The sequence below is a fragment of the Lycium barbarum genome, chromosome 9, assembly GCF_019175385.1.
Source record: "Lycium barbarum isolate Lr01 chromosome 9, ASM1917538v2, whole genome shotgun sequence".
Classification (NCBI taxonomy): domain Eukaryota; kingdom Viridiplantae; phylum Streptophyta; class Magnoliopsida; order Solanales; family Solanaceae; genus Lycium; species Lycium barbarum.
Genome location: NC_083345.1, coordinates 1,443,461 through 1,515,549, shown reverse-complemented (window position 1 = coordinate 1,515,549; position 72,089 = coordinate 1,443,461). Strand labels below are relative to the sequence as shown.

At 35.0% G+C, this 72,089-nt stretch overlaps 4 protein-coding genes and 3 long non-coding RNA genes across 13 annotated transcripts in view; 3 read left to right on the top strand and 4 right to left on the bottom strand.

Moving 5' to 3' along the window:
- The window catches only part of LOC132608852 (uncharacterized), a 2,311-nt gene extending 1,839 nt beyond the window's left edge, over window positions 1-472 (top strand). For both annotated transcript variants that reach the window (XM_060322619.1, XM_060322620.1), the window contains exon 3: window positions 1-472. This exon is cut by the window's left edge and continues 274 nt beyond it. In XM_060322619.1, the coding sequence (XP_060178602.1) occupies window positions 1-289 (289 nt within the window). In that variant the 3' untranslated portion in view covers window positions 290-472.
- Window positions 473-33,107: 32,635 nt separating this feature from the next.
- On the bottom strand, window positions 33,108-34,118 carry LOC132610351 (uncharacterized). The gene is made up of 2 exons (XM_060324654.1): window positions 34,054-34,118; window positions 33,108-33,951 (listed from the first exon to the last, which is right to left on the bottom strand). Exons 1-2 carry the CDS (start codon window positions 34,116-34,118, stop codon window positions 33,108-33,110), a joined length of 909 nt encoding a protein of 302 aa, XP_060180637.1.
- Window positions 34,119-34,966: 848 nt separating this feature from the next.
- LOC132608854 (uncharacterized) lies at window positions 34,967-37,526 on the top strand. Its single transcript, XR_009570551.1, has 3 exons — window positions 34,967-35,517; window positions 36,339-36,395; window positions 37,237-37,526. It is a non-coding gene; the product is annotated as an uncharacterized LOC132608854 (long non-coding RNA).
- A 2,264-nt stretch (window positions 37,527-39,790) lies between these two features.
- Window positions 39,791-42,389, top strand: LOC132608853 (uncharacterized). The gene is made up of 3 exons (XR_009570550.1): window positions 39,791-40,380; window positions 41,202-41,258; window positions 42,100-42,389. It is a non-coding gene; the product is annotated as an uncharacterized LOC132608853 (long non-coding RNA).
- An 18,264-nt stretch (window positions 42,390-60,653) lies between these two features.
- Window positions 60,654-63,835, bottom strand: LOC132608863 (uncharacterized). Of its 3 annotated transcripts, none has more exons than XR_009570562.1 (7): window positions 63,693-63,835; window positions 63,484-63,580; window positions 63,285-63,323; window positions 62,739-62,858; window positions 61,553-61,684; window positions 61,300-61,446; window positions 60,654-60,946 (listed from the first exon to the last, which is right to left on the bottom strand). It is a non-coding gene; the product is annotated as an uncharacterized LOC132608863 (long non-coding RNA). The 3 variants fall into 3 exon arrangements; XR_009570560.1 differs by having other exon boundaries at window positions 61,300-61,413; XR_009570561.1 differs by lacking the exon at window positions 61,300-61,446 and having other exon boundaries at window positions 62,739-62,837.
- An 885-nt stretch (window positions 63,836-64,720) lies between these two features.
- On the bottom strand, window positions 64,721-67,837 carry LOC132608862 (uncharacterized). 4 transcript variants are annotated; one of them, XM_060322631.1, is made up of 7 exons: window positions 67,674-67,837; window positions 65,890-66,043; window positions 65,466-65,769; window positions 65,300-65,390; window positions 65,087-65,214; window positions 64,915-64,992; window positions 64,721-64,830 (listed from the first exon to the last, which is right to left on the bottom strand). In XM_060322631.1, the coding sequence occupies exons 2-7, from the start codon at window positions 66,031-66,033 to the stop codon at window positions 64,790-64,792; spliced, it is 786 nt and encodes a 261-aa protein (XP_060178614.1). In that variant the 5' UTR covers window positions 66,034-66,043; window positions 67,674-67,837; the 3' UTR covers window positions 64,721-64,789. The 4 variants fall into 4 exon arrangements, with proteins under 4 accessions (XP_060178614.1, XP_060178613.1, XP_060178615.1 ...); XM_060322630.1 differs by lacking the exon at window positions 67,674-67,837 and adding an exon at window positions 67,569-67,603; XM_060322632.1 differs by lacking the exon at window positions 67,674-67,837 and adding an exon at window positions 67,354-67,501.
- A 1,040-nt stretch (window positions 67,838-68,877) lies between these two features.
- LOC132611258 (geraniol 8-hydroxylase-like) lies at window positions 68,878-71,898 on the bottom strand. The gene is made up of 3 exons (XM_060325679.1): window positions 71,020-71,898; window positions 70,392-70,676; window positions 68,878-70,004 (listed from the first exon to the last, which is right to left on the bottom strand). Exons 1-3 carry the CDS (start codon window positions 71,608-71,610, stop codon window positions 69,504-69,506), a joined length of 1,377 nt encoding a protein of 458 aa, XP_060181662.1. The 5' UTR covers window positions 71,611-71,898; the 3' UTR covers window positions 68,878-69,503.
- Window positions 71,899-72,089: the final 191 nt, after the last annotated feature.

Below are 72,089 nucleotides of genomic sequence, written 5' to 3'. Positions count from 1 at the left end.
GCATCACCTTTTGGAGTTCAATTATGGGTATCTCGAGCTACTGCTAGGCTTCACCACATATTTCTATATCTTTGCGCACTTCACGCGCATAGCATATGACATTGGAGTAAAAGACATATTGGTGGGATTAGTAATGCAGGTTCTTGGTTACATGCTGAACGTAGAATTGTTAGTTAGAGCTTTGGCTTTGAGCTTCTGCTTAGGTTACAGTTTCTATAGATACGTGACTTATTGTGCTCCTGAAGTACCTGTGCATTCTAAAAAGGAGTTGGAGCAGCTGCCTTGCTGATTTGAAGGGTGTTTGTAGAAGGACAAATCATTAGTATCTCACAAATTATGAGTTGTTTGCTCTTTTTATTTTTGTCATGTGATGAGTCTTTGATTCACACGTTCGTTCTTGCTCTATCTTGTGCCCTTATCACTGTATTTTAACCGTATCAATGGAAAAAAAAAGGCAAAATATTGGTACCAATTTCAACAGGATTAATGGCCAGCAGTAGTATATTCTCTTTATTATTATAGAAGAGCCATGGGATGAGCTGCTGATGGTTGACCTCTCAGTTTTTTGGTGCTGTTACTAGCACTACTGCCAATGGCCACACTGGCATGCTTAGCTGTGGTGAACTATGGAGACAAAACTATTTCTGATCTTGGTAATTGGGTTGCCAGTGCCACTAATAGTCATCAATCCTCTATCCGTACTCCTTCCTCATAGTCCTAGTGGGTTGATCAATACGGGAGAGGGAAAACGAGGCTGCACAATTGTTAAAAAAAGATCCGAGGAGTGGATTATGTTACTACTGAATTTGCTGACCTTTTGATGACGAGAAAAATCAAAGAAAACATAGACCAACCTTCTCATCAATCGTCTGAGAAGTACAAACCCCATTTGATTCTTCCAATTCCCTTGTTCCAACAACTCACTGGCGTTTACACTCTTATACTCTATGCTTCTCCAAACATTATTAGGATTTAAGAGTGATGCTTTGCTTATGTCCCCTGTCATTATTGCTGCTGTCGATGTGGTTGCAACCTTTATTTCAGTCTTTGTATTAAAGTTCCGTAAGTTTGTTTGGAGAATACTCTTCTTAAACGGTGGCAGCTCAATGTGTATATTAACGGACAGTATTGATAGCTCTTATAGGAAATAATAATGCAGCAGTTTTGCTTCATTGATTTTCTACATCTTTATATTTGTGGCTTTATTTGCATATTCAACGAATGAGAAGATTAAAAGTGGTTATGTCGATTGCAATGAGGAACCAGCATGCTTTTGGAGTGGCTTGTCTCCTCTTTCTGTGCCACAGAGGAACTTTTTTCCTAGTTCTTCTTCTCGTAGTCAATGTACCTTCTACTCTTATTTCTGGCATAACATGGATATGTTAATTTGAAATATGATTTGATGAGCTGGGTTTTGCTTTTCATGGCTCAAGTAAGAAATTGTAAGTAATATAAAATAGTTGGTTATGGTTAATGAGTTGAAAGAGTTGGGGTTTTTGAAAACTTGGAGGAAAAATGACCGACGGAGTGAAAGAGAAATGGAATATTTGGCCAAATTATTGCTTTTCCCGGCCAAGAGAGTGTTTTTTATGGGTCCTCACGCGTTTTAAAAGTAATAATTCTCCATGCCATGTCAACAAAAAAACGGTGTGATAACTTCATTTTAGTTTAAAGGGGTAACCGGACCCGTAGAAAATGGAAAAGAACAAAAATTTAGCAAAACGCAAAGCGAAAGACCTTTTGTTTTTCCTGTATGTTGTATGAACTAATGAACTTTTCCTGTATGCTGTATGAACTATGAAGTTCATATAGAGTACTCATGTTTGAGAGTAAATAAACGAAAAGAAATAAAAACGCAGTTAGTCAAAATCAGTACATATACTTGCATATTAAGATAACCGAACCTTGAGCAAACCAATCTTAGTACTACTACTACATACTTATAACATACTTATACTAAAATCTCAACACATTATGAATAAGGCAAAATATATCCAAACAATCCAGCAAAGGCATAGGCATAAATTGATTAACTTGGTACATGTTACTTCATGTCTGTATCCCCTTTTAGCACAAAAACTAGTAGGTTTTCTGAATGCAGCATCACCAAGATCAGTCTTCCTTAGCTTCCTCCACCTCATCTGCAATAATCATAGCACAAACCTAGTCAGCAATAATCATAGCACAAACCTAGTCATTCACTCAAAATTAGGCATCTTCAGTTTCTACGGTTGATGTAAAAATCATGTCACCTCCCTAAAAATTATTTTCCACGAGAATAAAAGATTAATGTATTACACTTATTATACCGCGACCGAGTATTGAAAAAGCGCCTTAAATGATCGAATCGTTACCGGACATTGATGCAGCATTTTGTGACAAAGAAAGATATAGTAGTTGACAACCTCATTTTTCATATTAAATTCTAAAACCTCATTATTCATCAATTGCTTTCAAGAAAAGGAACACAAAATCAAGACAAAAAGAACCATACTTGATCAGCAAAAGAAATAAAGATCTAATCTTTAACTAGTTTTACTTCAAACATAAAACATACAAGGAAAAAGACCTATTTTTCATGAACTAATATCAAGAACAGAACACACAATCTATACCAAAAAAAGAAACAAAATACCTGTATAAATGCAAATATATTTCCATATATAGCAATGCTAAGACCATAACCAAATGAGTGATTGAAATTACCTGAGCGAGCAGCCTGTGCAGCATCACCAGCCTCTATAGCATCTCCAATCTCCCTAGCCACAGCAGTAGTCGCCGCCTCCCTAGCCGCAGCAGTCGCCGCCACAATACTGGTGGACTCAAAGTGTGCCCTCACAAAGACAAGTGCAGTACACACTATAAAAATCACCCACGTAGGATACTGATAGTGATAGTCTCTGACAGAAGTGCCAATACAGAGTCCATAGAAAGCATACAGTAAGCCCATATCGGTCCCCACGGGCCTCAATAGCATGTCGATGGAAAAGACAGACACAAATCCCAAAAAAAATGCAAGATGGAGCTCGAAAGTCGCTGGCCGCCTACAGTAGAGTCCAATAACTACAATCCCCCCGAGTACAACTCCTATAGGGTTGCACCACCTCACTGACTCTGGAGTAATAGCAGCTGGCATCTCTTCACCTCGATAAGCTGGCTCAAGATACAATATAATCATCCAACCAAATACCGGGATAAGAACAACAGGTAAAATGATGGTGATGGGGCTCTCTATGCTCACGCCATCAGCAACGACTGAAACCAACGTAGCTGTACAAGACAACACTGAGCACCAAAACCAAATACGTCGTTCCCATAAAGACAACATCTTTTTAGGCAGTGAGGAACGAGCTTCTGTGTGAGAAACGGAGTGAAAATGGCGAGCTGGAAGGAGAGTAGAGTAGAGTAGAAAAGAGGAAAAAGTAGTCCGTACATGATAGAGAAAAAAAGGTCATGTTTCCGTACATATATTGAGCCAGTTCTTTTCTGGGCTGGTTAAAATGATTTGGTGATCAGATTAACTGGGGAAATAAAATCTACATAACTAATTTTATGTAGGAACCTGGAGATTTAACAAAGTAGAAGAAAATATGTTGGACCTGAAAATGTTTCTCGTTAATATTAGGTGGTTTCGGTGTTCAATGGAAGACAGATGGTGTTAAATGGGTGGACTAGACCCTTATAAAAGGGGTTGTTCACAATATTACATGTGTATATTCATTCCTCGCATGTAATGGCTTCATGGCACAATTTCAATGATTGTTGAAATGAAATGCACTGAAAAAAGCATCGAAATTAACCCATTAACAGATGAAAACTCACCTCAACTACCAAAATTTTAACCCAAACATAATCACCACTTTCACAACTTCACCTTTTTCTTGAAAACAAACCCCAAAACATTACCTACACACCCTCTCTTTGTATCAACTCAATAACTTTAATACTTTATAGTGTTCATGCACCAAAATTAGTAAAGAAAATCACACAGGTAAATGAAAAGCAAAAGCATATCAACCCAAATGAAACAAATACACCCATAAGATCTAAAGTTTTACCTCAAAACCAGAAGAACTTGATGAATATCAAAATGCTTTTGAAAAATGAGTTTATTGTTTGGAACAAATATTATTTTTTTTTCACACAAAACGTGTATATTGGGTTGATATACCTCAGGTTATAGTGACAAACAATGGCTGTTAGAGTACCCGGCTGAAGCACGTACTATTGCTCAGTGACAGTGAGCACAGTACGTACTATTTTTAATTTTATTTTTTAATTTTGTCTTTTCCATAGCTGTTTTTTTAAGTCAAAAATATGTTTTCACCTGAAAAAATGGTTTGAAATTTGAAATTCTATGCTAAAACATTAATTGATGCTTCAATAAATATAATGATCAACTTTTTCTATATGTTAGACTACGACGAGTCACTGATCGTCGTAGTAATGCATTAAACATTACTATTTTTTTCAAGCTACAAGAATGCCCAGACATACCTTGACGCCTATTAAAGAGACAAATATAAGATGACATTAGGTTTTCCAGAAATGATGAGTACCATGTATAGTAATGCATTAAACATAGCTGCTAAAAAGCAAAAAGATCAAAACATATATAGCAGATATATATATACCCTGACATAAACCCTCAGTGTCCTATCCTATACGCCAAGCTCAAATTATGTATATTCATCCAACACAAAACACTGATAAAAAGGTGAAAAAACCCGAGTGCTTTTTGACTAAACTGATCATTCAGAAAAAGCTGTAAACTAGGCAGATAAACGATTCATCAGTTCATATTCAGATAAAACCAAGATGAAAAACATAAAGGAGTAAGCTTTTTAGTTTTGTTTTGGAGATTGTAGCTTAAAATAGAATACAAACACATGATTCTTCTTCTTCTTCTTCTTCTTTTTTTTTGGAAACAGGTAGACACATGAAACTAAAATGGTTGCGATTTTGAAAGTAACTTGATCGAGCCAGTTTCTACAACTTGACTCCATTTTTGCTTTCCTAAGAAAAAAAACAACAAGATGGTTTCTTGGAAAATATTTTCAGCATCAAAAGAAAAAAACCCTAACTGTTATCTATATACATACACACCAACATACATAGAGAAGAAAATGAAAAGTTTGTTTATACCTATATATCGCTGTAAGCTGAAAAAACCCTAGTTATGGAGAAAATGTGGTGGTAGAGAAGTGGGTTTTTTCTTGAAGCAGAGAAAATGTATGGGAAAATTGCAAATGAGAAAAATGGAGTTTGTTATTAGGAGCAGTGAAATTGAGCTGTGCAGAAGATAGAGAAAGTAACTAACTGATTATAATGCAACGATGTATACTACTGCTGCGTTTTTGCTATACTGCTCACGTGCCTTTGCAGAATGAAAAGTTTACGTTTATGCCCTTTCGTTTATGACTTTCGTTTTCGAAAGAAAGTGATTTTTGCATGCATTTAATGGATGGTGATTGAAATTGTGTAATTTATTCATGAAAAAAAGGTACTTCTCCAGGCTTCACTAGGAATAACAAAGGAATATAATTTTTGTAAAAACACTATTTGAAGTTAAGTTTAAATAAGTCGGGTATTTGGATATTGAAGTTGTGTCTAGACATGCACGTAACTTAAAGAAAAATTACTGAACTTTTGTGTGTGGAATTTTTTTTTTTTTCACTTGAATTCAAATTTGAAATTCTATGATAAAACATTAATTGATAATTCGATAGATGTGAAGTAATAACTAACCTTTTATATAAATTAAAATACGACTGAGTCACAGAAAGTACAATTTTTTACCCTGTCCGTGGATATATGTATGATTTCTTTTTTGAAAGAAAGTGTTTTTCTTTTAAATGATTTTCGCATGCCTTTAAAGGGTGGTGATTGAAATTGCGTAATTTATTCATGAAAAGGTACTTCTCCAAGCTTGTAGGGATTCACTAGCTAGGAATAACAAAGGAATATTCACATATAGCACCCTACCTTGAATAGAGAAAAGAACTATAAAATATATACCTATATTCCCATCATTGAACTTGTCATTTTCTGCATGCATTCTCATAGTAGTATATTATCCAATAAAACACACGAGTGCTAACACAGAATTTTCTTTTTGTAGTTGGTCAAGTTATTTCATTCATTAATTGAGTGTATACTATCCGAAAATCGTTAATCCCTGATGGAATCGTTGAATTTTGGGTTATCATTAATTTTCAAGACGATTATTTTATTTATTTGTGATAACTACTTTTTTTTTTTCCAGACTATTTTATCATGGCTATTTCGCTTTCTTTATTTTTGTTTTGATACTGTTTTGAATTACTTGTCCTTATCTGACCTTTTTTTTTTTTACCATGCCTTCGCTTGAGCCGAGGGTCTTTTTGAAACAGTCTTCCTACCGTCCAAAGTAGAGAGATAAGGTCTGCGTACAATTTATCCTCCCCAATCCCCAGACCTCACATTGTGGGATTTCACTGAGCATGCTGTTGTTGTTAAATTTCAAGAAGCTTTTTTTAAATTTGAAAAAACTGGTTTAACCAGTTTAGACCAGTTTTCAAGAGAAAAATCTTTTCCAATCAAATTTCTTTAATTTTCTTAAATTAAATGAATGTCTAAACACAACTTCAATTTTCAAATATGTTTTTTCAATTTATAAACTTCAAATATTGCTTCTCTTTTTTTTCCCCGGAATATCACAGTATTTAATATCTAAACACCTACTCAAGCTCTCAAATTTTGATTGTATAGAACCCTTTTTTTTTCTTTTTCTTTTTTTGCTGTTCTCCTCATTTTTAAGTGGTTAAGATTAAAACATTTAAAATATTAAATTTTGAAGTTGAAAAGCGAAAAGGATTTACTCCCTCCTTTTCGATTTATGTAATCTTATTTCCTTTCAGTTTGTGCCCAAAAAATGACTAATTTTCATATTTGAAAATAATTTATCTTTATATAATGATTTATAGCCACACAAAACATACATGTATGCCTCATTTTACACCACAAAGTCAAAGGTCTTCTCTTTTTCCTTAAACTCCTTGTCAAGTCAGATAGGTAAAATGGACTGTTCGTCCTTGTTTCCCGTCTATTTTTTTTTTATAATTTCTTGTTGTCTTTTTTTTCAACGAATTTCTTGTTGTCCATTAAGCTTCCTTTTAATATTTATACTTGGACCAAAAAAACCTTAATTTACCCATTTATAGCTAATGCAAACATCCCTTTAAGCCTAGGGATTTTATTAACAAAAAGCTAACACTTGTCCTTTTCTTTACGCTATCCCTTTCCACATAAAAACAAGACAAATTAAAGGAACTTGAGTAAAATCAGTGATAGTACAAGTAATTGTCAAAGAAAAATACAAATAGTCTCTATATCTCTATGTTGCATTATATCTTTATCAGGCTAAAATGTAGGAAATTTCATTACATTACTGTATGTTACTCCACTTATAACTGTAGCAGGGATTTGTTGTGTAGTAGATTTGTTTTATTATAAGAACTACTGAAATGTCACTCAAAAGAAAGAAATAAAAAAAAGGTAAACAAAATAGGAGGAGGAAAGATAAAAGTGAACTAGCATATATGACAAGAATCGACACATAATCCATATTTAAAAATATTTAATTTTATTAATAAATAATACTATAAAATTACTTTCTGACTAATTAAATGGCTATGTTGGTTAATTTTCATATCCTATTAGCCTTGTTACATGTCACAAATGAATTAAACAAGTACCGCTTTTACAATAAAGATGTTGATTTTAAACCAAATCAATATTTTAGAAATGGGATGCACGTATATCTTGTGTATCACAAATATATTTGAAAAAACATAATATTTGAAGTTAGTACTATATAAGAGTATTGTTTTTGGACACAAATATATTTAAGTTATTTACATTTTGCACCCTTAAAGTATGTATTTTTTTGTGATTTGCACCCTATCCTTCATTTTTTAACGATGTGCACCCCGATCTTTTCATTTTCTTATAAAATCATAAAACCATATATTTGCTAAATATTTGAAAGGATAAAGTAGAAAAACACAATTAGAATTTCCTAAAAAAGTAGGTTTATTTCCATAGGCACTTTCTCTTTATGATTATTTTAGCACGTATAGATGTAAGAATTTTGACATGCAAAGTTTTAATTTGTATGACCCTTAAGTTTGCAATAACAAATTGTTAAAACTTTTAGTAATCTAAAAGAGAAAGTAATTTAAAAAGCACGTGTAAATTTAGGAATCTTTTAGTTGTTTACATCAATTCCTAATATTAGAATTTAGGTCGTACGTGTAAATTCCTTTTTTCCATCCCATATGTCGTTTGGAAAAAGATCGTTAAGAGTCACTAAACTCACCAATTCGACGAATCAAATCGTTGTTTTTTTCTTAATTTTTAAATTTCTGAAGTTTTTTTTTTCCTTTGTCAGGTGATTACTGCATATAATATTCTTTTCTTGAAAATTCTAATTAATTGTGTTTTTCTTACTTTATCCTTTTAAATAACTAGTTTTAGCGTATAATTTGTCCCTTACATTAACATACCCTTTATTGTACACTCTTTTTTCTACTGTGACATTTTGAGTTGTCACCTTTAGTGTTTGACAAATTTTCAAGATGACAAAAAACAAAAATCTAAATTTTGATATGAGCTTTATTAAAACTAAAAATAGAAAAGTGACTTGGCGGTTTATAATATTTGGTTTCAGACATATAGAAATATAAATAAGTAGTATAGGTGAATAAAAGAAAAAGCGTCCAAAAATAATTAGATAAATTATTACTCATACTTTCCCATTTTAACTGTTGCTTTAGCTCTTTTCACGCTCATAAAAAATAATAAATGTAAGATATACTTTACTAATAAGTTACCCCTATGTATCAGATAGGTTTTGAAAATAGAGCAACTCAAAAAAGAACAACTTATTTGATGTTATCAGTATAATTGAAAATAATTACCAACATAAACTTGAGTTTCTAAAGTGATAATTATTTTGGGACGATTGTTTGAGCTGCATTGACTATTAATTTTGGGACAATTAAACAAATATTTCAAAGACTTCAAAAAAATCAAACTTGGGATAAAGATCAATAATGAAACGAAAAAAAGCATTGCTGCTAAATTCAAGTTGCAAATAAAACATTACTGTACAAAATTTGAACTTTTACCAAATTGGCAATTCGCATGTAAAGGTAGATCTCAAAACCCCGGTATAAATTGAGCAAACTTCCAATTATTGGAGGGACAAGTGCATAAATGGCCGATTTTGAGTTGGCCATTTAAGTTATAGTCAGTAGTCACACTATATTAATGGCCGTTTTTCGAACCCTTGAATGAAAATTTTAAATCCGCCACTGTTTAGTAGAGAAATTTGTTGCAAAAATGGTTTCAAAAGTACTCATGGTAACACAAATTATTACCCCCTTTTCCTTAATTTGTACTCTTAAATTCATCAGCACTATTAGTTTATTTGTTTTGTAATGTTTTTGCTTCCATTTATTTATGGAATTAGCCAATAAATTTATATTTTGTAAAAACAAAAAAAAAAGTGTCATAAGTTGGTTAATACTACTCCCTTTGCCCCAATTTATGTGATACATTTTTCTTTTAGTCTATCTAATAAAGAATGATATGTTTCCTTATTTGACAACAATTTAATTTTAAACTTTATCTTTTACGCTTAACGAGATGATCTATAACCACACAAATATCTTTGGCTTATTTGAAATCACAAGTGTTATATCCCGTATTTTTGAACGTCAGATTATTTGCTGAGGTGGGGCCCACCCATCGAGATTTTTTTTGGGACATCTGAAAAGTCATATGAATCACATATGTGAAGTTAAACACAACTCAAGAAGGACCCTTGGGCCAAATCAAAGTGGAAGTCCTCCAAACGAATATTTTTAAGAAAACGTTTTCGGGTGATTAGACTTCTAGGGGCAAAAGAGGTATTATAAGTTTGGAATTTGGAAAAATACCAAGAAATAGAAGTTGTAGATAATTGAATTAGATTTCCAACCATAGGTCGTGGATTCCCAGGTGACGTCGGTACAAGGAGATATGAACGTTTTAAGGTCGAAAGGTCAGTTGGCTAGGCCCAACTCGGGCCCAACCGGGTTAGGCCCATGACCCATGTTATTTAAGTGAGATTTCAGCCCTTTATCCTCATTTTTCATACCAAAAATACCAGAAAATTCTGGAAAGAGAAAGAGAGGAGCTTTGGAGAGAAAAAAAACCAACTTTGACCAAAATCCGAGCCCCGAATCCCGAAGCCCATGAAGGGAAAAGTGTTGTACGCTGCGTTGTCTTCAATTTGAGCTAAAAATCAACCAAGGAGGAGGGTGATAACGTGGTGGCTGAATTCTTAAGGTATCGATAAGGTTCCTTTTCATTGCTAACAAGTTTATTTAAAGTTTTAACGGATTAGAATGGGAAAATAGCGATATAAATTCGTCTGTTGGCATTGTGAATTATGGAATGAGATTTGAAGAGAATTTTGGATGAAAATAAATGTAGTTAACTTGTAGAATGTGGAGGATGTTGTTATTGATGTTATTTAGTATCTTGATTGTGGTTGTTGTAGTATTCTAATTGTGTTGTTGAAACTTTGTGATGGAAATGGAAGAAAATGGTTTATGATGGCATGAAAAATGGTTGAAAATGATTATAGGAACTTATGTGATTTCAATGTAGTTTCTATGTAATTATGGAAGTGGAGTTTTAAATGAGAATTATTATGTTAGTTGGTGAATTTGGAGGGATGCAAGTCCATATTGGCATGAAAGATTGGTTGGTAAGTTGTTATGGGGAATTTTGTGATTTTATGGAAGATTTATGTAATGATGAAAATGAAATTGTTATGGTGTGAATTATGATTATTGTTAATGAAGTTGGAGGATAAAAATGTGTTATGGATATTTATGTCGAAGATTAGAGATTTCGGATGAATTATGGTTTTGGTGGAATTTTTGTATGTTTTGTAAATATTTTGTAGAATGATATGAAATGCTTCCGAATTGTGTTTGAATGATCTTTAATTAAAATATAAACATGGAAATATTGATATTGATTTGAAGGTGCAAAGTTGGATTGGAAGTTGTTGCATTATTTGGAAAAGAAGACTATTTATGTTAGAATGCGTTTCTAGTCGATTGTTGATGTTGTTGGTATGGTTGTTGCTAATTTGAGCCGAGTTAAATCTCGGGGATGTTGTATATATAGGGGAGATGCTGCCCAAATTTCTGTAGACAAGTATTGGTTAAGGTTGAATTCTTAAAGCCTTATGATTAATATTTGGTAAATATGACCAATTGTAGATTTTGGACGAAACAAGATTTGAATTTGGAGAAGCGTAAGGAGTGAATAAGGTATGTAAAGCTTTACCTATTTTTCTCTTGGCATGTCCTAGGTATGATAGGCTTGGATACGAGCCTTGGGGACGACTCTACTCTTAGAAATCCGCACCTAAATTTGCCCATTTTTCATTCAGTAGAATTGAATTGAATATGTTATGAATAGTTGAAAAAATTGCCTAAACATCTAGAACTTTCACAAATAGGACCCGACTACTTTAAAACTCCCATAAGTGATGTTATGAAGTGTAACATACGTAAATTATGTACGTCACCTCATTTGATCCCAGGTGGGCCCACTATTCCCGGATTTTTCTGATTTGTTCCATTTGACTTATTTTGAAGTGGAATTCAAAGGAAACTCTTGGCTACTTTTCTAACTACTATACGACAGTTGTTTTGAAGTATTTCGTAAGTCCCACAACGTATTTTGAAACATGAAAACGATTTCAGAAAACTTATTTTGACATAAACCATTGTGACATCCGTAAGGCATACGCTATGATTACTGTTTAGTTTCTTTATATGGTTTGTCATCTGAATTATGCTATTGAGTCTCCATAAATGTGTTATATTTTATATTGCATTAGTTTCTCACTACTCCATTCGTGGATGCCTCAATGTCTCCTTCACTGAGCCCGAACCAGGATATGTTATCACGCGTATTCCACTGCATTGTTCGCCGTGCCTCGATGTGAGGGGGCAGGTATACATGTACATGGGTTGTGGAGTATGCTGTGCCATGTACACACATTCTGATATACGATAATATGATATGATATGGCCATTTGATATGTTTGATATGTGCACATTCTGATATGATACGATATGTTACGGAGCTATTCCCTACTCTGGAGTATGCTGTGTTGTGGCGCCAGTGACGGGGTGGCGACCACGTTCTGTTCACCGTGTCCCATAATGGGGCCGGATATGGCATATGTTGTGACATGCATTACCTATGTTTTATGAGTAAGCATTTTTGATACTCCGGTTACTATACTTATTTTCTGTATCCTCCGTTCAGATTATGATTCTGTTTATTGCGCCTTATGCTTTACATACTCAGTACATATTCCGTACTGACCCCCTTTCTTCGGGGGCTGCGTTTTCATGCCGCGCAGGTACACTCAGATGATGCGAAGTTATTATAGAGGATGTTCCAGTAGAATTGGCAAGCTCCTTTTGCTCCTGGAGTGCTGCCGAGTCAGAGTGTATGCTATGTTTTCTGATTATTTGTTAGAGACTTTGCAGACAGAGTCGTGGGTATAGTATGTCAGTTGTGTATGCGGCTTCATCAGCCGATATGTCATTCTGTATTATGTGTTAGATTCTGTATGATCATAGATTCTGTTTGATTTGGAAAGCATCGGACAAGCATATTTTGAGAGTTTATTATATATTTTATTTTTATCTGATTTAAAAAGTCTACTCAGATTATATGTGTCCCAAAGGTCTGTGGGTTCGCTCGGCTTCGGATGTGGGGCCGGGTGCCCATCACACCCTAGTGGAATTGGGGTGTGACAACAAGATTCAAAAGTTTTTTTTATTTCTTAAACTCCTTGTCTAGTCGAACTATGTCACATAAATTGGGACAGAGGAAGTATATTTTTAAAATGTAAAACTTGACTCAAAGTAATAATGTTGGTCAGTTTTCTCGGTCATCTTATCAGAAATGCACGCTTGACGTTAAAATATTGTGCGTACTATGTGGGAGGATTAATCTTCGTGCGCAGTCAATTTTTTTTTTAAAGTACTTGTCAAAACAATATATTTTACGAGAAACAGTTTGTGTTTGGCTAATTCATTTGAAAAGTGTTTTTGATTGCTTTAATAAGTAGATTGTGTTTGGCTAATCTTCTTTAAAAAGTGCTTTTGAGTGTCAAATTACGAAAAAAAGGACAAGTATCAATAAAGGTTGACTATCAAGATTATTTTAGAGAGAGAAATGTTTTAAATAGCTATTATGAAAAACTTCAATTAAAATCTTACTTTTAACTAACTAAAATTTAAAAGTACATAGTAAATTTTTTAATTAATATAATACATAAATAAAAAATTAATTATTGAAGTAATAGTAACACGATGATTTAAATATATTAACAACTATAACCAAAACAAAATTCAAAATGATTCCACAAATTAAAATTCAATACAAAAATAAGTAGAATCCTTCATACATCATGAAGATTCTCAATGATTTAATCCCTAATGGATTAACGAGAGATATATATACTTGGTAATATGTATTTATGGTAGGGATATTTTTGTCTTGAAGAAAATTAATTTCTGCTTCTACCCTAACCGCAGAAAAATTGCTTCTTCTTCTTCTAAAAGGTAGTTTTACTAATTGTCCAAACACCTCAAGTGGGGGTGTACAAATCAAACCGACAAATCGATAATTCGAACCCAAACCGAGAAAAAAACCCGACTAGTGGTTTGGTTTTAAAAAAGAAAAACCCGAACACTATTGGTTTGGTTTGGTTTTAACTAAAAAAAGTCAAACCGAATCAAACCAATCCGACATTCCATTTATAAAATTTCAAACATATTTTATACATAAAAATATTTATTTATAATATAATTTATAAATGTTTGTTTAACTTTTTTCATAGTTTTTTATCTTTTGACATATTATTTTCATTTTTTTTGCGCGAATTACCCTTCTTTTGGGTGGTCTTTAAATTTTTCCCCTCACATTTGTGGTCTTTAAATTATGCCCCTCATATTGCTGGTCTTTAATTTTTGCCCTTCGCGTTGCAACCTGAGCGTTCACGCAAAAATCATGAGGTTCTAGGTTCGAACTCCCGCTCAAGCATAAATTAAAAAAAAAAAAAAATTACAAGGCAAGGTTTGGGTCGTGTGTATGCCGGACCTGTCATACACTTATTATACTTATGCCAAGTCTGCCCATGAGGCATAAGTATGCCGGATCCGGCATTACTTTGGTAATTCCTTAACAGGTGTATGCCGGTGAGGGCATAGCGAAATTTAAACTCTGCCTTGCGATTTTTTTTTTTAATTTTTGACTGAGTAGGAGTTCGAACCTGAAACCCATGGGTTTTAGCTGAAGGGCAAAATTTAAAGATTTCAAATATGAGAAGCAAAATTTAAAGACCACCCCAAAAGAAGGGCAATTCTGCGAATTGCCTATTATTTCAAGCTTAGAATTAGAATTTTGAATGGTCCAATAAATTTTATAGCCTAATGATATTAGTAACTCAAATAAAACTCAACAAAAAATAAATCAATACTAATGGTAACAAAAGTAATTCATAACTAACACTGGAATGATAATAATGTTGATACCTATTCTTTATTTTTATATTAGTTTAGAAAGTGAAAATACATAACTTAATTTTATTTTTTCCTTAATATCTAGTCATGTAATTAATACTTATTAGCCGTACTTATTTTAGCATGACTTAGTACTTTTAGATTATGATCATTTTCTACATGCCTTATAAATTGGCCGTATTTATTGTAGCATGACTTAGTACTTTTAGATTATGATCATTTTATTTTATGCAATTTTATTAATTTTTTCCGTTGAATATTTTAGTACAATTTCATTTTTCATCTCACGTTTTGTGTTATTTTCTTAATAAATATCTTAATTAGATAGTCGTATCTTATTAGAACTAAAGAAATATTTGAAGTACAAGTTATGTGTTTTATATGAAGTCTTTATCGAGAAAAACCCAAGCAATCCAAAAAAATCGAGAAAACCTGAAGTTGAGAAACTCGATTTTTGTTGGTTTGATTTGATTTATAAATTTAAAAACCCGATACAGTTAGTTTAATTTGGAAAAAAACTCAAATCAACCCGGTTCATGTACACCCTTAATCTCAAGTATTCAAAAAAATGGTACTTTTGGCCAAAAAACCTCTAGGCCAAAAAGGCTGTGATACTTAAATTGGGACGGAGGAGTATTTTTTTTTTCTTTTTTTTACTTTTGATGATAACTTTTTTTTCTCCAAATTAACTCCTTTGAGATCCAACAGCTACTATTCTATGTAACATTATATTAAAGTACGGACTCTACCATTCTATGTAACATTATGTTAGGTACGGGCCCTATTAACACACAGTTGAGAAATTTTCATTTGTTAAACTCCAAAGTTGAGAAATTTTCTGCATAAATGACTCCAAAAGTACTCATGGTAAGACAAATTGCTACTCCTTTTGCTTAATTTACTCTTAAATTCATCATTACTATTAGTATTTTTCCATTCTTGAAGTTAATTAAATGTTTTTGCTTCCATTAATTTACAGGTAGCTGAGAAGCCTAGCATTGCTTTATCAATTGCCACTGTTTATCTGGTGCTCAAGTAAGTTTTTATTTATTTATGGGTTATCATGAATTCCAAGGGAAAACTTGATTTAATGAAAGGACAAAGTGTTAGCGATAGTCCTGACGATTCTATGCTCAAGAATCGAAATGTAAGTTTTTCAAGAAACACCCTTTTCATTTTTTTAAATAATGGTGGTGTCAGGATCCCCTTAAGCCGCACCGCGACTATTTCGCTAGATACTTGTTACTTCCCATCATCATAGTTATCTGGTAATTTTGTCCACCAATACGCTTAGATAAATAGGAAGAAATCACCTTGCGAGTTTTGTCTTTGTTGCTAGAATTTGAACTCTGAGTCTCCTATGACTTTTGTCCCACTTCAACAACCACTAGGGTGTAAGCTACGTTGTTCAAATTCCAAAAAAATGTTGCCGCATTAGTGTCGGATTCTTAAAAAATTACACTAATTTTGGAGAATCCGACATGCACTAGTCGACATTATTAAGAGTCTGAGCAACATAGGTTCTGAGAAATTTCCATTTCATTTTGTTTGTTGATTAATTAGTTCATTCTGATTCTGAATGTTGTGAGTTGGGGAATTCTATTTCCAGTTGGAATTATGATTGCAAGGTATCTAAGAACATTTGTAGATCCAGTGTGGTTTTATGTTCATGTGGCTTGTCAATTATCATCTTATAATATTGGAGTTGCTGGTTGGGCCACTGGTCTAAAACTTGGAAGCCAATCCAAAGGAATTGTGTACACTTCTCATAGAGATTTTGGTATTAGCTTGTTTTGTCTTGCAACTCTCTCGTATACCATATTAAGATACTTGAATTGTATGTATCGCTACATGGTGATAACCTAGGATTCGTGGTCCCCGAGCACCCACTTAGCATGACAAATTACGTAACATAGGGTAAAACCTCTGTTCATTAAATACTTTACTTGGTTTTATTGTATTTCCTCCCCTAGTCAGCTGTAAAATTTATGTTAAATAAAGCAGAATCGATACTTAGCCTCTTAGAATCCCGATAGGAATGGAATGACATCTTCGTTTGGTTTTTTTTGCTCTCTTGTACATATAACAGCACTTCCACTTTCTTAGTGCTGCAACTTTTATGAATCTTACCTTTCTCAAATATAGAGGCGGACCCAGGATTTAAAAACGACGGGGGCACCATCAAAGGCAGATGCACGTTAGTCGAAGAGATGTCACGCAACATCGCCTTGAAATTATACTAAACCCACCCATAGAACGAATATACTAGCATATAAATATAAACTAAATGGTACATTTGGATGAAACTTGTTTTGTGGACTGGTAATTTGGGCACCCATTTATGTGCCATAGGTTGCCTGTTCAAAACTTGCCAACAACGCCTTCTTTTTATGCATTTTTTTGCAATTATCAACCAAACACAAGAAAAAAAAAAAATGCTGCAGCCAAGGTTCAAACTCGAGCTGCACGGAAGAGAGCAAGGGCATAAGGGCGCGCAGATCAAATGGACCACTCCAGCAAATATGAGGGGTCCTTTTAAATATATGATACATATTGAAGGTTTATACACATATATATGCAGAGTTTTTTTCGAAGCTACAGGAGGCACGTGTCCCCCTCCTAATAGGCTAGGTCTGCCCCGACTCAAATAGTTTCATACCTCGCAAAGGTAGACTTAGGGTCTGCGTACATTCTATCCTTCCCATACCTCACTTGTGAGATTACACTGGATATGTTGGTATTGGTAACCTTTCTCAAAAAGTTGGATGAGTTATGTTGTTTCAAATTGTATTGATGACTTGTTGACCGGTGTGCTTGAATGTAAAAAGCCATTGTGTAAATGCGTGTTAATTCCCACCTATTTAGACAATACTTAACAAACATGGTTAGAAGTTTTGTTTGTTTCCTATATCGAAATCACAAAGATCCAGTGAAGAAATACTTAACAAACATTGTTTAGCTTGATTGCAACTTGAAAGAATGTAAAGACAGAGAATGTATTCTACAATGGCACTCATTGTAAAGGGTTATTTCTAAATCCTTGCCACCCGCCTGTTGAAACCTTTTACCCCCGGTTTGGATGGTGGTTTCCCGTGATTCATTAATGTATGGTTTTCTACGAAACTATGTTTGTTTCCGTTCTTAAAATTACGTGGTATGGTATTGTAAATTCGTAGTAATCCCATAGTTAAATAACCATGAAAAACCTCAATTTTTGTAACTACGGATTTGGTGATTTTTCCGTAGTTACGTATTTCATTTACCCATTATACCCTACTTATTATTTAAAGTTTCTATTTTATCCTTTACCCTAGTTTTATTAATATATAAATTACTACGTCCAATTTTGCCTCAAACTCCTTTTTAACGTGAGCAGTGGTCTGTTCCTCCATTGGTGAACATCCATTGGTGAACTCCTTCTGCGCCGAAAATCAATAACGCTATTCTCATTATTGATGCTTCTCATTTTAAGTTCTGTTGTCGAATATGAGGTTTAGGATTGGATGTAGGGATATATACAAGGCCATTCTAACAGATCATCACATCGATATGAATGGTAGAGTCAAATATGCTAATCATATGGGACTTATTTCAGATAAAATCTATTAGGTGTCACACCCCAATCCCGATAGGGCGTGACGGGCACCCGACCCTTACTTAGAGCCGAGCGAACCCGCTGGATCTCATTGTACTCATAATCCTTAAGTCATGAACTGAAATGCATAGGGAAAGCTTTTAACAAAAACATTCTTTTCGTCTTTATCCAATCAAGCAAAATCTATAATCGTATGAAATTTGGTAACATAATGCATAATGATACCTCGGCTTAAATAACCGCTTACAAGAATGACATACTATATACGTGACTCTGTCTGCAAAGTCTCTAACATAAATCATTATACCATGACATGGGTACTCTGACTCGGCAACACTCCGGAAAGAAATGGAGCTCGCCAATCTAGCTGGAACATCTTCTAGCAATATCCTCTACTCCTCTGTATGCACCTGCGTGGCATGAAACGCAGCGCCCACAAGAAGGGGCGTCAGTACGAATAATGTACCGAGTATGTAAGGCATGAGTAACAATATCACATAGATATGAAAAGTAACAAGGAATAAGAGATAACCTGTACATCTGAATGCCTCGTAGGGCGGATGTCATGCATGCTTAACCTTTTTAAAAAAAACATTTCAATACATACATAGTAACATGCCCGGCCATTAAGGCGCGGTGTGATATATAAATAGTAACATGCCCGGCCATTAAGGCTCGGTGTTATCATCATTAGCCTGCGTCCAGGCCTCCCGCGTCCGGGGCAATATCAAAACATGCCCACTGCAGTGTGAGAAAATACATACACATATATATATATATATAGCATGCATAAGAGCCCAATCAAAAGCCACAACTGTATCGGAGTGACGTAAGGTCGGTAGCCTCCGATTATATTATGGAATACTCATCGTCGCTTTGTCTCACCTTGAAGGAACAATTATTTTAAGGTGAGACTATCGATGAAGAATAGAATTAAGAGAAAACATAGAATAGGATTGTAAACCTCATAAGGCATCAAGCCATGTATTTTTGGGATCTTAAAAGAAATTAGTCATCACCCATGAATGAATTGAGAAATCAGTAAATAACTCAACATTCTTATATCGTCGTTGGAATCATAAACTTAGAACCTTAAGCATGGAGTCATTCTCATCATAGTCATCATAATGATATTCTCAATTTTGACATCATCGTTGTCATTGAAAAATATATCCTTCGTCGTTATCATAAGAACTCACATAATCACAACCTTGGTTTTGGAAAATAGGGCACCTTGGAAAACAATTATGGAATATCAAGAAGGAAATTATGCTTTGGAATCTGGGACATTTAACGTTTGATGACAAGGAAAAATACGGAAACATTTATGAAATCATAACCTAAAGATCATGCCTTTGAAAAAAAGGGGCGAGCCTTAACATACCTGAAGGATAATTTCTTGACTTCCAACTTACTTCTTGTCTTGCAATCCACTGAAGATTTTTCGTAACCTCGTAATCTACATATACAACCATTCATACTATCATTAGAATCATCATCATACGCTCGACTCGAAACTTTAATTAAAATCCTTTTAGGTTATGTCGAAATTCGGGCAACATTTCCCCTGTTTATATGCCTCGCCCGAAATTCCAATTCAATAACCAACAACATCAACAACAATACCAATAGTCGTAATATCATTTCCAACACCAACATATGCCATAAAACAACTCACACACCATTTTCTAAATTTCTCAACCAACCCACTTGTGATACGACTATTTAATAATCTTCATTTCCGTAAAGAAGCCGAAATTAATACTAACAACATCCTTAACATTCTTCAAGATGAACATATACATATATCATCCAAAATTCTCTTCAAGCCTCCATCCATAATTCAACAACATCAAAACAACAACCTACAACTCTATTCTTGCAATTATTCCTTAATCAAACTTGATAAAGAGAGAGATTTGAAGATTCATACCTTATTTTTATGAAAGTAGCAAAATCTTCAACATTTTCTTGTTCCCATGCTCCTCCAACTCCAAAATGAAATTATATTCGTGACTATGCGTTGCCCGGATTTCGATTGATATTCCGTAGCTTGAAATTTTTGCTCAAAATCTTCACTTTTATGTGAGATTAAGAGCCCTTTTGGTGGCTGAAATTTCTGGAACATTGGAGCATTTTTTTGATGAAGAAAAATGGGGTTTTTGCCCCTTTTGATGAAGAAAAAGTGCTGTTTCTGCGTCGACAGTTCATTTTGTAACGTCTATAATTCTCTACTCCGACGTCCTATCGATGAGAGATTTGTTGCATCATAAACTAGACTTGACGAAATTCATTTTAGGCTTTTGAAACGCCTTAAAACTCCAAATATACATGGAGATATACCCCTCCAAAGTTGACTAAAAATCCTTCCATTATTTCTCAAATTTTCGTCGAACTTATTTTCTTCAATTTGCTCGATCTCGAAATCTTCCGAAACTCTTCCTACATGATATTTATAATTTATTATACATGATAATGGCCATGTTCTCGTGTTTCAAAATATTTTTTTCCCGATTACGACTTATGAGATCGTAATTCACCTTTTTTCTTCGTTGTTACGTATTTTCCATGGCTTGTGCTTTTCAAAACATCATGGGACGTCTTCGACACTCCATTACTACGGTGAGGTACATGTCATACTCATGCTCTGAAAACGCGGGGTATAACATTAGGTATCTAATATCTTATGCTCTGTACATTCATGAAAGTAACCTACTAGATAATAACAGTCTAGGAATGAAAAATCAACAAAATGAAGCAGAACTGAAAGTTCCCATCTATTTGTGGATGGAACTTAGTGCAGCAGCCAACTTAAGTAATCAAGATGATATAAAAACATCTTAATGATATAAATATTCTCAAGAAACTTTGTGATTTGGTTTTTTTAAACTGAAAGAGTCAAACTAAAAAAGAAGAGATGAACACAGTTATTATTCTATCTTTTACTTGGGTTATTCTAGTACTAGTAAACTGGTCCGCGCTTCGCGCGGTTATTAAAACCTTACTAAATTTATGATATGATCATTTTTTAAAAAAATAATACAAATAAAAAATCAATAAATATACAAACCTAAAATTTGACCTTCTCTCTCTCTCCACAATTATATAGTGCTTTAAAGTATTTAGATGCTTTTAACAAAAAAATTTGAGATCTTAGTTATAAATAAATTAACGAAATTTTCTTTTATTTTGAGAGAAAAAACAAAAAATAATTTCCTTTGAGTTGAATCTCTTACATATTGAAACTCTTATCTTCTATAATTTAATTTCTCATGTAACTAATGCTTTGAAAATTTTCTTGTATATAGTATTTTTTATGTAATTTTTAAATATGTAATTTTTTTTTTAATTTTTTGAAGATTTTAGTTTTGAGTTCACCAAAAATTATATACCTTGACCTCATACACCAAATCATGTCGCATAAATGGGACAAAGAGTATATTATTTTCACCCTTTATTGAATTTCTTAGCAATTTACTAATTCAACCTTTTTTGTTCGCGGAAAGCTCTAAGAAAATAGAATAAACTCAAGACAACACTTTCACCTATTTGTGAAATCCAACCATTCAAGCGTCGGTTCAAATGAAAACAATTACTATTAAAATAAACACAATTTGTTTTTAAAGCAATTACTTTTCGAATTGTTCTGATGTCATATATTTTTAATGATTCCAATAACTTTTAGCAAGCATCAGAGATATGTGTAATTAAATGTGATCATTTAGTTGGTCAAATGTGATCAATAAAAGAATGCAAAAGAAATAATATAACATGCTGACTTACCTAATTTGTCAAGATTTTTTACCGATTAAAAGCTAGTGTGGTTCCTTGATGAAAACTCACCTAGATTCTAGCCTCTAATCAGTAGCTTTCTCTCCCTCTTGGCTCTTACTCCACATTATTCTTGCAATCAACCCTTAATGTTGCATCGAGAATAGATAGACCTCTTTTCCCTATTAAAATTGGAGAAGCCTCAATTCTTTTTTTGCTCAACATTTGTCATTTCAGTTGTCAAACCTGAAATTCTGAAAGTTTAAAAATAATATGACTCCTTAAAATTAGTAAATTGTTCAAAGAACCCAGCATCTAAATTTTTAGTATTGGTATGCAAAAAGACAAAACATCCGAGCATTGATATGAATCTAAAAAATGGAAACATGAAATTGAAATACTATTGCAAAGGATAATTAAAAATATTCAAAAGATCACAAAGAAATATCAACAGAATATAGATTCATGTTGGAATCAACATCTTCATCGTCACTCCTAGTGTCTTCAACTTTTTTCTTGAGATTAAAATCCGAAAAAGTTGTCTTTATTGGACGATAGATTGAGATAATTTTGAGAGGCCAAAAATAGATCTAAAAACCTCTAAATTTCCTTAGCATTACATATAGGAGGATAATAGGAATACATATTTTGAAAGATGAATAGGTTTGCATAACGTAACTTATGTGGAAAACACAAATTCAAACCGATATGCAATTAAATAATTCTATTGATTAATATTTAATGAAACTCATTAAGTAGGGTAGAATGTGCTTAATCCTTTAATTAAAAAGATCATTAAGTAGATCATGTACAAGAATGAACCAAAAAAATGCAAAATAAAGGTAGAAAAATGTCAAAAAAAGGAGAAAAAAAATAAATACTAATGGAGGTCATAGAGAGGTGCCACATCACCTTGTCTATGCCTAGCTTTATATTATATATAGATTTACTAATATTTTAAATAGTTATATTAGTTAAGGATATTTTAGTAAACTTACATATTATTATACAGTATCATACAGTCAAACCAAACAATAAAAATGTTATTAAACCACAATAAACGATACAGCCTATCCAAACATAGCGTTCATTAATACAGTACAATACCATACAACACTTTATTGTACCATACCATTCCGTACATCAATGAACCGCGGGAAACCGCCATCCAAACAGAGGCTTAGGAAATTTTTACTCGAGTTTGTTCAAAATCTATGAACTTCTTTGGAGTTTGAACTGCAAATTTGATCTAGGAATTTTCCGAGTCGCTGGAGTTGCGGGTGTACAAAGTAAACCGACAAACTGCATCAAATCGGTACACCGAATCAAACCGAGAAAAAAACCCGACTAGTGGTTTGGTTTGACTTGGTTTGGTGTTGAAAAAAAAAAAACCGACCATAATTGGTTTGGCTTGGTTTTAGCTAAAAAAAAGTCAAACCGAACCGAACCAAACCAACCCGACATTACATTTATTCAACTGTTAAAATATTTTATACATACATATATTTATTTGTGATGTAATTTATACATTTCTTAAATTTTTTCGTAGTTTTTCGTCTATTATCATATTATTTCAAGCTTGAACTTAAAATTTTGAATGTCAATAAGTTTTATATCCCATGGAAGTTAGTAACACAAAGAAAGTCCAAACTAAAACCCGCTCAATACTAATGCTAACAAAAGAAATTCAATTGTACGACTATGAATGACAATAATATTGAATATCTATTCTTTAGCTTTGCATAATTGGTTTAGAGAGTGAAAATACATAACTTAATTTTTTTTCTTTGTCTTGTAATTAAAACTTATTAGCCGTACTTATTTTAGCATGACTTAGTATTTTTAGATTATGGTCATTTTCTTTATGGCTTATTAATTAGCAATATTTATTTTAACCGATTTTATTATCTTTATTGTTGAATATTTTAATATAATGTCATCACTCATTTCACATTTTGTGTTATTTTCTTAAGAAATACCTTAATTATATAATTGTATTTTACTGGGACTAAAGAAATATTTGAAGTAAAAGTTACTCCCTCCGTTTCAATTTATGTGAACCCATTTGACTGGGCATGGAATTTAAGAAAGAAGAGAAGACTTTTAAACTTGTGGTGTAAAATGAGTGACATATATTTTGTGTGGCTATAAATCATTGCATAAAGGTAATTTGTTTCCAAATATAGAAAGAGTTCATTCTTTTGGCACGGACTAATAAGGAAATGGGTTCATATAAATTGAAACAGAGAGAGTATATGTTTTGTATGAAGATTTTTCCGGGAAAAAACCTAAGAAAACCCGAGGTTGAAAAACCCGAATATTATTGGTTTGGTTTGGTGTATAAATTTAAAAACCTGATGCAATTGGTTTGGTTTGGTATTTTAAAAATCCGAACCAACCCGGTCTATGTACACCCCTTGCTAGAGTTTAACTTGTCTAAACTTTGAACTCCAACAGTTGTTCCCATGTTTCACTTTTATAAGATCAATTTTTCGTAGTACCTGTAGTTTGTGTTTTAACTAGGAGTATTTTTATTCAAATGTTATTTCCGCCTTAAAAAGTAGTAGCTATTTAAAATTCACAGCGTGTCTAAATCTTAGCAAGTAATTCAAAAACTGACCTTCCAAACTAACGTTTACGTGAAAATTGGTTCCCGGGTGCAATTTAGTGGCGCAAAGTCACGACCAGGCCTAATTACCTACTCTCGACCCACCATAGCACCCTTTATTTCTGGCCCATTTCATTTATTTAGAGGATTTTTTTGAGTAATATTTTTAATATAATAATTACGACTTGAATTTCATGAAAAAGAAATATATTTTTCTCTCTTGTTGTCTCTTTTTGGGGAAATAACCCATATAAATTGTCCACACAACTAATTTGAAGTCATTGTTGTCCATTGTATTATCGGTGTATAAATAATGTATATGTTCTATATAGCTATATAAGTTGCCCAAACTTCTTTTGTGACTTTACATATACATTCCTTATACACTATTATACATCACATATACATCCTTATACATCACATAAAAAGTATATATAATTTATAAATAGAGAAAAGACATCATTTAACCCCTAAACTTGACACGAAAACTCACTTTAGCAACTAAACTTAAGTTGTATTTATATACCCCCCTTAACAACTTTCATTTCAATTATTTTCCACCCTAAAAAAATAATACCACTCTCACAATGTGAGGTGTATTACACTCGCGCCAAGTCATTGCCACATCGTTGTCACGTCAAAAATTACCAACACTTCATTTTTTGTTTTTATTTTATTATTTTTTCTCTTTCTCTTCCTTCTTCTTCTTCTCCCTTTTCACTTTCTTCTTCTTTCTCCTCATCCTCACCCTACATGTGGCAACCACAACGCCGCTGCTGCCGCCACCACCGCTGCCGCTGCCACCACCGCAAAAAAAAATCATTATTATTATCAGTCCAAATTGGACAAACTGCACTTCAAAAAAAAAAAATCATCACCATCATCTTTAACCCACACCCACCACCACCACCATCATCTCCCCACCAAATTTCATCCAATTCCTTCTCAAATTAGTCCCACTTACACTCAAATTCGTCCAAATTGATTGTTTTGGTTATTATTGTTGGCCATTATTAGTTTGGACGAACTGCCCTTAAAAGAAAAAAAAATCACCACCACCATCTTTAACCCACACCCACAACCACCACCATCATCTCCCCCAACAAATTTCATCCAACTCCTTCTCAAATTAGTCCCACTTACACTCAAATTCATCCAAATTGGTTATTTTGGTTGTTATTGTTGGCCATTATGATTATTATTAGCAATCCCATTTCTTCCATAACCATTATTCCATAACTTTATTTTTGAAAGAAAATAAAATCAAAATCAAGAAACCAAAAAATGGTGAAAATGAAAAGAAAAGAATGATGAGAATATAGAGAGAGAGGGATTTGTGAAGAAGAAAAAGGAGGAAGGTGGTGGGGGCAGGGCTGTGGGGTGAAGAAGAAGGTGGTGGGGCGGAGCTGTGGGGCATGGCAACGGGGGAGGGGGGCGGGGGTTGTGAAGAAGGAGGTTGAAACAATGGGGAAAAAGGAGAGGATGAAGAAGGAGGTTGAAATAATGATAAAGAAGGAGAGGAGGGTTATGGGGCCCATCTTTATTTTTTAATTGTATATTATTTTTATTTTTTAATTGTATATATATATATATATATATCAGCGGGTCCACTTGTTGTGTTGTTTACTCTCTTAATTTTTTTTTTAATTTTTTTATTTTTGCCACGTCAGCATTTGGGGTGGAAAATAATTGAAATGAAAGTTGTTAAGGGGGTATATAAATACGACTTAAGTTTAGTTGCTAAAGTGAGTTTTCGTGCCAAGTTCAGGGGTTAAATGATGTCTTTTCTCTTATAAATAATGTATTTATTTTGTATAACCATGTATACACACTGTCGATAACTTAGAATTGTGCTTGTCAAAAGTTATTAGAAGGCAACAAATTTACCAACACGACGATAACTTAGAATTGTGCTTGTCAAAACTTATGCTTAATTATTAAATCCATTGTTTAGTCTATGATTTTACCCTACTCCTACTACTTAGCCTCTGTTTGGATGGTCGTTACCGATGGTTTCATAATGTACAATATGGTATTGTATAGTATTGTATTGTATTGTGTTAATGAATACAATCTATGGATGGACTGTATCATTTGTTATGGTTTAATAACATTTTTATTGGTTGATTTGACTGTATGGTACTGTTTAATATCGTGTAAGTTTACTAAAATTCTCTTAACCTTACTTACAAAATAGTTTTTATATATATAAAGGATAAAATAGGAACTTTAAAAAATGTAGTGTGGGTGGTCATTGGGTGGGGGTGGTGGAGGGGTGGGGGGTAATGCGTGGTGGTGTGGTAGGGGTGGGGGTGGGTGGTAGGGTGGCAGTTGGTGGTGGGAGGGTAAGGGGTTAGTGGGAGTGAGGGTGGGGGTGGGGTGGGGGGTAGTGGGTGGTGGTGTGGTAGGGTTGGCTGGGGGTTGGGGGTTTGGTAGGGGTGGGGTGGTAGGGTGGTGGAGGGTGGGGGTTAGGAGTTGGGGTTGGCTGGGGGTGGCGTGGTAGGGTGGTGGAGGGTGGGGGTTGGTGGGAGGTAGGGCTGGGGGTGGGCTTGGGTGTGCTGGAGGAGCGTGGATGCGTGGGGGGTATAATGGGAAAATGAAATACATAACCACGCAAAAACCATCAAATTGGTAGTTATAAAAATTGGTCTTTTCATGGTTATATAACCACGGGATTAAAATGGGTTTACAACATCATACAACATAATCTTAGAAACAATGAAAACAAATGTGGTTTTAGAGAAAACAATACAATAATGAACCACGGGAAACAACCGTCCAAACAGGGGGTTAATCGATTGGAGATAATCTGTTTAGACTTTAGAGAGACCTGATACACTAATATTACATTTTTAGCTAATATCTTTCAACAATTACTTCAGTACCAAAGTAAATAATAATTTCAGACATGCCCCTGAAGAACTGAAAAGATACAAATAAGGTTGCAAAAGTCCCTAAATTTTGGTAAATCAGCCACCTTACCAAATGGTTTGTATCACATGAAAACTCTAACACGTAGTGGGCAAATCACTTCTCAACTGATATGTTATTCTCTACTAAACACAATTATTAAAATATTCACTTTTGAATCAAAGCAGACTAAATTTAAAATATTCCAATTTAAATAGTAATGGGTTATAGAGACACACATCAAATTCTTAAAAGAAACCTAAAACTAAACATAATTGATTAATTCTACTCAATCCGAGGCAAAATAGGTTCATCACCTCTCTTTATATAAAGAAAACACTACCACTAAACAATTATGTCCCAGTTTAGCATATGGTCCGATATATTTTAATGCTTATCCTAACTTGCAGGACAAGAATTCTCTTAATGCTTTGATATTAAGCGTTAAATTACATGGGTATGATTATATGCCTGGTACTGAAGTAATATGTATTTGTTATAGGATATATTTTAAACCATTATATACTATGAATCCTATGTGTAAAATTATGGATTTCAAAAATGAAACTATTTTGATAGAAACTGATTTTGGCAAATCCAAAATTACTGCTCGCAGAGCTATTAAATGGGATGAAATTTTTTACCCCAAAGGATGGGTCATAGAGGGAGCCATAGCCAATATCAGAGGCATTCGTTTCAATAATTTTTTGCCAAGTAGGATTAGGCTAAGGTGAGGCAAGGAAGGTTATTAATCTTTTCCTTGATTTTTCTAACTGCTTGGGTATGACTCTCAGTCCATGCTTTAGGAATTTTTTTTAATCTATCATATAAGATGTATTTTTTGTCAAATCTTTATAAAATGGTGAAATATAATTTAAACTTCCAAGAAATCTTTGGAGCTGGGTTTTATCAGTAATAATATCAGGAAATTTATAAACAAATTCAATACTTCTAGCGATAGGAATAATTTTTCCTTTTTCAATATTATGACCCAAAAATCTCACTTTGATTTGAAAAAGAGACATTTTTGGTTTGGATATAACCAATCCATTTTGAATAATAATATAAAAAAGGGTCAGATAACAGTCTCCATGATTTTCTTACAAGAGAATATTTGAGTTCATAACTCTTAGTTACATTATCTGGAGAAGGAGACCGCAGTTTAACCCCCACTCTAATAGAGGCCGGGGAGGCAGAGGAACAACCAAAGGAACAGACAAATGAACTGTTCTTACCCAAATAGGCAACTAGAGGCTTATAGCCGACAACATTGCAGGGTCTTCTAATAATAATATTACTAAAGAAGACCCCACGTATCAACAATTTCTGGATTTTATAAGTTCCAAAAAGAAGGGTGATGATACTCCGCCTTCTTATTCAAGTGCCCTTACTGAAGATGATCATGAGGACACAGATTCATATGATCAAAGTGAAAACAGAGAGTTAATAATTCTCCTTGAAATGAAGACCTTCAATGGAAAGATGAACCTTGGTAAACAATGCAGAGGTATTTTGACACAGCGTCATACGCTACTCGTACTTATAAGTATAGAATGAATTATGAGTTGATTCTCTCTTCTATAGGATCAGCAGAATTTCAACATTTTTATCTTGCTAATAGCAGAAAAGTTTATAACTTTTCAAAAATTATAATAAAAAAGATTTTTTTCTCCAGCTGAATGGGGATTAAGCACTCTTAAGGAAAGGGATTATATCCGTCAAATTAGGGGTATTTTTGACTCCAACTTGTAACGGAGGGTAAAACTAGCTAATTTATGAAAATATAGGGGTATTTCTGAACCTTTTCCTTTTATGTTTTTACACTAAGATTTAAAGAAAAAACAAATTTATTTACCCACATGGCGCCTATGTAGACTGATAAGGAGTCCTAGTCACACTTCCATCCATAATAAGGCAATTTTAACAAGTATGTTAACGGGATGGGCAAATTTGACCCCTAACTCTAATGGAGGGAAAATTTAATTTATAAACTATACTTGGAGCGTAAATTTGTCCCTTTTCCCTATCTAAAAATTAGTGCTTGTTTCTGTTTTACAGATTGGATTATACGATGAGACTAATGGACCATGTTCTGCATGTATGTATTGATAATTATGCATTATGTTGTGCGAATTGCAATTTTTCAACTGAATTTTCCTGTTTCCGCGAGAGTGTTCACGAGACTCTTATGATTAAATAGATATTAGTACTATTTGAAGAATGAACGACTTTTGTGTTTGACTGTTGTTATATAGTAGACCCTTTGAATTTAATTAGATTTGAAATGGAAAAAAAAAATGATAGCCCGGTGCACAAAGCATCCCGCGTTAGCAGGGTACAGAAAAGGTCGCGCCTTAAGAGGTGTGATGTAGACAGCCTACGAGTTGAAACAAACGATCAAAAAATTTGATCAATTAAACCTATGGATATTCTGATGTTCAATCTTGAGGATCTTCAAAGGCAAAGTTCTACTACTAAAAATGACTTCTTTTTTAAAATAACTTATAAGAAGTATATATGTCAAAAAGTGTGTGTGTGAAAGTGAGTGTACGTGTATATAAAACTAATATGTTGTATGATAGAATAATGTATAATATAATATGTAGATTTGTAAAGTAATAGTGTATACGGTGTATACATGTGTGAAAGTGAGTGTATGTGTATATATAAACTAATACTATATTGTATGATAAAATAATGTATAATAATATGCAAAATAGATTTGTAAAGTAATACTGTACCTCATGTTTTGGGACTGGTTTCAAGCTGATCTGGGCCTGCCAGTTTTGTTGCGTTTCTGCCAATGGGATTCCCTTTCTTTTCAAAAAGAATTGACTCTTGATACTGGTACTACATAATATTAGCAAATATTTAACCCAAAACGTTAGCATATTTTAAGCCTTAAAAAATTGGCGCTAAGTAGCTAATCAAGAAAAGATGGGACTTCATTATAGGGATGTTTTCCCTTTTTAAACGTGTATACCTAAAGACCTAAAGAATAGTAACCATTTTCAATTCCCCCAAAAAGAAGAGTTGCTTCTGCCACAATATCACATCTCCTTTATTCTCTAATCTATACGCAATCAAATTTGTTGGGGATATACATATGTACACTATCATATGTATACAAATCAGAGGGTGTATACAGTGTCTATGCAAACCTAACTAAAATCAAAATAAAAAATCAACTGCATCCAACAATTTTTTTTTTTTTTTGGTAATAACCTGTAAATCATTTTATTACCACCAACCATCAACAAAACAACTAGAAAAGAGCACTTGGAATCCTAACCACCTTGCCATGAAGGTTGTCAAGAATACCATGTCTCTACCACTACTAGTTACATAGAGTCTCTAAATATCCTATACATTTCCTTGCCTGTTTTGTATCTATAAACATTTCTATTCTTCCTCGCACTATAAACTGTATTTGTTGCACTATTGAGCTCGTATTCACAGTAATTCCTTTGAATATCTTCCAATTCCTAGCGTGCCAAATGAAGTATATTCTTGCACCATGGGCAGCAACTATAACTTCCTTCTTCATTCTGCACCAATGTTTATTGTGGATAAATTGCAGCACCATATTGGCCTCTATTTGAGGAACTTGAACCCCCAGCCACTGTTCAATGCCACGCCATACTGCCTTAGACCATTCGCAATCAACAAACAAATGTGTGTGGTCCTCCATTTCGTCTTGATCACAGAGTACACACGCTGCTTTATCACAGCCTATGCCTATTCCAGCCATCCTATCTTTTGTCAGCAATTTCTTTTGAGCAGCCAACCACAGTATGAACCGGTGACTGGGTTGGAGTAGTTTACTCCATATCAGATCATGTGTGTCAAGCGTTACTGTATTGGCCAGCAGTGTGAGGTAGCTCATCGTGACAGAGTAGTTGCCATCCTTAGTGAGCATGTACCTTCTCTGACTAAACCATTGTTGCATCCCTAGTTTAATTTTGTTTAGGTTCTTCCAGTACCAGCTACAATTACCAGGTGGAGTATGACTCCAAAAATCCACATCACATTTCATATAAATGCCATGAACCCATTTAACCCACAGAGCCTCGTTATCAGTCACAAGTAGCCAGACTAACTTACCCACCGATGCCAAGTTCCACTTCCTACAACTTCTAATATTCAACCCACCATGTTTCTTTGGTTTACACACCTTCTCCCATGCTACCAAGGGTACTTTCTTAGCATTTTCACTGCTGCCCCACAGATAATCTCGGCATTTCCTGTCGACATCCTTCAACACACTTTGGGGCAGGATGAAAACTGCCCCCCAAAAGTTGTGAAGAGAGAAGAGAATTGAATTAACAACTTGTAATTTACCTGCATAAGAAAGATGTCGTGATGCCACAGACCTGATTTTCTCTGTAACTTTCATACTAAGTTGATGGCAATCAAGTTTGGTCCACTTTTTTGGCGACAGAGGTAGGCCCAGATACTTCATAGAGAAGGACCCTTCCCTGAAACCAGTGCTTTCCAACAGGTTTGTTCTTGTCTCATCATCCACACCAGCCATGTAGATGCTCGATTTGTCAGAATTTGCGCTCAAACCTGTAACATCCGAGAAGTGGTGCAATGCCTCCATTATCCTTTGAACTGATGCTTCAGTACCTTTACAAAAGATCATGAGATCATCCGCAAACGTAAGATGTGTGAGCTGCATATCTTTGCACATCGGGTGGAATCGAAAGTCAGCCAGCTGGCTCATTTGCGTTAAAACTCGACTCAGATACTCTATGATTAACACAAATAACAAAGGAGAGAGTGGGTCACCTTGACGCAGCCCCCTTTTCCCGTCAAAATACCCACAGCTGTCCCCATTTACCTTCACAGAAAAACTAGTTGTAGTGACACAGGACATCACTAATTGAGTAAATTTTTCCAGGAAACCATACCCTTCTAGCATTTCCTGCACAAACTCCCATTGCACCATATCGTACGCTTTCCTCAGGTCAATCTTCATCAAACATCTTGCTGAAGTCTTCCTATTATAATGCCTGAGTAAGTCATGGCATATTAACACATTGTGTACCAATGACCTGTCTTTAACAAATGTCGCTTGTGTGGCATTGACCAGATTTGGTAGCACTGCTGACAGTCGTGCACATAGTAATTTTGAAATGCATTTATACAACACATTGCAGCAGGATATGGGTCGAAATTGGATTGCATTGATAGGGTTATTCACCTTAGGAATGAGGGAAATCAAGGTGGTATTTAGTTGTTTTAGCATTTTACATGTCCTCATAAATTCCCATACTGCATCACACACGTCATGTCCCACCATAGGCCACGTTACTCTGAAAAACCCACTCCCATAGCCATCAGGGCCTGGGCTCTTATTAATTTTGATGCTAAACATAGCATCTTTTATCTCTTTCTCAGTAAAAACCCTCAACAGCCTGCATTGTTGTTCCATAGATAGTTTAGGCCCCTGAGTAAAGAAACCTGGATATGCCTTTCTTCTCGGCCCCCCATGCTCCCCTAGCATATGCTGGTAGTATCGAACAAATACCCCCGCAAGCTTGTCTTGCTCATGTTGGACTTGGCTCTGCTAATCTTGAATTTGGCACACTGATTGTATCAATTTTCTTTGTTTGATTAAGGAGAAAAAATATTTTGTGTTGTCGTCTCCTAACTTTATCCAGGTAGCTTTACTTCTTTGGAGCAAGAACAGTTCTGAAAGTTTAGCAGACTGACTATACTTCAATCTAAGGCTTTTCTCCTCTTGTTGTATGTGAGCATCAGTAGGATTTGCAAGTAGTCTCTCCTGGCACTGTAGCATGGCTATCCTATCATTTTTTGCCTCCTGAACAATGTTGCTAAAATGTTGACGATGCAGCTGTTTGAGGTTCTGTTTCAACCTCTTCAATTTTTGAACCACTTGAAACATTCTATACCCTGCTATATCTGTGCACCAACCATCTTCAACAACCTTGTGAAAATATGGATGTTGACACCAAACATTACAGAACTTAAATGCAAGTCTAGTCTTTTTAATCTGCTTCACCATTTGGACCACAATGGGACAGTGGTCACTTACACCTGCTGGGAGGATGTTTTCTCTACAGTACGGCATATCATCGATCCACTCCCCATTTACAAACACCCAGTCGATTCGGGAAAAAATTCTTTCATCTTGATTATCCGTCCATGTGTATTTACCCCCATTAGTTGGGAGCTCCACTAGTCCACAAGTATCCAAGCAAAGTTGAAAATCCATAATTTCGGCATATGTGACCGGGGTACCACCAATTCTGTCCTCAGCATGCAACACCGCATTAAAATCCCCTAATACCACCCATGGGATAGACCTCAGATTCAACTGCATTAAGTAGTTCCACAATTCCTTCCTATCTTCTTTTTGGTTAAAGGCATATACGAAAGTTGCATTAAATCTAAGTTGCATTGAAATACATGTGATTTAGCATGTCATGGCCTGAGCTGTTTCGCTCTCGACCACCACAACGAACCAATCTTTCCTCCAAACTAGTAACAACCTTCCATTATAATGGGCAGCATGGTTGCTCCTATACTCCCATCCTCCAAACATGTCTTCCACCATCGATCCCACCTTATGTATTTTTATTCTAGTTTTGATAAAACACATTAATCCTAAATCTAAGTTATTGCAGGGGAGTTTGACTTCCCTCTGCTTATTGAGGCCATTCAGGCCCCTCACATTCCAGCTCATGATTTTAACCATCCCCCGGAGGAGCCTCTTGACTACCCCTCCCAACTTCAGCTTGTTCCTTGTTAGATATTTCCCCCTCCCTCCCAAGTGGTTGAAAAGTATTTGAGACCGGGATAGTAACTTCCCCTGTAGCACCTGCTGTTCCAACACTACTGCTGGCCCCTCCGCCAACTGCATTCGTTTTCTGAGCTTGCCTTGCACCTCTATTTTATGGCCTTCTCCAGCCCCCACCCCTCCCACCTTGGTTATATGGCATTCTGTCACGCCCCGAACCATGGCCTGGGCGTAACACGACACTCGGGCCTTACTTGCATGTGTCCGAGCGAACCTCATGGCTTGCTTGTCAACATGGGCATCAAAATAATATAATCTATATGATGCAATTTAAATAAATCATGAAAATGTAATTTGCGGAATAAAGTCTTGAAATTATCTCATAGTATGAAATATCATGGAAACACAATAGTTTGCAAACATAAAAGCATAACTGACTCTGTGAACTAACATATGTCTATGAAACCTCTAAAACATGTCTGAATACTAACTACCAGGACATGGCCCTGGACTACCATAAACTAAATACTAATGCAGACTCCATGTTGAACCCCGAGAGAAGTTGTTATATCCCGTATTTTCGTACGATGAATTATTCATAAGCTGAGGTGGGGTCCACATGTCGAGATTTTTTTTTTTTAGAACATATGACAAGTTATATGAATAATATATGCGAAGTTAAACACAACCCAAGAAGGACCCTTGAGCCAAATCAAAGTGAAAGCCCTCCAAAATAATATTTTTAAGATACGTTTTCGGGTGATTTGATTTCGGGAGGTCATAACCTTATCGTCCTTTGGGAATTTGGGAAAACTCCCAGAATGAAAGTTGTAGATAATTGAAATAGCTTTCCAACCATAGGTCGTGGGTCTTCATGTGACATCGGGATAAGGAGATATGAACATTTTAAGGCAGAAAGGTCAAGCTGGGCAATGAATTCGGCCCAACCCGATTCCAAGTCGGGTCAGCCCATTTTCTTTGCCATTTAATGAAAAAATTCGGCCTTCTCTTTCATTTTCAGACCTCAAAAAAACCCAGAAATTTCAGAGGTAGAGAGAGAGAGGAGAGATAGAGAAAGAAACCAAATTTTGACCACAATCTAAGCCCCGAATCGCGAAGCTCCTGAAGAGAAAAGTGTTGTACGTCGCGTTGCCTTCAATTTGAGCTAAAAATCAGCCAAGAAAGAGAGGGTGGAAGTGGTTGCTGCATAATTAAGGTAAGATTAAGGTCCATTTTTCATTGTTAGCAAGTTTATTTAGAGTTTTAACGGATTAGAACGGAGAAAATAGCATTATAAACTCGTTTGTTGTTTTGTTGGGATTTATGGATTAAGGGGCTGTTTTAGGTGGATTAAATGGATGGAATTAGCTGAGTTATGATGTATAATAATTGTTGACATTGTTGTTGAAGTTGTTGATAAGTTGTTGTTCTTGAATTTGGGAGAATAAAGCGTATAAAGATATTGTATACAAAGCGTATACCGGGCTGTTTTGTGCCGATATTTGGGGCTGTTTTATGTAATTTTCGTGACTGTTTATTGACAATATTTTGGGGCTGTTTTATATAATTTTCGTGGCTGTTTTATGACAAAATTTTGGGGCTGTTTTATGTAATTTTTGTGGCTGTTTTGTGACTATATTTTGGAGCTGTTTGGTATAATATTTGTGGCTGTTTTGCGATGATATTTTGGGGACTGTTTTATGGTCGTTATGGACTGTTTTGTAGGCTGGAATATCGGGGGATTGGTTGTAGTTGTTGTTGTTATATTATGGATATAGGGAAATAAAGAAGTGTATACAAGCATTGGCATCCGAATGTATATTGGACTGTTTTGGGAGTAATTTAAGAATGGATTTAAGTCTAGTTTGATATGAAATTGTTGGTATTGTTGTTGTTGGTATTTTGATTGATGTTTGGCTAAGTTGGAATTTCGAGGATTGTTAAGTTTACAGGGGAAATGCTGCCCAATTTTCTCTAGAATTTACGACGCGTCCTTATAATCTATTAACTAATGTTAATATGAATTCTCCCGTTAAGGTAACGACGTGACATTGGAGGAGAGCAAGTGAACGATAACATAGCTAAACGACAAAGGTATGTGAGGCTAGTCCTTTTTTTCTAATGGCATGAATCCTATAGCATAAGTGTTTTTCCTCTTCATGAGTTCCTATTTCCGGAAAGCTAGAAGCCTAAGTCCATAAATGTCTATATAAGATAAGAGATAAGAGATATGATATGATGATGCCATATTGATAATGATGCTATTTATTTCTTACACTCACCTTAGGTACTAATTCCATCAAGGTGAGGCAGAATGTTAATAATTCCTCCATAATGAAATCGGGGGATCACGACCTTACGTCACCCCGATAGAGTACATTTGATCATGAGCTTCATGCATGTATTATGATGAGATAAGCATATTTTGAAAAGTATTATATTATAAGTATTTTACGATAAGCATGTCATACTTGCATTACACCGTGCCTAGTTGGCCGGGCAGTCACCGCTACGGCGGGCAGCTATACGGATACACCATGACCTTTTGGCATGGGCAGACACCACTAGTGGGCGGCATGAGATGGTACCCCGGACGCGGGAGGCCTGGACGCGGGCTAATGTTATTGATTATTACACCGTTCCGATATGGACGGGCAGCTTGCATATTATGCATATATGAGATTATGATGAGTATGAGTAAGACAGCATGCATTACTTCTTTTATGATTGTCATTCAGATTCAGATGTTTCATATTGATGTTCACATTAGATTATGATGAGTATGAGTAAGACAGCATGCATTACTTCTTTTATGATTGTCATTCAGATTCAGATGTTTCATATTGATGTTCATATTGATGTTTATGCCTCTCATACTCAGTACAATGTTCGTACTGACGTCCGTTTTCTTTGGACGCTGTGTTCATGCCTACAGGTAGACAGGAAGGTGAGCTTGGTCCAGACCCTTAGTAGCTGTCAACTGATCGAAAGCACTCCATTGTCCGGAGGTGCTTATGGTTCTTCTTTTGGTATATATGCATATTTTGGGCATGACGGAGTCTTGTTCCGTCTATATGTTTAGTATGTCAGTAGAGGCTCGTAGATACGCAGTGTGGGTCAGATGGTCTCGCAAGATGTTATTATTATGTATATGTTATTTTGATGGCCGAGAGGCAAATGTATATAAGTATTTATGTTTTTATATAAAATATGATTTTCCTACAATTCGTGTATAAAAAATTGGTAAAAAGGCATTAAATCAGTAAGATGAGTATTAGAATGAGTGGTGCTCGGTGGCTAGTCCCGGGTACCCGTCACGGCCCCTAGCTGGGTCGTGACAAAAGTGGTATCAGAGCAGTTCAGTCCTAGGAAGTGTCTACGAGCCGTGTCTAGTAGAGTCTTGTTTATGGTGTGTTGCGCGCCACGCTAATAAACAAGAGGCTATAGGGCATTTAGGAAAAATGACCGTTTTTCATCTTAAGAGATCGTGCGATAGAGCCAAGTTAAGGATGCAACTATCTAATCTTTTCTGTTTAATTTTCAGCAATGCCTTTGAGAAAGAAGAAGAAAGTCAGCACAATACTAGGTGCTGCGGGAGAAGGCACCAGCCGAGAGCCCCCGGTTGAACTAGGACATAGTGAGTCTCAGAGTGCCACTCCCTCGCATGCTACCTCTATTCCACCAGTAGCAGAAGAGCATGAAGAGGTCTCCACTCCAGCTCCAGTGCATCCAGTCCCTCCACCGGTTGCTTCGGGTCAACAAGTGACCGAGGCCATCCATTTACTGACACAGTTGGTTGCCGCCCAGGCACAACGGCAGAATGCGAGTTCACGTGATCAGTCAGCTAGTACTAGAGCTCGTGATTTTATAAGTCTGAAGCCTCCGGAGTTTTTCGGGTCAAAGCCGGATGAAGACCCGCAAGGTTTTATTGATGAGATGTTGAGGACATTGAAAATTATTCATGCCTCCGAGACTGAGTCCGTGGAGTTGGCGTCTTATAGACTCCGGGACGTGGCAGTGTTATGGTATAACAACTGGGTGCTGTCAAGAGGAGAGAATGCGCCTCCGCCTGTATGGCAGGAATTTGTGGATGCTTTTATTCGTCACTACTTGCCGCCCGAGGTCCGCCAAGCTAGAGCGGACAAGTTCTTGAGTCTAAAGCAAGGAACCATGAGTGCTCGAGAGTATAGCCTGCAATTTAATTCCTTAGCCCGGTATGCCCCGACTATGGTGGCCGACATGGGGGATCGTGTGCATAGATTTGTGAGTGGTTTGGAGCCACACTTATTCAAAGACTGTCTGACAGCCTCGTTGCAAGCAGGGATGGATATTGCCCGTATACAAGCTCATGCTCAGAATCTAGAAGGACAACAACCTCCGCAAAGGGGTGACTGGGATGTTGATCGAAGGCAAAACAAGAGGGCTAGATCGATGGGAGCAAGCAGTGAATATAAAGGGGGATCAAGGCAAAACTATTCTAGTCACTCAGGTCAATCGGTGACTAGTGTACCTCCACGAGTTGCAAGTCAAGGGTACGATTTCTCTAGTCATCCCGGACCGGATCAGAGTTTTACAGAGTCAGGCTCTCGGTATAGGGGAGATTATAGCCAGAGAAGACCCCCAGCACCGCGGTGCAGTCAGTGCGGTAGACTACATTCCGGACGGTGTCTCCAGGGATCAGATGCTTGTTACGCTTGTGGCCAGGTTGGGCACATTATGAGAGATTGCCCGTCGATGAGTGGTAGAGTTGGGACTCAGCCCACAGGTTCAGCAGTTGGTTCTTCATCAGCACGCCCGACAGCACAGACTCCCCAGATAACAGCAGGCCGAGGTAGAGGCAGAGGGGGAGCATCTACTTCAGGTGCCACTCAGCCCCGTATATATGCTCTAACGGAGCGACAGGATCCAGGGTCATAGCCTGATGCCATCACAGGTACATCTGCACCTTTGATAATGTGTGAAAGGAGAAATGAATATTTGTAATATTAAGCAAGTATGAATTGAGAGGTTTTATTCTATGTAGCGACGGTAATCGATAAAGTACGATTTGTGATATATATAAATGAGTGACATACGCTACCAAGTAAGTTAGTTATGAATGAAAGCTCCCTTATCATGTAAATATATTGTCAATATGTTTTATGAATATGAGAGTATGAAGTTTAAGTATCCGCACTTATTCCAACCCCCGGGAGAGATTCTAGATGAAACGCTAGCACTATGAGGTATGTGTGCTTTCTTTCATGCTTTTGGTCGTGTGGGGCCAATTTATAGTTCTATTGTATCATGGCCCTATGAGGCACAGTTACTATGGGTTGTTGTGACAGGATGGTAGTGTCATATTACAGGGGAAACTCTAGCGAAATTTTTGTAAAATTCCCGCATAGTTTAACATTCGAGGACGAATGTTCCAAAGGGGGGAAGGATGTTATATCCCGTATTTTCGTACGATGAATTATTCATAAGCTGAGGTGGGGTCCACATGTCGAGATTTTTTTTTTTTAGAACATATGACAAGTTATATGAATAATATATGCGAAGTTAAACACAACCCAAGAAGGACCCTTGAGCCAAATCAAAGTGAAAGCCCTCCAAAATAATATTTTTAAGATACGTTTTCGGGTGATTTGATTTCGGGAGGTCATAACCTTATCGTCCTTTGGGAATTTGGGAAAACTCCCAGAATGAAAGTTGTAGATAATTGAAATAGCTTTCCAACCATAGGTCGTGGGTCTTCATGTGACATCGGGATAAGGAGATATGAACATTTTAAGGCAGAAAGGTCAAGCTGGGCAATGAATTCGGCCCAACCCGATTCCAAGTCGGGTCAGCCCATTTTCTTTGCCATTTAATGAAAAAATTCGGCCTTCTCTTTCATTTTCAGACCTCAAAAAAACCCAGAAATTTCAGAGGTAGAGAGAGAGAGGAGAGATAGAGAAAGAAACCAAATTTTGACCACAATCTAAGCCCCGAATCGCGAAGCTCCTGAAGAGAAAAGTGTTGTACGTCGCGTTGCCTTCAATTTGAGCTAAAAATCAGCCAAGAAAGAGAGGGTGGAAGTGGTTGCTGCATAATTAAGGTAAGATTAAGGTCCATTTTTCATTGTTAGCAAGTTTATTTAGAGTTTTAACGGATTAGAACGGAGAAAATAGCATTATAAACTCGTTTGTTGTTTTGTTGGGATTTATGGATTAAGGGGCTGTTTTAGGTGGATTAAATGGATGGAATTAGCTGAGTTATGATGTATAATAATTGTTGACATTGTTGTTGAAGTTGTTGATAAGTTGTTGTTCTTGAATTTGGGAGAATAAAGCGTATAAAGATATTGTATACAAAGCGTATACCGGGCTGTTTTGTGCCGATATTTGGGGCTGTTTTATGTAATTTTCGTGACTGTTTATTGACAATATTTTGGGGCTGTTTTATATAATTTTCGTGGCTGTTTTATGACAAAATTTTGGGGCTGTTTTATGTAATTTTTGTGGCTGTTTTGTGACTATATTTTGGAGCTGTTTGGTATAATATTTGTGGCTGTTTTGCGATGATATTTTGGGGACTGTTTTATGGTCGTTATGGACTGTTTTGTAGGCTGGAATATCGGGGGATTGGTTGTAGTTGTTGTTGTTATATTATGGATATAGGGAAATAAAGAAGTGTATACAAGCATTGGCATCCGAATGTATATTGGACTGTTTTGGGAGTAATTTAAGAATGGATTTAAGTCTAGTTTGATATGAAATTGTTGGTATTGTTGTTGTTGGTATTTTGATTGATGTTTGGCTAAGTTGGAATTTCGAGGATTGTTAAGTTTACAGGGGAAATGCTGCCCAATTTTCTCTAGAATTTACGACGCGTCCTTATAATCTATTAACTAATGTTAATATGAATTCTCCCGTTAAGGTAACGACGTGACATTGGAGGAGAGCAAGTGAACGATAACATAGCTAAACGACAAAGGTATGTGAGGCTAGTCCTTTTTTTCTAATGGCATGAATCCTATAGCATAAGTGTTTTTCCTCTTCATGAGTTCCTATTTCCGGAAAGCTAGAAGCCTAAGTCCATAAATGTCTATATAAGATAAGAGATAAGAGATATGATATGATGATGCCATATTGATAATGATGCTATTTATTTCTTACACTCACCTTAGGTACTAATTCCATCAAGGTGAGGCAGAATGTTAATAATTCCTCCATAATGAAATCGGGGGATCACGACCTTACGTCACCCCGATAGAGTACATTTGATCATGAGCTTCATGCATGTATTATGATGAGATAAGCATATTTTGAAAAGTATTATATTATAAGTATTTTACGATAAGCATGTCATACTTGCATTACACCGTGCCTAGTTGGCCGGGCAGTCACCGCTACGGCGGGCAGCTATACGGATACACCATGACCTTTTGGCATGGGCAGACACCACTAGTGGGCGGCATGAGATGGTACCCCGGACGCGGGAGGCCTGGACGCGGGCTAATGTTATTGATTATTACACCGTTCCGATATGGACGGGCAGCTTGCATATTATGCATATATGAGATTATGATGAGTATGAGTAAGACAGCATGCATTACTTCTTTTATGATTGTCATTCAGATTCAGATGTTTCATATTGATGTTCACATTAGATTATGATGAGTATGAGTAAGACAGCATGCATTACTTCTTTTATGATTGTCATTCAGATTCAGATGTTTCATATTGATGTTCATATTGATGTTTATGCCTCTCATACTCAGTACAATGTTCGTACTGACGTCCGTTTTCTTTGGACGCTGTGTTCATGCCCACAGGTAGACAGGAAGGTGAGCTTGGTCCAGACCCTTAGTAGCTGTCAACTGATCGAAAGCACTCCATTGTCCGGAGGTGCTTATGGTTCTTCTTTTGGTATATATGCATATTTTGGGCATGACGGAGTCTTGTTCCGTCTATATGTTTAGTATGTCAGTAGAGGCTCGTAGATACGCAGTGTGGGTCAGATGGTCTCGCAAGATGTTATTATTATGTATATGTTATTTTGATGGCCGAGAGGCAAATGTATATAAGTATTTATGTTTTTATATAAAATATGATTTTCCTACAATTCGTGTATAAAAAATTGGTAAAAAGGCATTAAATCAGTAAGATGAGTATTAGAACGAGTGGTGCTCGGTGGCTAGTCCCGGGTACCCGTCACGGCCCCTAGCTGGGTCGTGACAGAAGTGGGGCTCACCAATAAGCTGATATCTGAAGTGATCCTACTGCGCAGATGTATGCTCCTGAAAACCGGTATCTGCACCGTGAAGTGCAGGCCCCGGGCAAAAGGGACGTTAGTACATGGTGAATAGTACTAGTATGTAAAACCTGCTGAAATGAAGAACATGGCACAACATAGATATAGGATATGAACTGAAACTGAATGTAACTTGAACATGAACATGAAACGTGAGTGAAGTCTTAAAACAGTAATCAATAGAAATACTTGTATGTAAAACTACTTTGTATCGTGGGGAATGCTATAGTATAACCGACAACATGGTCTGGTACTTGCGTCCTACCAGCAGAACACTCACAACCTTGCCAGGGATATGAGATTTAAGTAATAATAAGCATGTAAGGATCCAAACTGCATAATGAAGATGTTGCCTCCTTGCTGACAACCCTTATCCTACGGTGGCTACGTAGTTTCAGGCTATCTGAGCCTTCTCGGTTAACTAAGCAATTCCCAAAAACATGAACATAATATAGTTGGCTAAGAAGCCCATGATTTTCGTGAAATAACTTGTAATCATGATTTCACGAAATAACTTGTAAACATGGTTTCATGAAATATCTTGTAATATGGTTTCATGAGATAACTTGTCATAGTCTTGCAAACATGTTCTTGATTCATGAGTAATAACAATAGTTCATAATTATATATATATAATTGACTTGAAAACATGCTTGTAACTTGCTACATAAAATCATAAAGTTTCATATAAACATAATGAGAATACATGAGGAAGAATTCATGATTCATGGATTAAGTTAGGGTTCCTAATAACCGTAATGGAAGATTAGGAATACAATAAAGCAAATAGGTTCTTGTCAAAGTATGTTTATACCTCTATTTCAAATGAAAATCAATTGTTCTTCCCGAGACTCATGTAAAACCGTGTTGTTTGATGTACAATAATTTATATATGCCTATTAATGCCTTACAAAAGCTAATCTAACGTTATAAATTGTGTGTAAATGTTGAAATGAAACACACCATATATTTTTTATCCAATAACAATATAAATCAATAAGACAATTAAAAATTGTATTCCTAAACAAATATATTAACAAACCATATCCTACTATAATAGTAAATAAGCCATAATAATATCATACTTCATCATTTTGGTTCATGCTAATTTGTCTATTAATAAAATTATAGGCTCATTAAGCCTTTGAATTCTTTTCAAATTTGTCTCTATTTACAAAATTCATTTATAATTTCATACAACAATACAAAGTAAGAAAGATGCTCGACCCTCAACCTGAAAAACCTATAACAGAGTAAGGGGACTGGGTTAGACACCCCATGTTCACGCCCAACTTGGCCCCCTAAGAGTGAGCCTGGCACTGAAATTGGCAGAGCTCATTTTTAGGGGGTCAGGTTGGTCCAACGCGGCCTCATTGTCAAGGCTTAATCGTGAGAATTTTATGTGTATAACGTAATAATCAACATTTATTTTAATATGTTTATGATTCAGACTACAACGAAAATGTGTTTCGATCGTGAAAACTAACCCGAGACACCATGCATCCTTTAAAGGATCAAAACATGACATTACAGTAATATAATGGCATATTAATTTGATTAACGCCTTTTCCACTGATAACGTCCAAATCCACTCCTCTTACCAACTTATCATCCACGTATGCATAAGCATAACCACATTTAGGTTATCCTTTACAACGTACCTATTTCTTCATCTGGTTAGATACACAATATTTTGTTTTTGCTTAATTAATACATACTGTAGTTTGTGAAAAAAATTACGAACTCTTTATAAAAAAATATTTACAAATTTTATTTTTTCTTAGTTAGAAAACATTGTGGTTTGTGGAAGAAAATTGCAAAACTCTTTATAGAGCAAGGTTGTAGAAAATTACTTTAGGATTTTAATTAAACTATTCAAATCTTTATATTAGTAAATAAAGTTTCTTACAATGAGATCTAAGTAATATATCACAAACATATGACTAACATCTTAATAACTTGAATTAACTCTTACTAATATAAATAATAGGCAGCCTTTATCTCTTATACTATCATGTAAAGAATAAGTATGAAAAATAAAAGAAATGTGCTAAAACCAAGGGTCATTATGTACTAACCCATAAAAACACCTCTTCATTCAACATTTATGCAAGCATCACCAAAACAAAGAAAATCACAATACCAAAAATGTGGTGTCATTTAATTCAAAAATGCATCAAAGTAGAATAATGTACAAAACTCTTGCATTAATTCACAAAGAAAAAGACCTGGTCTCTTTATACACATGGAGCCACAAAAGGAAACCACTAAAACCCAGCGCAAACCATCTCCACCAAGAGTAGCCATAGTCTCTCAGTGAGAGACCAATAAAAGGCTGCACAGCGGATAAAATGACCCCATGTCGATGCTGACAGGACTCAATGTCATTATGACGGAGAGCGAGCCCACAAGTGAACATACCAACACCCAGTAAATGAACCTTGTGTCAGCCTGTCTTATGTGTAACATAAGAGCCACAATCAAACCCGAAAACACGCCAATGGGATTGAAATACTTGACATATGTGTGGATTGCAAAGTAGCAAAGGCAAGGGAACCCACATCAATAGTTTCAATCTTGGGAGTATCACAAAAGGCACTCATCCTCACGGATGTCCCTCTGCCTACAATATTAAACTAGATAAAAGTTTAGCACTAATTAAAAATATTCAAAAGAAACAAACATATTTATTAAACAAATACCTCGCAGTAAGTGCAGCAACAGCCTCAGTCTCCATATATGCACGGAAAAACATAAGGAAAGTACTAACACCGAAACCAAACGACGTTCCCCAGGAGAAGTGATAGTCATTCACCGAGAGACCAACCCAAAGGGCGCAAAGCAGATAGAATGACCCCATGTCAGTACTAATAGGCCTCATCATCATTATGAGAGAAAGAGTGCACACATGAGCACCCAGTAGATGTATTGACTCGCAGTCTAATGTGTATCAAAAAACCCACAACTAAACACAACAGTGGGCCTATCAGGGGGCAATATTTGATATACTCCTTGTTTGCAAGGTTTGGATGGTAAGTGAGGAACGGAACCTCCTTACGATCAAGGCTTTAGGTGGGTAGTTCATAAAGGGGACTGATAAATGAATTCCCAACTCTGATTCCATCAGAAGCTATTTCCAAGGTCCCCTTAGGAAGGGAGGAGACTGCTTAAAGTCTCTAGCATGATCATTAATGATTCCTGGAATTTTACTCCCCTCTTCTTCACAATGCCCGACAACTTGATTCATTCTATCTAGAAAACACTCTTATCTCACAATTGTGATGAAGAGGATAAGCTCATCTAGGGCCTCACTAGCAATGAATGGTCTCTTATAAATTGATTGCTAAAGAATTCAATTCAACCAATTCTCATTAGCATAACAGTTTTAACGGGATCTGGAAGCTCCACACCCTTTATAATATCAAATCCTTCGTCTTGTTACTTTTTCATGAAAGACTGCCAACAAGTATCTCCACAAAATTGGTATCAACCATGGTCCTCGTTGCAAAATATGTGGTCAAGATATAGAGATTATGGACCACATCTTCTTTGATTATTACATTGTCAGCTCCTTTTGGCATGAGTTAGCCCTCAAGAAACAAGATCCCCTTCACATTAATGGTATCAATCATAGGAACTGGGCTACTATCTGGGAATACTGCCAAGATCCCTTTCTGTTTTTGGAACATCTGGCTGTGTAGGAACAATAACATCTTTAATGATAAAAAATACAAGGTTACAGTTCCTCCAATATTTGCTGCTATTACTGTGTGGAAAGACATTCGAGGAATTGTGTTTAGTAAAATTATTTCACTCTCTAATAGTAATATAGTAGGAACCATGACTATGCAGGGTCCTATCAACGACTAATATATATAAGAGTGAGTTTAAGTTTGGTGCACCGTAGAAGAATTTTAGTAAGTTTAGAGGTAATCACCTTAATTTTCTTTTAATAATATTAGTATCTTTTTAAAAATTATAATTAGAAATTATTAAAGGCAATTTGAATCCTAGTTGTACTGTAATTAAAATTATTTCCTAGTTTTAAAAGTATTTCCTTTCCCAGATCACCACTTTTTGAGAGACGTACACGACTAGTTTAAAGGGGTAACCGGACCCGTAGAAAATGGAAAAGAACAAAAATTTAGCAAAACGCAAAGCAAACAACTTTTTGTTTTTCCTGTATGTTGTATGAACTAATGAACTTTTCCTGTATGTTGTATGAACTATGAAGTTCACATAGAGTACTCATGTTTGAGAGTAAATAAACGAAAAGAAATAAAAACGCAGTTAGTCAAAATCAGTACATATACTTGCATATTAAGATAACTAAACCTTGAGCAAACCAATCTTAGTACTACTACTACATACTTATAACATACCTATACTAAAATCTCAACACATTATGAATAAGGCAAAATCCAAACAATCCAGCAAAGGCATAGGCATAAATTGATTGACTTGGTACACGTTACTTCATGTCTGTATCCCCTTTTAGCACAAAAACGAGTAGGTTTTCTGAATGCAGCATTACCAAGATCAATCTTCCTTAGCTTCCTCCACCTCATCAGCAATAATCATAGCACAAACCTAGTCAGCAATAATCATAGCACAAACCTAGTCATTCACCTCTACGCGTATGCTCTCAAAATTAGGCATCTTCAGTTTCTACGGTTGATGTAAAAATCATGTCACCTCCCTAAAAATTATTTTCCAAGAGATTAAAAGATTAATGTATTGCGCTTCTCATACCGCGACCGAGTATTGAAAAAGCGCCTTAAATGGTCGAATTGTTACCAGACATTGATGCAGCATTTTGTGACAAAGAAAGATATAGTGGTTGACAACCTCATTTTTCATCAATTGTTTTCAAGAAAAAGAACACAAAATCAATACAAAAAGAACCATACTTGATCAGCAAAAGAAATAAAGATCTAATCTTTAACTAGTTTTACTTCAAACATAAAACATACAAGGAAAAAAACCTATTTTTCATGAACTAATATCAAGAACAGAACACACAATCTATACCAAAAAAAGAAACAAAATACCTGTATAACTGCAAAGATATTTCCATATATAGCAACGTTACCCTTTCCCACTAATCCACGCTATCCATAATTGATTGATGGAAAAATCAACAATCACTCAAACAATAAATTCTAGCCTAAATCCCACGCTAAGACCATAACCAAATGAGTGATTGAAATTACCTGAACGAGCAGCCCGTGCAGCATCACCAGCCACCATAGCATCTCCAATCTCCCTAGCCGCAGCAGCCGCCGCCGCCACAATACTGGTGGACTCAAAGTGTGCCGTCACAAAGACAAGTGTAGTACATATTATAAAAATCACCCACGTAGGATACTGATAGTCAGGGGCGGAGCTACAGTGTCAAAGGGGGTTCGGGCGAACCCAGTAGCTTTTGCGTAGACCCTGTATTTTTACTATAGAAAAACAGTAAAGGTAGATATTGTTTACTTACGAACCCACACACACAAATAAGCGATTGGTTCAGTGGTAATGCAGAGGTTAGAGAAGTTCTCTCTTTCCAGAGATGTGGGTTAGAAACCCCACCAATGCAGGTTTTTTTGTTTTTTTGTTATAATAACCAAGATTCTCTTTTAATTCACTTTTTAAAACTAGAAGAACGTATAAATTGAACTTGTGCAGTTCTTTTCCTTTGGGGATAACTTTTTCCCTTTTTGCTATCATACAAAATATTATACAGAATTCTTTTAACACTTTATATTTTAAAAACAAATTATAAAATTGACAAATCAACAAGCAAAAAGCAAATCGAATTCTCCCGATACTTGTTGCTACCTTTCTCTTTCATCGTTTTCTTTCACAAAGCCAAACCCAAAATTAGATTTTTAAAATATATTAAATACAGATACTTGTTCGTTAGTTTGATGGTTGTTATCATGGGTGGCTCAAGGGTAAAGCTAGTAAAACCTTTGCTTTGACCCCCTAAACTTTTAAGGCCCCAAAATTTTTATGGTTGAATTTTATGATTTTATTTTTTCTTAGACAATATTGAAGATTGTAAAAAGAAGTACAAAATTTATACTCCCTCTGTTTCAATTTATGTGAACCTATTTCCTTTTTAGTCCGTGCCAAAATGAGTGACCTCTTTTCTAATTTGGAAACAAATTCACTTTATGAAATGATTTACAGCCACACAAATATTCAAGACTTATTTTGAGCTACAAGTTTAAAAAATCTTCACTCTTTCTTAAATGTCGTGCCCAGTCAAATGGGTTCACATAAATTGAAACGAAGGGAGTATAATAAAAGAAGGGAACAAACTATCTACTTTTTAAGAGAAATATTTTAGAACTTTGAACTAAATTAATCAAAATCTTCATATTATTAAATAAAGTTTTTACAACAACATCTAAGATAATGTATTTAAAACATATGACTAACATCTTATTAACTTGAATTAATCCTCACTATTATAAACATTAATGATAATGTTACTATGTGAAGTAAATGCAACAATTATAAAAAAACAAAAATGCAAGACTAGAATTTGTTTTATGTATGTGTAGTATATATTTAAGGTCTCAGATTAAAATTTAGCTTTAGGACATTAATTTTATTGAGACACCCTTGTCTATTATACTTTAGCTTGAGGTCGTTGTCCTGTCTTAAAATTCTGAACCCCCAGACCTCAAATCCTGGCTCTGCCTCTGCAGATAGTGATAGTCTCTGACGGAAGTGCCAATAGAGAGTCCATAGAAAGCATACAGTAAGCCCATATCGGTCTCCACGGGCCTTAATAGCATGTCGATGGAAAAGACAGACACAAATCCCAAAAATGCAAGATGGAGCTCGAAAGTCGTTGCCTGCCTACAGTATAGTCCAATAAATACAATCCCCCCGAGTACAACTCCTATAGGGTTGCACCACCTCACTGACTCTGGAAAATAATAGCAGCTAGCATCTCTTCACCTCGACGAGCTGGGCCAAGATACAAAATAATCATCCAACCAAATACCGCAAGAAAAAAAAAACAGGTAAAATGATGGTGGTGGAGCTCTCTGTGCGCAGACCATCAGCAAAGACTGAAACCAACGTAGTTGTACAAGACAACATTGAGCACCAAAACCAAATACGTTGTTCCCATAAAGACAACATCTTTTTAGGCAGTGAGGAACGAGTTTCTGTGTGAGAAATGGAGTGAAAACGACGAGCTGAAAATGGAGGAAATGAACTGTGAGGAAGGAGAGTAGAGTAGAGTACAAAAGAGGAAAAAGTAGTTCGTACATGATGGAGAAAAAAAGGTCATGTTTCCGTACATATATTAAGCCAATTCTTTTTTAGGCTGGTTAAAATGATTTGGTGATCAGATTAATTGGGATAAATAAAATCTACATAACTAATTTTATGTAGGAACGTGGAGATTTAACAAAGTAGAAGAAAAAGTATAAATATGACTTATTTATACGAGTACAAGGGCAAATATGATCCTTTTCCGAAAGAGAAAAGTTTTACTTTGATTCCGAAAGTCAAACAAGATAAATTTTGACCGCAATTTATTCGTACGTCATTTCAACTGTTAATTATTGTAACATATATATTACTTTTTATGTAGTAGTTTTAAATATGTAAATTATTTTTCAAAAATTTAAAAATTGTATGTCTAAATTTAAGATCAAAATAAAAAATTTGACTCTCAAAATATCATATAAATTGGGATTGGGATAGAAGGAGTTCATAAGTTAAACTTTTTTCAACCTGGAAAAATGTCTTATGTGTAGCCTTTATTTAATGTAACACGCAACAATGACGGCTACTTTAGGGGAATTTTGGGTTACCTCAAAAGCCTTTTTGTCACCACTCATGGAACATTCACATACACACCTACATATGTGTGAGTTATTCCAACATAACCAAAACAAAAGAGTGAGGTTTTCAGCGAGAAAATAAACTTAATTGATATTTTAGTCTCCAATAAACACACCCATTATAATATTATACTTAAAATAATATTACTGAATCATTAATTAGAGGAGTGATGCAAAAAGAGTTTATTGCTTATTTAATGATTTCTTAGCCGAGCATTTGTAAGTTGCGGCTCAGATAACTCCTTTGGAGATTATTTAGGCCATTTGTTTAACTCACAAATTTGCTGCAAAAGTTCTCATGGTAACACAAATTATTACCTCATTTTGCTTAATTTGTCCTCTCATCACTATTAGTTTTTTTAAAAAAAAATTAATAAAATGTTTTTGCTTCCATTTATTCATGGAATTTGCAGGTAGATCATTGCTTTATCAATTGCCTCAGTTTTATCTGCTTCTCAAGTATGCTTCTTTCTTTCTTTGGGTCTTCAAATTCTTGTTTTTTCTTTGTGAAATTTTTTGGTTCAGTTCTGCTGCTTAGGAGTAACAAGTACCAATCTTTATCTCTTTCCTTGGAAAACTGGTGTGAATTTTTGCTCATAAAGAAATGTTTTTTTTAACACTTCCCCTATGCTTATGCTGAATATGGGACAGTTAGTCTGAAAGGAAATACATGACTAGTTTTGCAAGGAAGAAATTTCAAGGGTCGTTTGGTTTGCAAACTATAGTTATATTGGGGTTATAATTGGGGACTAATAATAATGGATAAACGTTTTTCAGTAGATGTTTGGTTCATTGGATTAAAAATAGGATAAAAATGATTTAACCTTGATCTTTCTAAAGAACTTTAGAGGAAGAGTTGTGGATAAGGGTATTTATGTCGTTTGATTGTTTTATCCCGAGATTGTTATCCCACGATTAATGTGGTGTAAGAATAATATACCCGAAATTAATTTCAGGATGCTTATACAGGAAACAGATATTAGTGATATCTCTTGATTGATATTAGGATATCTTGATTGATCTTCCATATCTCTTAGTATCTCTATTAGTGATTTAGTTTCTATTATGATTAGGAGAAGATCACAATTCTTTATTAGTTGATTCTTTCTTTATTTGTTGTTGCTCTCTTGTATAAATACACATTCTTATTAATACGATGAAACACTTCTCTCCATAAGTAAACTTCTATATGGTATCAAGAGCCTAAAAAAAGCTTCACAGCATTTTTTTTTCTGGGCGTTTATAATTTTTCACTACCGACAACAATGGCTGATTCCACCGAGAACACCTCAACCACACCTTCTCCTGTAACTGCCTCCCAAACAACACAACCCATACCAAATTCTCCAACAATTCTTACCATGAATAACAATGAGCAGTTGATCAATATCAACGTTGTTCCTCATGCACCTCTAAAGCTCAACAATACAAACTACCAGTCATGGAAATACCAGTGGGAAACCATCCTCACTACATATGCTTTTCTCCACTTTATTGAACAGTCACCAAGTTCAACAGACACACTTTTTCGTCAACGACAAGACCATCTCATCCGGAGTGCCATCGTTGTATCTCTATCTCCTGCTATTGTTCCCTTTGTCATTGATACTAAGTCTTCCTGTGCTCTCTGGAAAAATCTGGCAGCAACCTATGCGAAGCCATCGCATGCTCGTATCATAAGTCTTAGAGAGTCTCTAACCAACTTGAAAAAGGGTAACCTCTCTATTACTTCATACCTGCAGAAGATCAAACAAATCTGCAGTACTTTAGCCTCAGCTGACATTCAAATTTCCACGGATGAGCTCTTCCTTCATGCTGTCCATGGACTTCCAGCAGAATATGACACTATTACTGCAGCTCTGCGTGCTCGGGAAACTCCCGCGACATTTGAAGAGCTTCATGAGAAGCTCCTTGATTTTGAGCAGAATCTAGTTCGCTCATCTTTCTCTACCACGGTTCCAATTACAACAAATTTTGTTGCTAAACCATCGCCTCACAACAACCGTTCTTGATCCAATCATGCTCCGCGTCTGGGAAACAACTCGAATCCTACAGACAGATCTGCTGCTAACAACTTTGGTTCTCAACTTGCTAGTTAAAACAACCACAAGAATCGTCCTCGCATTAATTGCCAAATTTATGACAAGCCTGGTCACCATGTGAAGCAATGCCAAAAATTATTGGCAATTCTTTCTCTAATCAATGGGTCTGGATCAGATGGACATACAAGAAACAATGCTCAGTCTCAAACATAGCAACCACGTGCTAACTATGTAACTCACAACACTAGCAATGATGCAAATTGGCTGGTTGATTCTGGTGCCTCGCATCATGTCACGCAGGATCTTCAAAATCTTTCCCTTCACTCCGATTATGACGGCAGTGAAGACATGATGCTTGGTGATAGTAACGAACACAAAATCACTCACACGGGATCCACTTCTTTACCTTCATCTTCTCGGCCTTTAACTTTATCCAATGTTTTATATGTTCCTAAGATGAAAAAGAACCTTGTTTCTATTTACTGACTTTGTAATGATAATTATGTCTATGGAATTCTCACCTTACTCGTTTGTTGTGAAGGACTTTTGCACGGGGGAGCCTCTACTAGCAGGGAAATCTGAAAACGGTGTTTATCCATGGCCTTCATTTTCCAGGTCTCCAACCTCTCCTCAAGCCCTAGCCACCATCGTCACCGGAACAACTTCGAATTGGCATCGACGTCTCGGTCACCCATCTTCACCCACTCTTCGTCAAGTTTTCAAGCTTTTAGCTATTTCATCCTCTTTAGGAAAATCTTTCTTTTGCAATTCCTGTAAATGCAGTAAAATGCATAAGCTTCCTTTCTTCAACTCTACAATAAAGGGCAGTGCTCCTTTGGAATACATTTATTTCGATGTTTGGGGTCCTTTGCCAGAAATTTCAATAGATGGTTTTCAATATTATTTAATATTTTTTGATCATTATACGAAATATATCTGGTTCTTTCCCATAAAATGAAAATCTGATGTATCCATTATATTTCCCAAATTTAAGAAAGTTGTAGAAAAGCTCTTCCAAAAGCCCATCCTCTCCTTTTATTCTGACAATGGTGGTGAATTCATCCATCTTCGGTCCTTCTTTGAAGACAATGGGATTTCCCACCTTTTTACTCCTCCACATACCCCAGAACACAATGCAACTGCCGAACGTCGTCATCGCTATATTGTTGAAAGAGGTATCACCCTATTACCTAATGCGAGTCTCCCTCTAAAATTTTGGTCCTATGCCTTCACTACCGCAGCTTACTTGATTAATCTCTTACCAACCAGAATTTTAAAGAATCGGTCTCCCTACTTTCAACTATATGGAAAAGTACCAAACTATACCAAGCTTAGGGTCTTCGGTTGTTTATGTTACCTATGGTTACGGCCTTATAATCAAAATAAATTGCAACCTCGTTCCAGACCATGTCTCTTTCTTGGCTACTCACAGAATCAAAGTGCTTATCTTTGTTTTGATCCTGTGAAGTCTAGGTTGCATGTCTCCATGCACGTGGACTTTGTGGAGCATCGTTTTCCATACTCATACATCGAAATTAAGGCCAATCGGCCTGAGTCTAACACTGTTGATATATGGGTTCCCTCTCATCATACTATTCTGTTTACATCAAATCCATCTGGTAATTCCTCTCATGTTATATCTACAACATCGGATTCAGGAAGTACCTGTCATGAGGCTGCCACCAGCAATCGCTCTCCATCAGACGAGCCTGAGAACTCCATTGCGTCTTTTCTAGGTACGTCTTCTGCCTCTTCTTCTTCTTCTACCTATGCTTCCTCGTCCTCTTTATCAGTACCAACCCCTTCCACTTCTCCAATTCAAAATATTACCTAATTTAATAATCTACTACTACTACTAATAATAATAATAATAATAATAATAATCTATATATATATATATATATATATATATATATATATATATATATATATAAGGAGAGTAGTCTAGCTTAATATTAAGCCAAGTGGCGTAATATGAACAAGCCACTTGGCAACAAATTCTATTTGCATTAATTATTAAAGAAGTTATTAATTGTAGTTCAAAATATTACCTAATTTAATAATCTACTACTACAACTACTACTACTACTACTACTACTACTACTAATAATAATAATAATAATGAACTCACGTAATATACTCATACGATATTATCAACACATAGTAGTAGTAGTTGATAACAATAATAAAGAAAATAATAATGAACTCACCTAATATACTCATTAGATATTATCAGCACAAAGCAGTAGAGTTGTTAATATAATAATAATAATAATAATAATAATAATAATAATAATAATAATAATAATAAAAGGAGTAGTCTAGCTTAATATTAAGTCAAGTGGCGTAATATGAATAAGCCACTTGGCAACAAATTCTATTTGCATTAATTATTAAAGAAGTTATTAATTGTAGTTCAAAATATTACCTAATTTAATAATCTACTAATGATGATGATGATGATGATGATGATGATAATAATAATAATAATAATAATATCTATATCTATATCTATATTATAATAAAAGGAGGGCAGTATAGCTTAATACGTAATATGAATAAGCCACTTGGCAACAAATTCTATTTGTATTAATTCTAAAAATAAATTAATTGACATTATTAAATGAACTCACCTAATTTGGTGTATTGATTGGAGAAAATTATTAATTGATATCCTTGGATTCTAATTTATAGTCAACAATGCTCCTTTAAATGGTAAGTTATAATATTGTCCTTTATTACTTTCTGCAATTAAGATAAATTCAAGCCCATATGAAGAGCACCGTCCGATTAAATTGAATGCAATATCAAAATTAAAATGTATCAAAAAATCATGATTAAAAGTCATTTGTTTAATATTTTCACTTTAAAATGTTACCGAGTAAGTAATCTATTAGGAATATAGAAAATGATAAGTCTAAACGAAATTGATATATCAAAAATTAGATTTTATCACCTTTTTTATTAATAATAGAACGAATCAATATTAGCGTAATTAGCAGGGGGAAAAAATATAATGCTACTTTGAATTTTAAACCAAATTCATACTATATATAGATGTAAAACAATTTAAACTTAAAATAAATAAATAAAAAATAGAATTTGAATTAAATTGAAAGACAGTTACCTTTTTTAAACTAATCAAATGACTATCCTTCCTAAAAGTAAAAAATATGTAACACATCAAAGTTTTTTTGGTGCTTCCTTTTAAGAAGAAGATTTTCTTTCACGCTAGGGTACTAACAGAATCAAATCGACAACTTTTATGGCTCTGATGAACTAAATTATATAAATAAATATCGATTTCCTTTTCTATATTTCTCTTTCTATGTAGAGAAAGTATTCCAATACAAACATTTGAACTGAAATAAAAAAATTGAATTTGAATTAAAAGGTAAAACATGTGCGATTTAAATATCATCATATAAGGAATATTAGAATTTTTTTTCCCGTAGTTTGGGTTATCTTTGTAATGAATTTATAATGCAATAAAAATTTAAAATTGATTATACCTCCTAAAATTTAGGTAACTGATTATAAAATCTAAAATGTTTAATTCAAATTCTGAATTTGAAGTAGTTAGGCATATATTTTTGTGGAAAAATGGTTAAAAAATTATCTCCTTTTTCGACTTTTCTCTATTTATATTTTTTTATTTTGCATTCTCTCTTATTAATCTGCTATATCTTATTTAAATAAATAATTAAAAAAACAATCACTAATTAGAAAAAACAACTGACGTCTTATATGAGTCCAGAAAATTTTCCCGAAATTTATGGATATAATCAAGTAATTGTTACATATTATCAAAACATAAAATTAAGAGATATTTAAGGAGAACTTCATTAAGAAAGATTTGAGTGGAAGTTACAAAAATGATGAAGCGGGCACCTAAATAAGGTATGAAATAATAGAATATCAATCAATAATGATACATAATTATGGTATATTTATTTTTATGCAAATTATTAAGCAAAAAAAAAGGGTGATAAATTTCTGGAGTCGTTCTATTTATGTCATCAACCAACTCTCCAAACATCCTCCTTGCTTTTGCTTTTCATTGCTTAAAATTTTTTCAGTGTTTATAATTTGTATTACATGTGTAATTTCTTGATTTTATGTTGTTTTGCATAATTGTGATATAAAGGTGATTGACTTTCTTGATCTTTTTCTTTTTTATCCTTTCAACATCCGGTTTTGGTAAAGTAGGAGATCAAGCATGCTGATGAGAGGTTTTCGATCAAGCATGTTGATGAGAAGTTTTCTCAAGGACATCAATAATTCAAAATAAGAGCTAATGGAGGTTGAACGCTGAATTCACAACGTATGTTTGGAACAAGAAAATTAGTTGTCGCGAATGATTTGAATTATTCATAGTGTTGATAGTTGGTAAGTTTGGTGAATGCTTGATTTGGATACAAAAGTTTATACTTCCTCTGTCCCAATTTATGGATACTTTTCGCTTCCCAACATTCAAACTGCATGAATTTTGATCATCATCTTGAGATATATTTTTTTACCAAATTGATATGATAAAAGCTATAACTTATTTTTCATGTTGTTTTCAAATAAAATATTAATTTTCAAATATTGAGTTAATCTATTCCAATTTAGCTTCAAAGTTTAATCAAATTGACTCTCGAAAAGTGAAAAATATCTCATAAATCACATTTTAATATGATTAATGTTCTTTAATTTTGTTCGCGCATCGCGCGGGTACGAATACTAGTATCAAATAAAAGAAAGTCTTTTCGATGAGCTGAAATGGATTGGGCTAAAATTGGTTAAGCTAATGACCCGCCTAAACTTGAGCGAGTTGGGCGGGTCATGTTTTCATGGGCTAATTTTGCCCCCACCCCTGCCGCGCGATAACTCAAATTATGGTTTCTTCCTAGATCATGTGAAACAACACTTTTATGTATTCATATTATAGATCCAGATTTAATCCTGCATTTTGTGTTTTTCTTTTCTTGTTACTAGCATAGTACATTGATGAGCCGTGAAATTACGGGATATTCGATGCTAATTCCTTAGGCTTTTGTGACTCTTTAAGCACTTTTGTTGTTACTTTTTGTGTTTTTATGTTGTTTTGTAGGAAAAGATGCCCGGAGAGCATAACGAAGCAAAACGGACCAAAATAGAGCAAAAATAGAACAAATCAACATTTCTGGCACCATATGCTAATAGCACATGGTGCAGCATGTTGAACATGCGTGCAACATGTGGTGCAGCATATGCTGCCAGAGAAAGTGGCACCATGTGCGAGTAGCACATGGCGCAGCATGTTCAACATGCGAGCAGCATGTTGTGCAGCATGTGGTGACAGAGAAATTGGCACAACATGCTACGGTTTTGGCACAACATGCGATTAGCATGTTGAACATGCGAATAGCACATGGTGCAGCATGTTGTGCAACAGGGTATTATGGTCCAGATTTTGTTCCCGTTTTTTGGAATGATATAAATACTCTTTTAGGGTTTGTAATAGATATCTTTGGCAGTTTTTCATCAAGTTTGGAGACTAGTTTTTACACCACACTTTGGGGTTAAAGATTTGAAGATTTGGTTGAGTATTTCTTAAACCTTTAATTCATTTCTTCAATTCCTTGCTTTGTATTGTATATCTAAGTGTGTAGCTTTCCATTCCATGACTTGAATCTTGTTTATGAAAATATTCTTGATTAAAGTTTTGTTTGAAAGTCTTGTTATGCTTATGTATTGAATGATTCTTATTGCTATTGAAGTGGGTCTTTGTTGATTTAATTAATCTCGTTCTTGAATGTTTCCAAAGGGATTAGCTAACCCTAGGACTCACCCATTTACTTAGATTGAGCTCGGAAGAGGAAATCTAGGTTGGGAAAGATCAATTAACAAGAATTTGGGTCATTAAACTCATCTAATAACTTGAGCTCGGAAGAGGATAGTTACTTGAGGTTAAATTGATTGTGCCTAATATCACACTCTAAGGCTTGGAAAAGCTTAGAGTGAAATTCATTGATTTGGTTGGAAGACTTTCAATGAGATTTTAGATATCATTATCTATCAACACAAACCCGCTCTTAGTTGTAAAATCGTAAAATACATTGGATCGTTACTTGAGTGTAATCTCCCATTATCCATGCTTGTGGCCATTGATCATTTTACTCGCTTTCTAGGTTAGTTTACATTTCCGCATTAGTTATAATTTTCTCAAACAAAAACCAAAATATTATCTATCGTTTGGCTTTAGCGTAGTTGGTGAAAGTTCCTTACTTTCTTAATCGCCTAGCATATTGTTTCCTGTGGGATCGACCCCGACTCATAGTTGGGTAAATATATTGCATACGACCGTGTACACTTTCTCTTTGAGGAGTGTATTTGGACGTTATCATACATGCCAATTAAAGAGGGGTGTTGCTGACAGTTCAAATCTTAGCACTATTAATCTAGTTAGTCTTTCAAGATTCTTAATTTATGGCTGAGAAGTCTATTCAAATATGTAAAACTTGTTATGTCCTCAGGATAAAAGTTGAATTTGAAAGTGGTGGAGAGCAATTTCAGTGCGTTGGGCAAGAATTCACCTCTATTATGTCATGGCTAGCTATTAGTGAGAAGATTCTTCCTGAGTTTGCTGTAGGAGAGAAAATCGAGGTTTACCGAGGGTACGTTCATAATATCCCCTTAAGTATGCACTTGACGGTTTTGGTCCTTTTAAGTTTGCCAAAACTTTACACTTTTAGTCTCCGTCAAATACTTTCCGAACTCAGTTAGATTTGTCGGGAACTATGAAAAAAGAGGAAATTAGGGGGAACTCACATTTAAAGGTACAATTTTTGTAGTTTCTACTATTGTTTATTTATTTCTAGAGTCTGGTGCAGCTTTTTGATGTTGATTTCTGCTTATTGTATAATCTCTCCCAATTTTCCAACTAAACATAGGACTTGTTTTACTTTTTTCTGCTGTACGAGGAGTTTACTTGCCCCCTTGATAATTGTGAGTTGTTACTATGTAGCATGCCCGGTCCGGAAGACAAGTTTTTCCCTCTCTGTCCTTATATCGTTACAACTGTCCCCCGTTTGAAGGCATCAATACATGTTTTGGTGCTCCTAAAACCGGAGATTCTTGCAAGTTGGGAGAGGGAGTCGGAATGCATTGCTTCCTCTGTCCAGACACCACGTGTCCGCATTGCGTGATTGCACAAGGCGTTTGTGCCTACCCGGAATGCAGAGGTACACTTGTTCTCGACCCGGTCAGCGCTCCAAACTGAGGCTTTATTGCAACATGTGCAATTGCCTCGTTTCTTTGCCTGAAGGTGCTCATCAGATTTCTACGACTCAGAATAAGTGTCCTGAAGAGACTCAACTATCATAGAAGTCGATTTCAACCAGAAAACAACACCTTTGAAAGATGGAGCTATGCATCATAAAGGATGTATTCTTACAAGAGCTAATGAGCACATTCTCTACTATGTTGCGCTTTTCTCTTTATGAACCCATGATTAATCGAAATTTAATTGAATCCAAGTTTAATTATGAATCGAGTTATATTTCCTATTTTAGAAAACAGATTGATGGAAATATTCCTCTGAATGATTGAAGCTATGTACTACTCCATCTGTCTCAATTTATATGATACACTTTACTTTTTAGTCGTTCCTAAAAAGAATGATAAATTTCTATATTTATAAATAATTTAACTTTAAATTTCCCTTTTTACCCTTAATAAATAATTTACAGTCATACAAATATCTATAGCTTATTTTAGACCAAAAGTTTCAAAAGCATTTCATCTTAAACTTCGTGTCTAGTCAAACTATATCATATTAATTGGGATGGAGGAGTATACTTTGTCACAGCTGTGGATATTTTCTTCTAGGTATGGAAACCATATGAGTTGTGGCGCCATTTTATCGTGAAGTTAATCGATGGACGTTTGTCATATTTTTCTTTAAAAAATTATATCTTATACATTATTGCTCGAAAATAACTGATGGAAGTCCGTAAGCTTTCGTAAATAAAATATTGGGCTTCCTCTTGGTTTTTTCCATGGGTTTTGCGCGTATCGATATTTTGCAAGTGACGATTTTCCAAAACATTTAAGTGGCGGACTATTTTGAACCACCTGTCAAACATAAGGGAGCATATTTATTAACTTAAAGGACGAAAACAGTTAAGTGGAGGACTATTTTGAACCTACTATCAAACATAAGGGAGCATATTTATTAACTTACTAGTTGGCCCGAGCCCGTGCAAGGCACGGGTGAAAACTGGTAATATAAAAGTGATTTGACCTTTGCAAGGCATTTTCTTATTGGTAATATATACTACCTATAACATAATATGCTTCATATTATACGGAACAAAGTTATATTATTACATTGCCAAGCTTGCTAGAAAGAGAAAAGTTTGTGAAATTTTTGATGTTCTTGGTGTAAGCGGGTACGATCTGGTGTGGAAATGAGAGGAGAAACTTGTACAATATCCCGATAAACCTGCAAATTGTAATGGTGCCCAAATTAAAAAGTTGAAACAAACGTGTAAAGAAATACGGATAGAATGATAAACTTGTAAAGTATCACATAAAGTCTAAATCATGATAGGAAATTGGAACTTAACACATTAAGTTGGAAATGTTTTACTTAATCATCTTCGAATTCGCCTTCTTACTTGACAATTAGTATTCATATTATTCCGAAAGAACAAGGGAGAAGGCCAGTTGTTACATTTCCTCTGTGAAGGATCAAAGGTGGTAACTATTCTTTCAGTTGAAGCAATTGTGTTTAAAAAATGGATGAGAAATTGATTGCATCAATTAGCGCTTCAATTCTTGATATGAAAAGAATACCAGTAGTCCACTATTTGATAGTTTCACATGCTGATCCATCCAGCGTTGGGGAAAATGATTGTGGTTGCACTAAAAAATCTTGAATTCTAGCAAAATCCTCATAAGAAACTGGATCTTCATCCAATTGCAAAGAGAAAAGAAGAGAAACTAAGATGGTTCAACAAATTGTAAAAAGTGCCCAGAAAAATACTACATAGAAATCAAAAGCAGTTAGAAAGCTTCATTTAGGATTTTGGATTAGTGAGAAAATTACCTATTATGGTCATATGCAAAATACCCTTTCCCATCTTGAGAAACTTTACTTCAAAAACTTGTGCTTGGATTCATAATTGTGCAACCATATAATTGTGGTAGCTGCGAAGTTCATGCCAACATGCCAATAGCACTGCAAGATACAACACAGAATTCTTAGCTTCAATTGCTTAATCTCATGAAATAGCTAACACATGTAGCGGAAATAACAACTTGATGAAAATAAGAGAAGATCGCCAGAAATGGTTAAATCATATATACAAAGACAACCAGAAATGGCAAACATATGCTCGTATCTATTGTTTTTATGTCATGATCCTGTTGTTGCTGGTGTATGTAATAAAACTTCAAATTTTAATTCCTTTAGGGAGCTCCATGTAATCACTGGAGGAATGCCTATCTGCTACATGCATAGCATCCTCCTAATATTTTTTTTACAGATAAATATCGTAATAAGAATATATCCATACTCGTCATCTATTTTAGTTCCTAATTACTGCTTGATGCAATTAGTAGGTCCGTTAGTGTATGTAATTACAACACCAACAGGGAACATAGTGAGTGAAAATCTGGCCAAGAATTTTAGCTATAGTAATTTTATTACTCAAAATTAGGAAGAGAACCTTAGAAGATATTCAAATAAAACATCTGACTACTGATTCTTCATGCAAATAAGTTGGTCTCAAGTTGTCCAAGCACTTTATAAAAATCTAAATTCTTACAAAAAAAAGAAGAAGCTATATTAAGAAATAATAGTATAATCATATAGAATAGAAAACAAATACTCCCAATACATCTTGCATGCATATAGTCTCATAAAATGAAAACATGTATGTCATTATATGAGACATCCACAGTCATAACTATAATATGTTCTTTAGAATTTAAATCTCTCTTAGTCCTCTGTAATCTGTAGGTAAAAAATGTTGTAATGTTGATCTCAAATTGAATCTTATCCATCTTCAATCAAACATTATCTATATTAGAAAGAAGCTAGCTCGTATTGCACAAAGTGCACTTTTGGATTATTCAGAAGTACTTCAAGATATGTCCTCTGTGTTTCATGTACCCTCCGCAGACTCCAGTTGTGGGAATATACTGGGTATGTTGTTGTTGTTGTATTATAAGAGACATACGGGTTAAAACAAATAACAATGATAATGAGGAACATGAAAAGTGATCAATACCTTGTGCAGGCTCACAAGAATCCTCAAGTTGTCTCTTGAGCCAACATAAAGTGTCATTACAACAGAATTTAAGGAATCCAGCAGCATATTTTCCATGAACTGGAACAGTAAGAAAGATGTCTACATAGATTTAGGAAAGAAAAACTTGCAGTGTGTTAGTTTGTGTACTCTCATTTAATATGCCATGTTCATTTAGAAGCGTTGTAACATAAAAGGAGATCTGTCTAAGTAAACAATATTTAGGAATCAATATTGAGGAAAAACATTTATCTCCAGTACATTTTGTAAAACCCAAAAGAAGAGAAAGCTTAGCTCCTTGAAGCCAGTACCATTGTGAGGCCAGAAAATTACAAAGCATGTTGACTATATGAAATGTAGCCATAGCGAAAATGATTTTTGCAAAAAGATAGCAGAGGGGTTAGTAAAAATAGCTCTATTCTCATGCTATATATGTCATGCTTTAAGTTGTGAAGCAGGAGCAGGCAAGACAAATGCATAATGTGGATAAAAGAAAGAGAAAATCATTTGTTTAAAGTGGAGACTTACATTGGAATTTCATAGAGGATGAATTGACAGACTAAATCCCTATAGAAATAGTAATATATGAAAATAAATAAATAAATAAATAAATAAATAAATAAATAAATAATTAAATAGAGTCGAAGAAATAAAAATTTAGAAATAAGAAAGTAGTAAATTGGGCAAAATAAATTAAGATTAATTGAATAAATGTAATTTTTATTACCTTTGTTTGATGGATGTATATGCTGTTGGAACATGTAGTTGCAAGACAAAAAGTCAAAAGCAAGCTTCAAAAGAGAATTGATTTCCTTACAAAAGAGCTGTTTAAGAATGAATAAATTTTAGTTGTGGTTGATGTTAAAAATTTGTAAAAAGAAAATTGTGGGACATTTAAGCAATGGAATAGGGTAAATAAGTTTTGATATAAATTACCTTTGTTCCGCAAAACGCAAAAGTGATTGCAAAAAAGGGTTATCCTGCAAATATGTTTACCAGAAAGAATGAAAGAGGGTATAAAGATATAATATAAATATATTCATACAAGAAATAAGAAAGAGAATTTTTTGGTGACCTTTATTTCTTTTTTACTGGAGTTGTTGGCTCCAGTTTTTGTTTCAGCTTGAGCGAGTGACGTCGCTCGGTTGGTACTTCTGTTTCTTCATCAAAAGAAACTAAATGTTTCTTTTTCCTTTTGTTGCCTTCTTCAATGTCAGTTTTTGATGATTCAGGGAGAGAATGTACCATTTTTCCTTTTTCAGTGCAAGACAAAATGTACAATTTTCCAGATGATACATGAGAAGTGCGGGAGAATGATTTTTTCACTTGAATTATGGAAAAGTTCTGATTTAGCTTGCTTTGAATATTCTGCATTGGTAGCAACTCATCCTGGGGAGAAATATATTTTAGCTTTTTGTTTGATCAATTGAAAAGTCAGATTGTGTAAATTATTCAGTTAGAATGCTCACCTCATTTGAAGCAAGGTCGTAAATCTCATCTGTGGTAAGGGATAATAATTTTTCTGCTTCTTTGTCCATAATTATCCCAATTATTGATCCGGAAGCATCTTGGAGATTTACATCAAATCTGCACCTGCAAGTGTATATGTGCAAAAGATAAAAAAAAATAAAAAAATTATAAGAATAGAAGGATTATGGTAAATATTGTGTTTGGATGTATGTGTAAACTTAGAGATAAAAATACCTGGGAATTAACATATTTCGTTGCTTACAAGTCATACACAGAAACTTTCTTTTTATTAAACCTCTGACTTCTTGTTTGCAGTCGGGACATAATAAAACATAGCAACTTTTGAGTTTATCTGGAAGTGATACTTTTGCCTCAATGGAGAAGGAATGCCCCTGCATTGAATGGAAATGAGACTACTTATTATATGGATAAGTATGGGCAGAAATTATGAGTTATGTAAATAGAAATTATACTAACGTCCTGTTGTGATTGAACATTTGCAATTGGGACTATTTGTTCATCTACTGAAACGCTAATAAGAGATCCAGATTCAGATGTGCTCCTCAGGCTGAAAGAAGCAAGCATTTCTCTGTTTTCTTGGACCCTATTCGAGGAAAAAATTAAAAAACTTTAGGATAACAATAATGAGGAAAAATCAAGTAGAATATAGATTGGAGTAATGCGGTACCATGTGTGCAATTGTAGGCATTGGGAATAAGGGGGATCAATTTGTATTGTGGTGTTAAATTTTGTGTCAACGATGTACCTATATTAACAAAGTACAAAGTAATATACCTAAATTAATTGCAATAATATTTTTTATTTATGAAATACAAACTTATGTTACTAATTTAGCTTACCATTGTACTTGGATACCCCAATACGCCTGGCAAAGATAATAGGACGTTTTTCGAATTGGTCAAGGAGTTTCTTGCCTTCGTCCTCAATAAAAGTGTCTTCCCATAGTGTGAAGGTCAAAGCTTGTTTGCTGGTTACATAAAAAAAGGGAAATATGTTGTATATTTTTAATTGTAAAACAATAAGGATTTTGAAAAATTTACAAATGCACTTACTCAGTATCGATGAGAATGAGTTCTTGCAATCTTTTCTGGACTCTTGCAACAAACCTTGGCGGGAAGCAGCGGACAACAATTGCGAGTATATCTATTGGCAAAACAATTTGTATTTAATAGATGAATGTGTTAAAAGTTAAACTGAAAAGAAGTAATATAACCATACTAAATTCTACGTCCTTAAGCTGCTCTTTGGTAGACTGGGAGGCCTGATTGTTGATGTCGTCAAATGATGTAAGATTCAGCTTTGTGGGCGGTGGCAATTCATCCTCATCTGGATTATCTTTTTCAATTGGATCAACTATGGTTTTTTTGTCAATAATCCACTCAAATGTATGCAAGGGTCTTTCATATCTCAAATTTGGTACTTGTATGCGCGCACCCGCTATCAAATAGGTGTGGAACAGCTTGAATATATCTTGATAAGAGGAGATTTCATCACCATAAATAATAGCTTTTATTTGGTCTTCCTGTGAATGATTCATAAAAAAATAACGAAACAGATATACGCAGGCAATGGAAGTAATTGATTCAAAAATGTTATACATACATAGATATAAATAAATGATTTTGCTAGAAAAAGGAATTACCTGTTCATCTTGAAAGATCATGTTCAAATATTTTATCTTTCGGTGAATACCTTCTCCTGGTTTGCATATGTCCACAACTTGCACTTTACAGGTCCAGTCAGGTATTTCAGGAGTGATTGCATATATGTCAAGTCGTTGTGTCATTTTATATCCCCTGAAAAATAATTAAAGTGGGTTAAAAGTTGGCAATGTCTTATATTTTGCAAAATTATCCAAATGATGAAGAGAAATGTAAATTAGAGTCAAATAAGGTAATAGCATAACAGTCAGCCTTGTCACTGGCACAACTTAATCTGTGAAAAGCAGCAACTACATGGATTGAATTCAACGGACCAAGCGTAATAAAGACTACAACTTTGGCACAAATTCAACAATAGCAGCAATTATAGTACTAAAAATCAGCAAGCTTTTTGATTCCCAAAAGGGTCGATACAAAACAGCCAAGTTATACATCTTTATTTATGAGGAGAAACATTATTTTACCTAACCTCAGTTAGTCAAAATAACCAAATCTGTTTAACCACAACAACTGTCTTTATCATATAATGCATATGCACAAGAGAAACCATTAAATAGAAACCCCTTGTAACAATTTCTCAGGGATATCTTCTGGTACATTTCTTGGAGGTTAAGAGACACCAACTTCATTCTCAATAAGGATCATAAAGGACCCATTTTTGATGCTCAAATACCATTTTGACTTTTGTAGAACCGAAACATGTATCTAAGTATCTATTTTGAAACTTATATAAACAAATAAAGGAGGAAAACAGACACATAACCACAACATACATAGCTAAATGGAAGTTTATAGCTTTTAGACTTTTGAGGCCTTTTAAGAGCTCGATGGAACTCCTGCGTGCCGGAAAGAAGATTTCTTTGGAAAGCACCATAGATGAATTTGTGCAAGTATATTTATGCTTCTGATGTGGATCAAGGTCAAGGGAAAATAAATTGCTGTAAGAAGATCAGTAATATGACTACACCAAAAAGGTAAATTTTGAAAAGGCATTTCAAATGATTAGGCGTACATGCTAATGCTAATGGCAAATAGTTCGACATATGCAATGTGACATTGCCCATTATATTCCCGCATGATTTACACCCAGAGAATGGTAAAATAGAATGTCGTAAGACGCACTGGTTGTATTGCACAACAAAAGCAGTTAATAAATTCTGCGAAAAAAACAGTAATTCCACATAAGTTGGTTGACGTTAGAAATTAAAAGGTAATTAACCAAAAATCAGCCGGGCGTCAAACAAATATGAACTTCATATAAAAGGTCAAAGAAATTACTTCAAATGAGTACCTACACAGAAGAAAAATAATTTTAATAGACTCAAAAATAGCCCTATTACTTCTAGCACAAAATCGGAATAAAAAATAAGGGGTTGAGAGGAGCCACTGCCATTCCTCTGTTGCAAAATTAGAGATCGAAGGTTCACAATTTAGTTTCAGTATACCTTGAACTAAAAGGAAAAATATTAAAAAATTCATCTTTCTATTGGAGATTGTTGCAAATGCCGGAAAAAATTCATCTTTCTATTGTGTTTTCTTCAACCGAGTTTGTCAATTCAAAATTTTACAAATTTTGATTTTTTTAAGCAGACCCGGCACCAGAAAGCTAAGCAAACAAACAAAAAGAATAAGTAGAAAGGAAGCAACCAAAAGAACCCACCAGAAAATCGGCAGATTCATGAAAATTCTAGCAATAACAATGAATTTATTTAAGGCATAAAATTGGTAAATTTGAAGAAAATTAGGGCAAGAGGGAGAAGCATACCTCAAGGGTGAACTTGGACAGACACAAATTGAGGGTGAACACGAAGATGGACACTTCCAGAGACACAAATTGGAAGATGCAAGAGAAAATCTGTGTAGAAAAGGATTTGTGTAGAAACGGATTTGTGTAGGATTTATCTAGAAGGAGAAAGAAGTTGGACTTTGTGCAGAAACGGATTTGTGTAGGATTTATCTAGAAGGAGAAAGAAGTTGGATCATATATAAAATTACCGGAATACCCTTCGTCGTACCCATGGACTCACTCTTATTATATAGTTAAAAAGGACGAAAACAGTAAATTTGGGGACTATTTTGAAGCTTCGGTCAAACATAAGGGTGCATGTTCACCAACTATGTAAAGTGGAGGATTACTTTAAAGCTGAGGTCAAATATAAGGGATCAAATTCTTTTTTTTTTTTTTTTTGAACGAAGTCCTAATAATATAAATATAACTGTAGAAGAGTCAATCCCATGCAAAATAGGACAAGGTTTCATAACCTCTGTCTATATAAAGAAGGAAATTATTAAAGTCATAAGTAAAATTGGTTCTTAACCGTAGTTGTCGGTTTTGAGGTTATATTGGTGTTGGTGTTTGGATGATGATAAAAACTAATGCTAATACCATGGATCTAACTGTTCCTGTTTATCAACTGTATGCTCAGGTATGTTCTTAGCTTGCCAATCTTTTATACTGTTCTTACCCTGACAGGATGTTCATTTCCTGTTTACACACACAACCTCTTTTTTATCCACTTATTTATTAGTCCAACTATATATCGAGAAACATGTTTGATAGTAAAATCCTTAAGTTGTTGGATTGAGGCACCCTTAGGGAGCATGGTAGTAAGTCAATGTCCTTTTATCTGCTCTTTAATGTCCGAAGCTGAGACGCTGAGTAAATAAGTCAAAAGAATTAAAACTGATTTTCAAAATTATCATTCTCATTTTTCAGTTGAGTGATACAAGCTTTTGAGAGGAGACCCTGCAATAGGATCTCACACTGCTTATACCATCATGATGTCTTAGTCGAGTTTCGTTGTTGGTATCCATTCACAGGAAAAGGCTGCCAATTTTTTTGCTATTACATCTTCAAGAAAAAGCAATTGCACCTTTGTATACCAAATCCATATTTGGACCATCACATAAAACCTCTCTTCCAAGCTAACAGAGACATTTGATACATCAAATTCAGGTGGTAATTGATAAAATATGTTCACTTTATTTAGATTTTGGACTTGAAATCAAATTTTGTCTTTTAGATATATTGCCTACGTGCGTTTATGTAATATTGTGATGTGGTTGTGCAGATTTGGAGACCTCTGACAGTGGTACACTACGACTACAAACACAACTTAAGGACCTACAACTTCAAAGAACGAGGGAAACAAAATATAGCTTGTGGCAGTTCAATTCTTGGATTACCCGAGTTTACACATTACTCATGTTATTTTGTTTGGGATATGTAAAATGCCTATAGGACCGATGAAAGGCATTCTCCAGTGTAATGTTAAGTACTTATTCGACATACTCTTACATCAACAGTTTACAGTACTTATTCGACATGCTTTTACGTCAATGTAGCTGGAAATACTTATAGTTGTGTTTCTTCATGCATATGCTATTATGCTATTTTAAAATGTAAGATGTTGGGCCCGTGGTGAGCACGGTCCATGCCCATCTATAGCGTGTGTGTATATATATATATATATATATATTAGGCAACATCAAGAATAGGCGACGGAATAGCTCGCAAAGGACGGGCTTTGGCTAAGGCGATACCAAACTTCTCCTCCATGGCCAATTCTTCTGGCCCAATGTCTTCTTCGGGTTTCTAGTTAAAGGAATTCAAGATTGATCCCAACATTACCGGGACCATTCTCAATGCTAGTGGCAAGCCGGGGCATATTCTTCGGCCCATACCAAATGGAATTAATTCAAAATCTTTCCCTTGCATATCCAAATCAGAATTCCAAAACCTCTCGGGTTTAAACACTAAAGGGTCCTCCCGGAAAGTGGAATCTCGACCAATCGCCCATGCGTTAATTAGTACCTGTGATCCCTTCGGGATAGTGTAGTCACATAATTCAACATCTTGCTCCACTTTGCGTGGGACTAGAAACGGAAGTGGTGGGTGCATTCTTAAAGTTTCTTTGATAATGCATTGCAAGTAAGGAAGTCGAGGAGCATCAGTTTCTTCTACCGATTTTCCTTTTCCAATGACTTCTGCAAGCTCAGCTTGGACTTTTTTCATAATTTTTGGTTGTCTAAGTAGTTCTGTCATCCCCCATTCTAATGTGCTTGTACTTGTATCAGTTCCAGCAGCAAATAGGTCCTGTAACATTTGCAATTCTCTTAAAAATATAATATGACAAACTTAGTATGAGAGTTTTTTTCTTTGCTAGTTTTTGCATATATAAGGCTCTCTCGTTCAATTGGGAAAAATATTTACAATACTATGTCATTTTGGTAGATGGATAAAAGACACTGCAGCAGGAAAGAACAATTTGCCCAAAAAGAACATATTATAGACGATGCAATTAAAAAGAAACTATCATGGATTATCATTTACAATTCAGCTTAGCAAACACTATGCATTTTAAACAAGTACATACTGTTTTCTTTTATTTATACACATTTTTTTGAAAAAATTGAATAAGGATCAAAATTTGCATCTTTGAAATTTAAAGTAATTTACGGGATAAAAGAGAAGAGCACAAACCAGGAACATGGACTTGATGTGATTCTGATTAATCTCTTCAGGATTTTTTGCGTTGATGTTGAGGAGCACTTCCAAAACATCACTCTTTTCACTGCTTCCCCTTCTTTTTTCTTCCAATCGCTCATTGATCAAATCATCGAAAAGCTTAAATAACTTACCAAATTGAATGGTTATGCGACGCCTTATCCCTTGAGGATCAATCCTTTCAAGTATAGGGAAAAAATCCACTAGGTTAGGCTTCCCAGCCTCAGCCGCGATGCTCCAAATTACTTCCTTGAGCTCTACCTTTGAATCCAAGAAAAGACTCGTAAAGAGTTAAACAAATATGTCAAAAGTAACATATTCAATGAACATTCAATACATAAAAAGTCAAAACGAGGGGTTAATGTGTCACAACCAGGTTGATCTACCATTATATCAATAGTGTAACATATTCAACTAACCATCTTAAGACAAAAAAAGCTAAAACTAGAAATAATTAAAGGTATCATAATTACAATCTTCAGCTCTACCTTTGAATTCCAAAGGGTCACAAACAGTTATATCAACTATTCTCTAGTTTATCTAATGCACTGTTTAGTACTCAAAATGGGGGTTAGGGTGTCACAATCAAGTTCTTGAGCTCTACCTCTGAATTCGAGAAAGGGTCAGCCAAGTCCTTGGAGAAAATGGTGTTGGAAAACAAATTGAGATTCGTCTTGAAAGCAGCTTGACCTACATCCAAAGCTGCACCTTCTTGACTACATTTTGTACAATAAGCAATCAATTCTTTCACTTTTTGAGATCTTAGATGTTGATTTGCATCAAGCCTATTGGAAGAGAGAATATTGGTGTTCAAGATTCTCCTAAGTGTTCTCCATTGAGGACAAACAGGAAGAAATACCACAGAAAATTGGTAATGGTTGTGTGCTTGAAGGGCATTAGGAATAAATCTAGTTGAAAACGCTTGATCTTGATTTTTGAGGACTTGTTTTGCCATGGATGATGAAGAAATGACCACTGCGGTTATTTGGCCTAATCTTAAACTCATGATTGGACCATAAATTTGTGCAAGATTGGCTAGTGATATATGAGGTTTTGCACCTAACAAGTGAAGGTTTCCAATAATTGGCCATGGGGATGGACCTGGTGGAAGCTTTTTGCTGTGTATTTTTGATAGAACAAAGAGCAAACTGCAGGCAAAGATTAATCCCAACACATAAAGTGTATAGTAATCCATTGTGTCTTAAGAGTTTTGCAGTTCTTCTAAATTTTGCAGTTCTTCTAAATTAAAAGTAGATGCTACTATTACTATTGGTGCAATATAAAATTATACCAACTCGCTCCCAATTATAATTATTTAATTTTTTGTGGTCAAAGTTGGCTGCGGATAAATTATTGATTGGTTATTCCCTTTTTTTTTTTAAGTAAAAAAGGAAACTTAATTATGCATTTTTTTTTTTTTGTAAAGTAATTAAACTGAAAGCGGACTAGTGAATTAAATCGCCACCCATGGTGCTAACAAGCATATTTCTATTATATATAAACTTGAAGGGAGGACCAACATTGCAATGCAAATTGGTATCAAAAATTATATAAATTGTACACGTTAACTAATTACTTTTTGATTTCACTTAGACATATGTCATGATACTAAATATTTATTCTTTTCTTATATATACACGTATGCACTTCAATTTAATTCTCTTCTTTTGAGTG

What these genes read in the sequence shown, in the direction of transcription:
- LOC132610351 (XM_060324654.1), bottom strand. Translation starts at nt 34,118, where the DNA reads ATGGTGGAAGACATGTTTGGAGGATGGGAGTATAGGAGCAACCATGCT. An exon ending in GCTGCCCATTATAATGGAAG is followed by an intron (nt 33,952 to 34,053) that starts GTTGTTACTAGT and finishes AATGCAACTTAG; the next exon opens with ATTTAATGCAACTTTCGTAT.
- LOC132608862 (XM_060322630.1), bottom strand. Translation starts at nt 67,588, where the DNA reads ATGAATCTGCCGATTTTCTG. An exon ending in TGATCTTTCAAGATGAACAG is followed by an intron (nt 65,770 to 65,889) that starts GTAATTCCTTTT and finishes AATCATTCACAG; the next exon opens with GAAGACCAAATAAAAGCTAT. An exon ending in CTCATTCTCATCGATACTGA is followed by an intron (nt 65,215 to 65,299) that starts GTAAGTGCATTT and finishes TTATGTAACCAG; the next exon opens with CAAACAAGCTTTGACCTTCA.
- LOC132611258 (XM_060325679.1), bottom strand. Translation starts at nt 71,610, where the DNA reads ATGGATTACTATACACTTTATGTGTTGGGATTAATCTTTGCCTGCAGT. An exon ending in ACCCTTTCTCGAATTCAGAG is followed by an intron (nt 70,677 to 71,019) that starts GTAGAGCTCAAG and finishes TTGGATTCAAAG; the next exon opens with GTAGAGCTCAAGGAAGTAAT. An exon ending in ACATCAAGTCCATGTTCCTG is followed by an intron (nt 70,005 to 70,391) that starts GTTTGTGCTCTT and finishes CAAATGTTACAG; the next exon opens with GACCTATTTGCTGCTGGAAC.